The sequence below is a fragment of the Chenopodium album genome, chromosome 8, assembly GCF_948465745.1.
Source record: "Chenopodium album chromosome 8, dcCheAlbu1.1, whole genome shotgun sequence".
NCBI lineage: Eukaryota > Viridiplantae > Streptophyta > Magnoliopsida > Caryophyllales > Amaranthaceae > Chenopodium > Chenopodium album.
In genome coordinates this window covers 62,689,917-62,762,005 of record NC_137841.1, presented here as the reverse complement: position 1 = coordinate 62,762,005, position 72,089 = coordinate 62,689,917, and the positions used below count along the sequence as shown (strand labels likewise).

The 72,089-nt window shown below is 31.9% G+C and overlaps 3 protein-coding genes and 2 long non-coding RNA genes across 7 annotated transcripts in view; 2 read left to right on the top strand and 3 right to left on the bottom strand.

Annotated features, from left to right (window-relative positions):
- The window catches only part of LOC145641956 (lupeol synthase-like), a 12,409-nt gene extending 1,196 nt beyond the window's left edge, over window positions 1–11,213 (bottom strand). Inside the window, exons 1-18 of one of the 2 annotated variants that reach the window (XM_081692990.1) lie at window positions 10,793–11,213; window positions 10,244–10,429; window positions 7,702–7,791; window positions 7,369–7,566; window positions 6,882–6,966; window positions 6,716–6,772; window positions 4,893–5,059; window positions 4,606–4,794; window positions 4,390–4,503; window positions 4,170–4,289; window positions 3,700–3,822; window positions 3,194–3,292; window positions 1,576–1,632; window positions 1,439–1,485; window positions 1,157–1,300; window positions 877–1,054; window positions 659–739; window positions 467–550 (exon numbers count right to left, since the gene is read on the bottom strand). In XM_081692990.1, the coding sequence (XP_081549116.1) occupies window positions 467–550; window positions 659–739; window positions 877–1,054; window positions 1,157–1,300; window positions 1,439–1,485; window positions 1,576–1,632; window positions 3,194–3,292; window positions 3,700–3,822; window positions 4,170–4,289; window positions 4,390–4,503; window positions 4,606–4,794; window positions 4,893–5,059; window positions 6,716–6,772; window positions 6,882–6,966; window positions 7,369–7,566; window positions 7,702–7,791; window positions 10,244–10,429; window positions 10,793–10,990 (2,217 nt within the window). In that variant the 5' untranslated portion in view covers window positions 10,991–11,213. The remainder of the gene's footprint in view (window positions 1–466; window positions 551–658; window positions 740–876; window positions 1,055–1,156; window positions 1,301–1,438; window positions 1,486–1,575; window positions 1,633–3,193; window positions 3,293–3,699; window positions 3,823–4,169; window positions 4,290–4,389; window positions 4,504–4,605; window positions 4,795–4,892; window positions 5,060–6,715; window positions 6,773–6,881; window positions 6,967–7,368; window positions 7,567–7,701; window positions 7,792–10,243; window positions 10,430–10,792) is intronic. The other variant, XM_081692991.1, reaches the window with a different exon arrangement.
- A 6,444-nt stretch (window positions 11,214–17,657) lies between these two features.
- On the top strand, window positions 17,658–20,831 carry LOC145641954 (uncharacterized). The gene is made up of 4 exons (XR_014115598.1): window positions 17,658–17,789; window positions 19,945–20,051; window positions 20,232–20,364; window positions 20,591–20,831. It is a non-coding gene; the product is annotated as an uncharacterized LOC145641954 (long non-coding RNA).
- Window positions 20,832–21,074: 243 nt separating this feature from the next.
- On the bottom strand, window positions 21,075–33,479 carry LOC145641953 (lupeol synthase-like). Of its 2 annotated transcripts, XM_081692988.1 has the most exons (19): window positions 33,060–33,479; window positions 32,512–32,697; window positions 29,972–30,061; window positions 29,639–29,836; window positions 29,152–29,236; window positions 28,986–29,042; window positions 27,163–27,329; window positions 26,876–27,064; window positions 26,660–26,773; window positions 26,440–26,559; window positions 25,970–26,092; window positions 25,464–25,562; window positions 23,846–23,902; window positions 23,709–23,755; window positions 23,427–23,570; window positions 23,147–23,324; window positions 22,929–23,009; window positions 22,737–22,820; window positions 21,075–21,670 (listed from the first exon to the last, which is right to left on the bottom strand). In XM_081692988.1, exons 1-19 carry the CDS (start codon window positions 33,255–33,257, stop codon window positions 21,548–21,550), a joined length of 2,340 nt encoding a protein of 779 aa, XP_081549114.1. In that variant the 5' UTR covers window positions 33,258–33,479; the 3' UTR covers window positions 21,075–21,547. The 2 variants fall into 2 exon arrangements, with proteins under 2 accessions (XP_081549114.1, XP_081549115.1); XM_081692989.1 differs by lacking the exon at window positions 28,986–29,042 and having other exon boundaries at window positions 21,076–21,670.
- A 6,434-nt stretch (window positions 33,480–39,913) lies between these two features.
- Window positions 39,914–43,108, top strand: LOC145556223 (uncharacterized). The gene is made up of 4 exons (XR_014091810.1): window positions 39,914–40,044; window positions 42,200–42,306; window positions 42,487–42,622; window positions 42,849–43,108. It is a non-coding gene; the product is annotated as an uncharacterized LOC145556223 (long non-coding RNA).
- A 687-nt stretch (window positions 43,109–43,795) lies between these two features.
- On the bottom strand, window positions 43,796–51,510 carry LOC145643137 (lupeol synthase-like). The gene is made up of 18 exons (XM_081694296.1): window positions 51,287–51,510; window positions 50,797–50,982; window positions 50,433–50,522; window positions 49,989–50,186; window positions 49,471–49,555; window positions 48,944–49,110; window positions 48,671–48,859; window positions 48,469–48,582; window positions 48,262–48,381; window positions 47,152–47,274; window positions 46,642–46,740; window positions 45,930–45,986; window positions 45,797–45,843; window positions 45,494–45,637; window positions 45,087–45,264; window positions 44,873–44,953; window positions 44,689–44,772; window positions 43,796–43,918 (listed from the first exon to the last, which is right to left on the bottom strand). The coding sequence occupies exons 1-18, from the start codon at window positions 51,482–51,484 to the stop codon at window positions 43,796–43,798; spliced, it is 2,283 nt and encodes a 760-aa protein (XP_081550422.1). The 5' UTR covers window positions 51,485–51,510.
- Window positions 51,511–72,089: the final 20,579 nt, after the last annotated feature.

Genomic DNA, 72,089 nt, shown 5'->3' with positions numbered 1-72,089 from the left:
ATTCAATGAAATCAATAATTGAATTAGAGGTTTATTGAATAAAATCGATAATTGAATTAGCTTTTTTACCATGGACAAAACTGCCACCAATTAGTGGTTTACCTCTGTGATTATTTAAAAAATAAAGCATATTTTGTTTATAGTAAACCAGTAGTTTTATTAAACTAAAAACTGCCTAATTAGCACTTTACCTCTGCTAGCCATTAATTCTGGTTTTATGATTTTTTTTTTTTTAATTTATAAAAGAGGCCGCTCAAAGCTGCGTATCAAGGAATTTTGACATTGTCTGACTTTTTATATTATGAATATGGAAATTACTCATTATAATATCTATTGGGGTCCTATATATTATACTTAATACAGTATATCTTATACTCAGGAATAGGAGGTTATATTATTGAATAGATATATTTAATACTTTTGTTAGCTTTTGTGACTGCATATCAAAACTGAATCTTGTAATTACCTGTGGTGGGAAGTCTCCATTTTCCAACTGTGAGTTGATTACCAACCTCATCCCTCGGTCTACGGGGTCGGGATCTACTTCCCACTGTTACATTGAGAACCATTTGGGTTAACCATAGTTTTAAGCTTGCTCGCATTTTTTAAGGTGCAATAGGAAATGTAGGATAGAATACAGTTATACGCAGTAACGCACCTGCCCTGCTCTAATGAGAGTTAACAATGCCCATGAAGTTTGCACCAGATTTGACTTGTTCCCTTTTAGGTTTGTATAAACCTGTTCCACAATCCCAAACCAAGGATTGATGCACAAATCTAGACTTTTAGAGAAAACTCAGACTGATGTTATTTCACTACAAGAGACGCGGCTTTTACCACCACAGGGGAGGGAGAGAGGGGAGTGGATTAGAGTACCTCGTTGGAGCTTGAGAGGTAGCTTTCGCCCCACCCGCCATTAGGCAATTGCTTTGAGAGTATAAACTCACATGCCTTTCGCACAGCCTGACTATTATGGTAGTTTTTATCACAGCTTAGTAGTGCCTCCACAGCAAACCATGTTCCATAGGTAAAACAAATTCCCCAAAAACCATACCTATCCTCACAAGAACAAACCCAAAAGAAATCACTCTCAATTCCACAAGTGTATTTTCTCTCTTACGAAAATCACATTTCAATTAAAAATCAGCATATTTACCAGGAACCATCAGGATTTTGAGCCCTTTCAATGTACTGTATTCCTCTAAAGATGGAGTCTTCTATTTCTTTGGTCCTGTGATCTGGGTATTGCTCCTTGAAGAGTGTAAAAGCTTGTATTACTGAGGAAGTGCACTCAACATGCCTATAGTAACAGTAAAAATAAGGATTTTATTCATTAAATTAGGAAAGTTAAGTTCGTTTGTTATTTTTCTGCAAGACTTCAACTGATCGTCTTGGCCCGGTCTATTAGGGTGTTTTTGAAATGTTAGAAGAAGCTTACTCTCTTTCGATTAGAACATCATCAAAGAGCTCTGTTGGATTGAATTTCTGAGATTAGACAATACATCTCATGAGAAATTACAAAATTTATTTTGAATTTAACTTAATCTATATTATGATAGAAGAAGTTGGTTATACCTCGATCCAATGGTATGTTCGCTGAGGCTCCCAAGCTGTGAAACCACCATTCTCACTCTATAACAGTAGGGTAGGATAAGATATATGAATAATCATCAATAATAATAACTACTTCGTATATACTAAAACGAAACAAAAAATGACACTTGTTAAAAATTTCTCGAAAAACCCGTCCAAAAAAAAAAAAAAATTCTTGAAAAAAGAAACTAAAATCTTTTAAGCATATCTTTCATACTTTTTTCGTTCTAGTAATATTACAACAATTGAACTTTTATGCGATTCATCATGCTTGTTTGACCACAAATTGTGATGTATACGTAAAGTAAAATATAGTCATGTGGTGTATTATTAGATTCGTCTCGTAAAATATTTTCACAATATTAACTTTTATAGTTTTTACTTTTATATAATTATATATATTTGACATATAAATGTGCTTTGGGATTCATAATTTCATTGTTGTTGTAATTTATGTGGATCAGAAAAAGTATACTTCCTCCGTTTTTTATTATTGCACCATAGGGGTTTGGTACAATTATTTTGATAGTGGAAAAAAGTAAGAGAGAGAAAGGTTAAATACAAAATTGCCCATGTGACATATTGATAAACTAAAAAGTAAGTGTGAAAAAGCAAGGGTATGTTGGGAGTTTGTAGTGTAAACACAAATAAATTTTTTTCCTAAAGAGGAAATGGTGCAATATTTGTGAAACTTCCGACAAGTGGTGCAATAATAAAAGAATGGAGGAAGTATTATATTATACTTTGTATTATATTATATTATATAATTAATTATTATTATTATAATATAAATTATAAAAATAAACTATCATTCTACTTTGCATTTTTTTCTTTGAAAGTTAATTTTTGCTCCGTTTAGGATTTTCACTTTATTTGCTTTTAGTGTAGCATTTTTTTATTGATTTATTTATAATTAAAAATAACCACTATTCAATAATTATAATTATATAAAGTTAAAACTTGATTATTAATTATTGCAAAATAAGATAAAGTTCAATTACATGTACATAAAACATTTTGCTAGTCAAAGTATGCGACAAAATTAGGACAGGTGGAGTATATGAATACATTGCACAGGTAGACAAATTAGGGCCTGTTCTGATACAATTATTTTTAGTGCAGTTGAGCTCAGCTTTAATAAGTTCAATTCAACTCAGCTCTAATAAGTTAATTTCAGTTGAACTCAGTCCGTCAATCAGAACAGGCTCTTAGTTATTAATTAACCAAAAGTTCTATTCGAAAATAAAACGCCATAAGGCCATAATAATTAAATTTCTTTCATTTTTTTTTATGATGTCTAATGAATTATTAACTTTTAACACCAGTATACATATCAAATTGAAATTACTATGTTTCAATTTAGTAAATTATTATTAAATTAGTATTGTAATTTACCAGTAGGCTAAATAAAAGCCATCCATTGCACGAAACTTAAGTTAGTTGCTTTAATATAAACTTAGCAGATACTGTACTATTTTGTTTGAAATAAGTCAAAATAGTTAGAGGTAAACATAATGTGTTTAAGTAATTAAAGCTGATGAACCACAACAAAACATATACTTGTACAAGGGGAACAAAAGAAAATACGTATAACTCAAACCTGTAGAGAAAGAATGACATTCACAGCATGAAATAGGTGCTCAGCTTCCATTTTTTCTTCCTCAAGTTCAGGAAACATTTTTGCAAATAGCAGTGCAACCTATAAAACAATACCGTTGGAACAGATAAGCAAAAAAGGATACAAAATTTTCTGGTAATATAAGTCATTTTATGGCGCACTAATGTTATTTTTTGCTCATTTAAAATTAATAAAAATTTTATATATACTCATATAAGTCATTTTAAGGCACACTAATGTTATTTTTTGGTCATTTGATGATTACATGAACAATAATCATTAAAATGAGTTAAAATATATCATCGGATTAAAAAGGAAAATAATTATCATTGAAGCATACAATTTAAATGAAATTCTACTTTCGATTTTTTTAGTTGCAACTTTAAAATATTTTATATCTCACATAAAATACCCTAAAGTTACAACTAAAAAAATCGAAGGTAGTATAATATTTTGCTTTATGATTGAAAATGTTTGTATTCAATCACCTTAAGTCCTTCCGCAGTGCAATCAGAGACTTGCCAGCCGTGATCTGGTGTTGAGAAAGTCCATGAACCTTTACTAATATGCCTATACATCTCCTTATAATTTCCTGATGGATTCTCCCTAACCTATATTGAATAGAGCATCATATTTTATACAATTTAGATACTCGCAATGATATTAGAAGTTTCACGAGATATTTTATACATTTGAAATACTCGCAATAATATTCATAGGCCTCTTAAGATTTTTTTTTTTTTTCTCTATGAAAAATTAAAGGTTTAAAAAATTCGCTTACATATGTATCACAAAAGTCAAAAAGTATGTCATGATATTTTGTACTACATCCGTTACTTTTTAGATGCAATAAAGGAGTATATTTTGTGAGATATAAAAAATTTCTCTGTTACAACTAAAAAGTAACGGAGGTAGTAGTTTAGTTAAATAAAAGGGTGTTTGTTGAGTGAAGTAAAACCTGTGAGGCTTTGAGAAAACCGTGTGTTTTCTTAAGTGATGTTGCATATTCGTCAGTAAGACCACTGGCAGATATTGCGTGAAATGCTAGTGCTGCATCCCAAGTTTGGCAACCAAGGGCCTGCTCCCAAAGTATATTGCATACCAAAAATAATTGTTACACAACATTGTTACTGTGTTAGTGTGTTACACCACAACTTTGCATCGTTACTAAAAATTACCGTAAACTTCATCCCATCCTCAGAAACCCACAAATAATCTGGGATCCTGGCTAGATGTTTCTTGTATGCTATTGAATTCGGATCTTCCGCCCAACAAGCCATCAAACAAAGTACCTGTGCCACAAGTGCTTAATATGGCATACTTTGAAAGAAAGTAAAGACAAAGATCGATGGCTAAGGGCTTGTTTGTTATCATTGTCAATGGCAACAATGTACCTTTTCAACGCAACCAATGCAGCAGTATCTGCTGTTAATGTCCTCATAGTGTACATTTGCTATTGCTGTTTTGAGCGCCTTTTGTCTGAGTTTCGAGAAGGGCCAACGGTTGAGGATTGGCTCACCAATGTGGTGAAGAATTCCCCAAATCATGTCTTGCAACACATGATGTGGAGTATAAAGATCCTCCTACAAAAAGTTGTTAGTTGTGTAAACTACTTCGTATATAGTTATGCTCGATTGTGTCCAAAATTAGTCATTACGTAGTAAGTAATTCTAGAACATACCTTAGCACATGAGTTTCTAGCTTTGTTCCAGTTAATTTCATGGTATGGCTGGGGGTAAATTTCTGTTCTAAGTGACTCAATGAGTTGAGTGATTGGACCAACAAATCTCCTACCATACATGTATGATACTGGCATATACACCAATCGGCAATAGCATAAAGTTTTCCCTGCACATACTCCAGAGGTTAGTGATGTTGGATTTTGAATTGTAAAAAAATATTTGTGAGATACAAAATATTCCAAAGAAACAAACGTAGTATATATAATTTAACATTATTACTCTAGCTAGGTTATTAGGTTGTGACTTGTGACTTTTGAATCCAAGGTGAAATGCTTTTTTGAAGTATTAATCTGTACGGTATTGTAGTAATTATAGAAGTACAAAACTTTGTCTTACTAAAATACATTTGATATATTGAATAAATATACTACTTCCTTTAACTTTTATTTGCAACTTTGCACACATAGAATATTGCAAAGTTGCAAATAAAAGTTAACGGAGGTAGTATTACAAAATTAAAGTTGATATGTAAAAATGAATACCTCTAAACGAATTTAACAATATTTCATTTGAAAATAGTTTATAAATGTTATTGATTATTAGTTTATTACAAGCAAATCTTTAAACTTTGTTCACCATATATAATGGGTAAAATATCGAGATAGTACGTACTCTAGTCTTATGCTAAATCCTACTCCCTCCATTTCGTATTAATCGCAACACTTTTACATCAATTTTATATTACTTCATCCGATTCGTATAATGACAACACTTTCCTTATACATCCGTTTCATATTAATAACAACACTTTTATATATACCACCTTTGCATATTCCAGAAATAATTGCAAGACATGATTTTTGCTGAACGGGGCCTTACACTACCTTTTTTTTTTTAAAAAAAAAATAAAATTTATTTACTACTAAGGCCCTATTTACACCACTTTATTTTTGTTGAACTAAAATTATTTTTACTGGACTGGAAATATTTTTGCTAAACTTAAATTTTTTTTTTACTGAACTGAAATTGATTTTATTGAACTTAAATTATTTTTATTGATATTCTATTATAATTCTTCTTTAAAGCTACTGAATTTTACTAAACTGAACTTATTTGTACTGAACTGAAATTATTTTTACTGAATTGAAGTATTTTTACTGTACTATTTTTTTTTTACTGAATTTAAATTATTTATACTTAATATTATTTTTGTAAGGTGAAGGCCTCATTCACTTTACCTTATTTTTGCTGAACATAAATTAATTTTACTGAACTGAAAGTAATTTTACTGAACTATTTTTTTTAGTGAATTGAAATTATTTATACTTAATATTATTTTTATAAGGTGAAGGCCTCATTCACTTTACCTTATTTTTGCTGAATTGAAATTAATTTTACTGAACTGGAATTATTTTTGTTGAACTTAAATTATTTTTATTAAACCGAAATTATTTTTAATGAACTGAAATTATTTTTATTGATTCTTTGTTATATTTCTTTTTTAACGTTACTAATTTTTACTGAACTGAAATTATATTTACTGAGTTGAACTTTTTTTTTTTTTTTGAAACAAGTTGAACTTTTTTTTAATGAACTGAAATTATTTTTGCTGAACTAAACTTATTTTATTGAACTGAAATTATTTTTATTGAACTGAAATTATTTTTACTGAATATTATTTTTTAAGGTAAAGTGAGCAGGCCCGAAGTAAACAGGACCTAACAATACTTTATATTACAAAGCCCTTCTCTAAAAATTCTCTTAAACTTTGTGAACACCCTAATGTTGTGACTAATACAAAATGGATGGAGTAGATTCTTACTCCGTAAGTCCGTATTTATTTGCACATAACATTCCAATCCATCCATGTATAAACATACTGTCAAAGTTGGTATGATTTGGTCAATAAAAGTTAGATACAACCTATTTTAAGAGACAAATAAAATGTAGCTCTACATAAGTGTGGATGTATAGAGTAGTTTGAGAACCTGGGTGCATCGGTAAAGAATCAGGGAGTAGCCAAAGCTCTGGAGGCGTTGGGTTGCACCCATCCCATTCGTACACTCCAAGCACCTATAGTAATCGGTCCAAAGCCAAAAGTAGGGCCAGCTTGTTACAAGTTTTTCTGTTACTCGAGATAAAAAGATTATGTAACAAACTACATACACTTTGGTAGTCTTTTGAACCCATTTTCACACTCTTTATGTCAGCCGTTTAAGGAACATAACATGAAAGCGTATTCAAAATAACTCACATGCATGTTTTTCTTCAAAAAAAAAAGAAAAAGAACTCACATGTTATGAACGTCATTTGTAACGAAAGCATGTTTATAATATATATGGTGCTCACGTTGTACATAAATTCTTGTCAAAAAAAAGTAGAAGGCTTAAATTTGGTAGTATTCTAGCTAGCTAGCTACTTTCAATCAAACAAAAAAAAAACACATAGTAAAGAAGGAGATTAGTATGAACAAACCGAGAGCCAAAATTTTCCCCAAGATGGAATGCTCGTAGCACCACCATGGTCAAGGATCCATTGACGACCCCTTGCAACCGCGTTATCTTCACCATCATCAGGGCCTTCTCCCAACAACCTTAGGGCAATGTAACTAATTGCTGAACCAAACATGGTACTATGGCTATCTATGTGGAACCCCCATCCTCCGTCTTCATTCTGCAATATATTTCGAAAAAAAAAAAAATTGTGCTATGTATTAAATAGTTAGAAAATAGGAAAATTTATTAAATGTTATCAGGAAAAACAAAGGACAATAAAGTGTTAAACTGGTGTATTACACTATTTAAATACCTGATGATTGTAGATATAACGCTTTGTTTCCTTTTGGTGTTCAGGGGATAAAATCTTATTGAGATCTCCTGTAACGTATAGTGCTATTACCTGAAAGTTTATTTATCAATGCGATATCATGACTTTGTATGGAATACTCTTTGTGTGAATTTGATGCATAATACTATAACTTTCATTCATGGAATCTACTCGATCAATAAAAAGTTAAAAAAAAAAAAAAAAAAAAAAAAATTAAAGAGCTAATAAAAGTATAAAATGCAACCGGCTATTCAAACCGGTTAATATAAGTAGTTATATCAACACTACTTCCTCCAATCCATTTTTAATATTTTGCTCTATTTGACTTTTTACGATTTTCAAGACGCATCTTAAAACTATTTTATCTCCATTTTAATAGGCATTAAAATTACAGATTATAAAAACTAGATACTCAATTAAATTTAAAATGAGACGAATCCAACAAAATCTCAAATGACTATATTATTTTGTATAGATTAGTATTTTATGGCAAAATATTTTGAAGTTTGACCCGTAATCTTGTAATGTGGCAAAAAACTGGGGCATAAAAACTGGGAATAAAGGGAATAACTACTTCCTCCATGTTTTGATAAGTGTTACACTTACCAAATTCGGACGCGTCTCAATGCATTTAATCATATACTTCCCCCGATTCTATACACCAAAAAATATACTACCTCTATTTCGCATTACTCGCAACAAAGACGAGTTTTGCGAACTCCTAGAAAAAAGGCATATATAGTTATGAAAAAATAAGAGCATATACTTAATAAGGGTATACACTTTAGTTAGCTTATCCAACGCCACCGAGGCGTTCGTTACCTTTTGCCATCTTTTATTTATGTACAAAATTTATTTCTTATATAGATACTTTGTATTTAAAAATAAAAAAATAAAAAAAACTAAGGGACACACCAGAAAATGACATGTGTCAATACTGTTGTGTCTTTTAGTATATAAGTTATTGATAATTATTGATGATTGATTAGAAAAGTTATCGTGTTAGTGTATATGAGTACTTCCTCTAATATCTATTTTTACTAATGCATAAAACACAAATGTTTTTATATAAAATGTTGTGAGATTAGTATTAATATATATGCAGGTCTATTATATCACATTAATTTTTTCCTCTAATCCAAAGATAAATTACTGTGAAACTCGTCATCAGTACGGGTGCTAACCTAGTGAACTATTATATATAACCTTTATATTTTAAATATTTATTTTGGTATATAAATTTTTATTTTACAAATATGGTTTAATTTATATTCTATTTATTAATATAATACAATGATCAAATTTTAAAGTACTCTATATGCTCAAAATATTACCTTTCTATGTAATTTGTGTCTATCAGAACTTCATCAGTTAAAGGAGTTTTTAAGAATAATAATAAGTTACTCATTCAAAAAAAAAAAAAAAAAAACCTTATGATTTATATCATTAAAGTATGAGTATATATTTATTTTATAATAAAAATTATTTTCATAAATAAAGAAAGTTGAATACATGATTAATATAATTATGCACACATAAAGTAGAAAGGGAAGTAGGAAAAAAAAAAAAAAAAAAAAAAAAAAAAAAAAAACCTTAAGAGACCTTGTCTCTTTCAATTTGAAACTGAACGCAACCGCAGTTGGTATGGGGTGATGGCTAAATCAAAGAGCCTATCTATTTATAATAACAGGTCTCTTTGAATAGGTTTTTTTTTTTTTTCTTTTCTCAGAGTGCTACCCCTTTTGCCTTATTAGATCCGCCTCTGGATGGGTTGGGCAAAGGGGAGAGAGAATGAGATATAATTACATTGTATTGATTCACAACAATGGTCTTATGATGGTAAGACGATCTTAGACAAATGTGTTCTCAACTTTTTATAAGAATTTTTATTTTTTAAAAATAGCTACGGAGTATTACTTTAAGGTTTTACCTGTATGCTTGAACAAGGTCAAAATTCTATGTATTGTTTGATGGGACTTTGGCCCCTTTATATTAAGGGCATGTTTACATTTACTTAATTTCATATCAGTTCAGTTTAGTTCAGCTCCAATCAGTCCAGTTCATCTCCAATCAATTTAGTTCAGTTTAGTTCAGCTCCAATCAGTTCAATTCAGTTCAGTTCAGTTCAGTTCATCTCCGATCAATTCAGTTCAGTTTAGTTCAGCTCCAATCAGTTCAATTCAGCTCAGTTCAGTTCATCTCCAATCAATTCAGTTCAGTTCAGTTCATCTCCTAATTTCCCTCTCTCATAAAATATTCATTTCAGATTAGTTTATTTCAGTTCAACACTAATCAGTTCAGCTCATTTCAATAAATGTGAACAGACCCTAAATTTCTCGTTCCGCCATTATTCTTAATAATATATAATTATAAATACTAATAGTTGAAGTGCACTGACAAATGTGCCGATCAAAATAACACATGTATATCAGTAAAATGTTATACATACAAAATGAAATAAGCAAGAGCGATAATTATCCTCCCCATCCATAATTTTTTAAGTACGTAAATATAAATGACTTACCAGAGGAGGCATGAAATAAAGTGGGCCAGCGTTATCAGAAGGCCAGTGACCATCATGGGCTTGAATACTGGTAAAGAAGTTGATGGCCTTCTTCAGTGTTGTGGTCACTGCTTCCTCTCCTATTACCTCTCTTTCCTTCAACTTCACTCCTTTATCCATTTCCACATTTGCCTTTCCTTTTCTCAACTGTCCAAACATTTTGTTTAAAATTTTAGCCAAAACAATCACATTACGTTTCCTAGATTATATATGTTCTTATCTTTACCCCGACAATATAACATATAATCCATACGCGCTCGTATATTAAAATAGACATAACTTATACGGAGTATAGTTTATCCACATGCATATACGGTATATTTTTCACACGTAAAATGAATACAACTAATTTTATAAATCAGATCTCAGTAGTAAAATACTAAAATACCAAATTTGAACTCATGAACTTATAGGGTTAGTAGTAAGAAAAAGTCAAACTAGTTTGAGCTATTAACTAAAAAAGTGTAAAACACAAAAAAAAAAAAATTAAAAAAAAAAAAAAAAAATGACCTCCATTCTCATTAGAAGATCAGCACTTTGCCTCATGTTGAAACGGTTCTCCTTGAACTCCTTCCTTGCCCTCTCAACCTCGGCCCGTTCCTCGGTTGTTCCAGCCTCCGGATCAAACTCCCAGTGTTGTCGACCGGTGAAGTTGTTTAGACTCTCTAGCCATGGATCCTTGCCTTCTGCTATCTTCAACTTCCACATGATCACCAACTTTATTAACTAAGCGTACACTCTATGAACTATTAAATACTCTTAATTCTTTCTCCTAGGAAAGAAAGTGAAATATAGATAGTGTAGTAATGAAGTTGGATTTAATTTGCTGAGTTTTTATAAGCTGAGATTATGGAAGCAAGGAGGTCGATGATGATAATGACTCTCTAACCAGCTCTTGCTATCCACTCCTTTAATTGGCCCATCCTAACTAAGAATGACTCGATGATAACCAGGTTAAATCCCTACAATGTACGGTTGTTAAATATTTTTACATTATATTATAAAAACTGTATAGATATAATGACTCGATGATGATATCCATTTCTTTAATATTATTGGCCCATGCTAACAAAGAATGAGGCTTATAAATAATTTCATAATGAAAATATTAACTCCACATCATCTCAACTTCCCGAATTGTAACTTGTCGCTCGCTCGTTACATGTACAAGCAGAGCTCACCAATAGTAGAAAGTTTGTATTTTTTTTTTCTTTTTGAGAAAAGATGACGAAATGTATGGGGGAGGCCCTGGTTGATCTTTATGATCAACCAACTTAGTCAATCAAGTAGCCTTTTAGTAATTAAGAAGTACAGCGTTACAATGTCAACTCATTTTTTTATTTCCAGATCACATGCTCAGGGGCGTATAGTAGCCAAGAATTAAAAGCTAACGGGCCAAGGTTATTATATTTTCAAGGGCTAAAATACTTTCTTGCTAGCAGCTATTAAAAATTTTCTATGCAATATTTCATCATTTAACTCTTTTAAAATAAAAAAAATAATAAAAAAATAAAAACCATATATATAAAAGAGGTAAAAGTTCATCATTCTACATAATTTAACATTATGACAAATCACAAGACAGTACTTCTAAGTTAAAGTTAAAATACTTGTAAGGGCATGTTCGGCGAAATATAGCTGTGAAGGTAGTTGTAGCTGTGGAAATATCTGTGAGTTGTGTATGTAGCTGTTAGCTGTGAAGATAAATAATTTAGTGTTAGGTAAAGTAGCGATTGATTAGCTGTTACATATAAAAATCAACATTTTATTTTTAAAACTATAGATTAAATTTTCAACGGCTACCTCAAAAGCTACATCCAATTTCAAAAGTTAATCTTTCTAACTTTTCTTAAAAGCTACCTCCACCACTAAAAGCTATCTTAACCACTACTTTGCCAAACACCCACATTTTTTGTCAAGTAGTGATTTGACTTGGTCAAACCACTAAAAGCTACCTAAAAGCTACTAAAAAGCTAGCGCCGAACACGCCCTAAGTAATTACTCCCTCCGTTTTTAAATACTTGTTCCATTTCTCTTGGGCACGAATGCCGATGTTAATCTTTGATCAATGATATCTTTAATTATCAATAAGTATAAATTCTAACAATTGAAATTTAATAATCTATTCATTGAGATGATTCCAACAAGTACCCTCAAGACTATATTTTTTCTTATGTATAAATCACAAACATTAGTTAAAATAAGATGAATAAATAGTGTAAAAAATAGAAATGGAGCAAGTATTTAAAAACGGATGGAGCAGTAATGATTAATAATAAAAATAAGGTAAAACGTAAACTAAAAATATACAACATTTAAAATATTGAAAGTTACGTGCTTTTTTGAATGTATGTCACAACATCTTATCAAGGCAATGCAAACTCTACTCTAAATCTTTGACAATTAACAAAAACAAAGAGAAACATAAACTAGCAATATGCAACAAGATACTAGAAAGTTATGCGTTTTTTGAATGTATGTCACAACATCATTTTTAAAGGCAAAATCATGGTGGTCATCAATTAATCAAATTTAGACAAATTAAAGTATTTATCTAACAACTTATACAAGATATAAAATAAAGAAATAGTATTAAAAAAGGAAAAAAAAAAAAAAAAAAAAAAAAAAAAAAAAAAAAAAAAAAACACCAAAGTTGGAGAGTTAGAAGGATTAATCTTATGACTTTGTGCATCATGTTTTACTTTTCTACCATTAAAAAAGGACTATTTATCTGTTACTTCTCTTCACTTAAAGTTACATGTACAACAAATATGTAGGGGCTAAGTTAAAAAAAAAAATTAGAAAAAATTGTCAAAAATAATACAAATTTTGAACGGTCCACTAAAAACAAATCATTCTTTTAATTACTTTTTTCATAATACACTTTGAGGGGTATCTACTTTAAACAAGTTATTTTACCTACCACTAATTTGTCCGGTTAACTTTTTTTTATTTATCTTATAAACTTGTTTAACAGTTTACAAAAAATAATACAAATGCCACGTATTTCATATAACCTGTTCATCAAGTAAGTAACCGATTTTAACTTGTTTAAAGCGGATACCTAGGGGTGTAAATGAGCCGAGCCGAGCCGAGTATTACCTTGTTTATGTTCATGTTCATTTAACTTAGGCGAGTTCGAGCCCGATCCCGAGATTTCAAGCGAGTTCAAATTTCTGTTCAAGCTCGGCTCATTTAGTATACTATATGTTCACGAACGGTTCGTGAACAACTTGTTTATTTAACGGTACGAGTCTTTCATGAACGAACTAAATAATAATCGAGCTTCTCCAATATATGAGCTTTGTACTTTTGATATTTGAAAATTTCAAGCATAATTATGGAATCTTAATTATAAATTTAATAACTAAATCAACAATTGTCCATAAATCAATAATTCATGAACATAAATAAATGAGTTGTTCATGAACATAAATAAACGAGTTGTTTATGAACTTATCTGAACGAGCATATCTATGTTCGTGTTCAAGCTCATTTATTAAACGAGGTTCAAAATTTGTTTAAACTCGGCTCATTTATTAAATAAACGTCCATGAACGAGCTTCAACTGAGCCCGAACACGAGTAGTTTATTGATCGGCTTGGTTCATTTACATCCTACGGATACCCCTTAAAGTTTGTATTATTAAAAGGATCTTGCTAACGAGCGCCCCGGGGTGTTGGATAAGGATAAATTATATTGGTTGAAATGATATTAAGTTAGGAATTCATGATAAAATCACGCGTCGTTCGATGTAATTAATGTTAATTTAACTCTAATATTTGCACTTTAATTCTCTTATCTGACGCCCGGGGCGCTCATTAGCTTTTGCCTTATTAAAAAATAATTATTTTATTAATTGACTTATTTTTGAGATCGCTTAAAGTTTATATTATTTTTTGACAATTTTTCCAAAAAATTATGGGTTGCGGGGCTAGGCTATGGAGGTCGGGCCTCTGCTAGCCCCAATGTAATTTCGCCCCCATAAGTCAGCCAAAACCGAAACCAGCATCTATTACTCTGTTTGTGTACATGGTAGATGACGTTTGTTAAGCGATTTTTTGTAATATCGGTTTGAGTTGTTCATAATTTCCGGCACCACCCCCTCCCCCCTCCAAGCACTGAAACCATCTCTGTAACACGCCTTCATCAGCGTTTTGGATCTTGTTTGATTAGTGGTGACTGTATATTAATTAGTGGTGATGGTATATTAATTAGTGGTAATAGATTTTGTTGATAGTTTAAGACTTTAAGGTTACGGTTGATTAGCTGGTGGTGAAAGGATAAATAAAATTGATTTTTAATGGGGTGATTTTTTCAGGGGTGAAATCAATGGGGAAAAAATTATAGAAGGATTTTTTATGGGGTCATACTTTCTTTCTTGGGAAATTCTACGGTATTGACTATTCCACGTTGTGCCCCTCCCTTTGAAAAGTTTCAAGCTGTAACCTAAAGGTTTTAATTTTTTTCTCGATTTTCGTGTTAAAAAAGTGTTCCATTAAAGGTTTTAGGGGTCATTTTTTCCCTAAAAATCCAAATTGAGCTTGGACTTTGCAAAAAAAATAAAAATAACGTAAAAGCCTCGTTTTGTGAATTTGAATTCTCATAGTTAAATTTAGAATTCATAAAAAATCCTTAATTATCTATTTTCTAGAGTGATGAGTCTTGAGATAATGTGTTAAAAGTGGAAAAAGTCTAATATGAGTCTTATAATTAAAAAAATAATTTATCCTTAGTGGAAAGCTGACGTGGCTGAATCTGAATTAAGAATTTGGGTCTGGGGATAAACTTAGGGTCTTTTCACATTTACTGAAATGAGCAGAACTGAACTGGTTGGAGCTGAACTGAACTGAACTGATTGGAGCTAACTGAACTGAACTAAGCTGAAATTAATATTTTATGAGAAAGAGAAATTAGGAGCTAAACTGAACTAAATTGAACTGATTAAAGCTGAACTGATTAGAGATGAACTGAAATTAAGTAAATGTGAACAGGCCCTTACCCTAATGCTAAAGTAGCAATCGTTGGTGTCATCTTTTTCCAAAGTTGTACACGTAACGCTACCTCATGAAAAAATTTCCCGCTTAATTGTTAAGCCCATTAATATATATACCTAAACTATATTAAAGTTTTCTTTGGAGGGAATATTTTTCCCTCCTAAACTCTAACTTTAATGTTTAGATTTTTGCATAATTATTAATGCATTTAGAAACTTTATACTTTAATTTTATATATATATATATATATATATATATATATATATATATATATATATATATATATATATATATATATATATATATATATATATATATATATATATATATATATGTTACAACACATACTATATCACGGTATTTAAGAAAAGTAGACCTCATATGTTATAATATACATAAAATGGAGTTAAAAGGTTGTTAGGACTATAATCAAGTGAGTCATGTGGTTTAATTAAAGATAATAGTATAATTTTCACCATAAAAACCTTCTTTTTATGGTGTGTTGTAACTATTGTGACATTTCCATTTTAGGGAAGTGTTGCAACTAAAAAAAAAACGGAGGAAGCATTTAATTTCAATTACCCTCATTAAAAATCAAGCATGGCGCGAGTATTATCTAGTGGTAAATGTATGTATTGACTTGTGTACTTGAATATCAGTGTACTGTTAATTAATTTGAAATGAAGAGAAAAACAACAAATGATCAATAAAGATTATGTTTGAATATTTTTAAAATTCAAAACGATGTTAATCGGAGAATGGAGAAACTTATTACTCAGGTCTATAATAATTAGGCAAATTTGTAAAAAAAAAAAAAAAAAAAACCTTTTAAATACACCATTTTGCAAAAAAAAAAAAAAAAAAAAAAAAAAAAAAAAAAAAAAAATTTAAAAACTTCATCATGAAAGAAAACCCGAAGTTGAAATTTTTTTTGTGTAAAACAACCTAATCCCACTAATTCACCGAATTAACCTCTAATTTCTTCTAATCAACCTCTAATTCTCATTTTTCTACATAATAATTAAATGGTTAGTTTAGAGGCGGTGATTCTGACTCTTCATGTACACCCTGGCCACATAGTTCACCACCTTTGTTCCTCTTAAACTCAGAGATTAAGTCATACATATAAGTTGAATTTACAGCAGTCCCAACCACAATCTCATACATCTTAACATCAATTAATGACTCAAACATCCTCATCAGACCCCATCATCATCTATTGGCCAATGCTTACCCCTATATTCATAAGCAAATATAGGGTTCAAAATAACTACTCCCTTCTTTTGTAAAATATCTTCAAATTCTATCATTAAGTCCATCAAATTGATCTTATCACAATCCACATCAATATCAACATTATATTATGCTGCTTATATTTAAATCTCATAGTAATTATGTCACCCATTCTGCAAAATAAATTACTCGACCATGATTTAATCACAACAATAGATCACAAGAACACATTTAAACCTAGAATAATCATCATACAATTAGTAACACTGTAGCTTGCAACCTAAAGTCGTCAATTTTAAATACAGTAAGTCAGAGAGTACAAAAATAAGCAAGCACCATATTCATATGCAAAAAAAACATAAACCAAGGCTAAATTAAGTAATATTAGACCATAATTCAACCCGTCAACAATATTCAACCATTCACAAGAATTTGCAAATTTCATCTAAAACCTAGCAATTTAAACCGAAAAATTATGAAATTACAACAAAAGATAACCACCCACTAACCTTTTTAAATCCACAAAGCAAGCCTGAAACTCCAAAGAATTTGCTCCAGAAGAGCGATAATTAGGGTTAGAGAATGAATGAGAAGAAAAAAAAAAAGATAAAAAATCAATCAATAACAATATACTAAAAGACACACCAGCTAAAAAGAAAAAGATTCGACATATTTTAACACAAATTTTTATATAGTTATTAAAACAAAAAAAATTCTTAACATAGTTTTGATTATTTTCTACATCATTTTATACCTAACATATCTTTTGTAATTCAATACTTTGATCAAATTTGTCAACTATATTCTTAGATTTTTTTGTTAATAAAAACCAATTATAATGATAGTTTAATAAAGATTACTGAAAATTACCGTGCATGGTACGGGAACTAACCTAATTTGGAGTAAATTAATACATTTGGGATTGAAGGGAGAGTTAATGAGGGGGAGGGCATTTTAGTCAACTCAAGTCTATGCAAAATCCCTCCCATTTACCTTAACTAAACATTTGATTAACGTTTCAGTAACTGTAGTTAATTAGTTGTTAATTATGGATGTACCACTAGTAATGGAAATTTAATGAGGTGTAGTAATGGAAATTTAATGAGGTGTACCAAAGATAAAAACCGAGTGTACCAATAATAATTTCCCAAGAGAAAATTACAATGAGGTGAAATGTAAAGTAATCTCTCAATGAGTGGGTGTGCGCGAATAAATGGTTCCGGTGATTGCCGTCGGAAAATTGAATCCGATATCTTTTTCCGGCATACATCTCTAAGGTTCATTATCTTCTTCGTGAATTAAGCATTCAATCAATTTTAGGGTTTTTATGTAATATGTGAATTGTTTAGGGTATTTCTGATTTGAGATTTATATGTGAATGATACTACTTAATGACATTGTTTGTCTCGAATTTTGCTGCCTTGTTCTTATCATGATTTATTGTTTCATTTTGCTACTTAATTGCATTCGGTGTTATGGATTTTTCCTCTGGAAAGAAAAGATTGGTTTTATGTTATTTTTATGGTTTTTGTCTTTGAATAATATGTATATTCGATATCCATTTCTATAACTTGTGCTTGTCAATTACCATACTAGTAGAAAAAGACGAAAGACAAAGGGATTTGAATGAAAGAAGAATTTGAATATTTGAGATTTGGCTGGATGCCTGTATGTTGTATTTGTGCTTAAGTGAGCTCCTAAGTGAACAAGATGCTATTTGTATCTATTGTAATATAGACATGTACATGTTGCAGTTGTTGAATGATTGAATTAGTTATTTGACTATGTTGAATTAGAACTTGTATCTATGCTCAGGCATAATATGGTTGGAATTAGGTTATTAGTAGTTCGATTAATATTGGTAGTCAAAAATAGAAAAAGAAGGGGTTCAGAGAAGGGGAGTATGAAGTTTTAGTGTTACATCCCTTTCCACCACGTTTATCCGGTGTACACGGATTTAGGAAGGAGTTATAGTAGCGTATTGTAGATTAAAGTTGAATTTTTTTTTTTTAAAAAAAAGGAAGATAATGGGATAATTTACTGTTTTGAGGAAGAGAGAAATATAAGGGTTGGAGGGCTTTTGTTGATTAAAAGTGAATTAAAGACTGAATAAATAATGAGACTTTTATTTTGTGAGAAATGAAGCTTATTTAAGGACAAGCGGAGTAGAGATATTCAAAAGCTTGATGTTACCACTCCTTAGAGTCTTGCTTCCCAAAAGTCAAGTAACATAGGTCTTCAAATGATTTGGGAATTGTGACGGCCTCATTCCCTTTGTAGATTGTATGTCATAATTCTTTTTCTCTCCAATTTTTTATAAAGATGATTAGGTTATATAAAGAACTTAAATCCATTATAGTTGTGCAAATGGTACGGACATCCTGAACTCTCTAATATAACCTATTTGGTAGAGCTTCAGTCAATGGTGAAAAAAGAATTTTAGTGGGTCATTTCCAAGAAGATCGCCTGACATGGCACACCTCTGGGCCCTCTAACCTAGCATGCTTAATTTGGAATTTGGACTTTAAATTGCATACAGTGGTAAACTGGTAATAGTACCTGTTACAAAGCTTCTACAATGTTTTTATGCTGTCTGTCCATTAGCTAATGCAACCCTTGCACCAGGGCTTGGCATTAGCCATGCCAAGCAAAGAACTGGCAGCATAATGTTAGAATCCAACTCTCTTTGAGTGTATTTGAAGCTGGCTAGGCCTTTTACTTAAGTTTTCTAGGCCTTAGAGTAATTTCAAGAAGAAGTTCTGTAGGAGGCAATGATTAATAATATCTGAGCTTCCTACCCATTGCCTATAGCTTTATTACTTGTGTGTTGTTGTAGGCATTTATAGAAATTATGCTGCCACATGTATAAAACACCCAAAAATTGATAAAATCTCAAGAAACCCTCAAAATAATCAAAATTCATCGTCGAACCTGCTTTTGCCCTGCCAGACTGTCACAAGCCCCGATCAACCCCCCTTGACTCCACTCTTGTCGCCAACAGGCCAGAGTGCCTATCAAACTCGTCTATAGAATGTGGTGCTTCGTGCTGACAAGCCATTTCCGCTCTTGGTTTGTGCCCTTGTTGCCAATAGACGGGAGAGTACTATACAGTTCTAGTATCATAACACTTGACCGTGACACATAGGTAGATATGTGAAGCAATCTACATATCCTTCTCTAGGCTATCTCCATATCCTATCACTCATCCTGTTACTCTCCAAAAACATTTTATGAGGAATGAGGAACTTGTTTAGTGTGAGATGTTCATTGGTACATGTCTCCTATAGTCTGATGTTAGCACTAAATAACTTTTGACTCATGTTAAGTGCTCCCTATCAAACTTTCCCCTCTAGTACATTAGTTTTATGGGCTGCAATTTGTCTATTATGCTTTTGTATAGTTAAGTATAACCATGTTCTATGATCTATATAGGTGCAAAAACCAAATATGATCTAAAGAAACTGCAAAGAAGCGTTCTTACTTAACCTTGGAGCAGTTGCGACAAGTGCCTGATGACACGAATACATGCAAATCAATAGGTAAGTTCAATTTCAGTATAAGTTCTTGATACATGAATTGAACCACATATCTGTAACTTTTGGGGTTTGGTGCAGTTTGGGACCTATGTTCAATTGATATGTGACTGCTGTATTGTTGGTTGATTGTTTACCTTATAGATTTTTGTACTTAATGGTGTTTTTGTTACCTTTGTTATGCAGGAAGAACGCGAGAGTCCTTGGCTTACAGAATCTATGGTTGTAAATCCTCAACAATATTTTGCCAAATTCGGTCTTGATGGATGAAAAGGAACAGAAGTTCAAGGATAGTGAGACTGCCATAGCTTCTTTACAGGTTTTTATACTTATTAATTGTTTGTTTTCTACCTTCTCAATTTGTCTTTCACTTGTTTGGTTTTCAGTTTATCGTTTTTCAAATCGTTGATTAGTGTCATATTAGCAAGACCACCTAGCAATATTTCAGAAATATATCCCAATTTCAGTTGTATGTGTTCATTTATTGAGATTACTTTGTTGCCGGAGATATTAACTTGATGTGTTGTCTTTATATATGGTGACAGACTTCTAAGAGTACCTGGAGAAACAGATGGGGGAAGTGGAAAACAACCTAAAGGAGCTGCTGCAACAAGATCCTGGTCTCGCCGGCCAAATCATGGCCCTTTCAGTAACGTAAATCTCACTCTAGAGAATCATCTTTTAACCATGTTTTTCTTTTCTAAGTCTTTTGGTTTTGTTTTAAATTGCTTAAATGGGTTCCATGATATTTATAAGATCATATAATTTTTTTTTTTTTTTTTTCCATATATCAACTCTTGAATTTTGTGAGTTCTTCTTATAGGATCTCTAACTAAAGCTATGCTTTTGGCATCACTCAATTGGAAATTATAAAAGGGTAAAAGCTTAACATTTTCAGTACCTAACACACTATAATTTGAGTGATTTCCATAGAAAACGCTTAAAGAGATCAAAATTTCATAAATGCATCACTTTATTTACAAAATTCCCTACTACTGTCCAGGTCAACGTTTGTAAATATGAAATTATTTTTTCCCGGTTCACAATATTACCGCTAATTGAATTAGTGGTTTATATAGAGGTTCATTAAACTATAAACCGCTGATTCAATCAGCAGTTTCAAGATTTTTAATTAAAAAAAAAATCCTTGATTATTTAGGTGACGTGGACGGTATGTAAGAAATTTTGTTACAAAGCAGCATAATTGTGGAATTTTAGTATGTCGAAGCAATCTTCACGGAAATCACTCCTATAATTTCACAAAATGCTCTTAAAATAAGTGAAAATTGTAATGTGGCCGGACTTTTGGAAGTTTCCCTTTAGAAGTTACCTCAGTAACCTTACATTGACAAAGATTAGTAAACTAGAGCATAAAATTCGATTATAGCCAACTAAGGATGATTTATTGATTTGCTTCTACATCCTGTGATGTTTAGCAGCAATACACTATAGATGCTAATAGCTTGGTGACCAGTTTCTCTTGGAGTTCCAGTGAGTGTTGGCTATTGTATGGCTGATCTTTGTGCTTGTGCACGACGATATTCACTGAGAACCCATATGGGGAAAATACACCTGTATGATGAATATTCAATTATGCAGTTCTTCATGAATATTCCAGTGCTTTCCTGTATAAAGTTACCATAGCTGTTAGATATCATGGATAAGATGTAAAACTATGTACTGTGACTGACGTTAAATGAGAATCTGGGTTGTAACTTGAAATTCACGTCGCCAAGGCAAATTCATGTGTAGGACAGTCTACCCTTAGTCCCTTACCATGAAGAATAGCCTTGGTCCTTGGATACAAGAAGTTTCACTTTGGAAATTTTTTAACATTACAATATTGGTAAGTGATACTCTTTCTGTCCCTAAATAGAAGTCTCATTTTACTACAATTTTGTGTCTTTAAAAGTCCCTTTTTTTTTTTTTTTTTTTTCTTCAGAATCCACTTTTTTATTCACCTTCATATAACTGAACATTACTTTTTTCTAGTTTACAATCAATCAACCTAATCTCTTATCATTTTTTTAAATTCACTCTTGAGTAAATGAAACTTTTATTTAGGGACGGAGGGCTTATGCACCATCTTAAGAGCTAAATAGCTAAAAATCAGTTTGTTTTTTTTGGTCGGTTCACATTAAAATTGTTGAATTAGAAGTTTTGTCCGAAGTAAAAATCGCTGAATTAGAGGTTTTGTCCAAGGTAACTAATTGAATTAGCGGTTTATTCAATGAAATCAATAATTGAATTAGAGGTTTATTGAATAAAATCGATAATTGAATTAGCTTTTTTACCATGGACAAAACTGCCACCAATTAGTGGTTTACCTCTGTGATTATTTAAAAAATAAAGCATATTTTGTTTATAGTAAACCAGTAGTTTTATTAAACTAAAAACTGCCTAATTAGCACTTTACCTCTGCTAGCCATTAATTCTGGTTTTATGATTTTTTTTTTTTTAATTTATAAAAGAGGCCGCTCAAAGCTGCGTATCAAGGAATTTTGACATTGTCTGACTTTTTATATTATGAATATGGAAATTACTCATTATAATATCTATTGGGGTCCTATATATTATACTTAATACAGTATATCTTATACTCAGGAATAGGAGGTTATATTATTGAATAGATATATTTAATACTTTTGTTAGCTTTTGTGACTGCATATCAAAACTGAATCTTGTAATTACCTGTGGTGGGAAGTCTCCATTTTCCAACTGTGAGTTGATTACCAACCTCATCCCTCGGTCTACGGGGTCGGGATCTACTTCCCACTGTTACATTGAGAACCATTTGGGTTAACCATAGTTTTAAGCTTGCTCGCATTTTTTAAGGTGCAATAGGAAATGTAGGATAGAATACAGTTATACGCAGTAACGCACCTGCCCTGCTCTAATGAGAGTTAACAATGCCCATGAAGTTTGCACCAGATTTGACTTGTTCCCTTTTAGGTTTGTATAAACCTGTTCCACAATCCCAAACCAAGGATTGATGCACAAATCTAGACTTTTAGAGAAAACTCAGACTGATGTTATTTCACTACAAGAGACGCGGCTTTTACCACCACAGGGGAGGGAGAGAGGGGAGTGGATTAGAGTACCTCGTTGGAGCTTGAGAGGTAGCTTTCGCCCCACCCGCCATTAGGCAATTGCTTTGAGAGTATAAACTCACATGCCTTTCGCACAGCCTGACTATTATGGTAGTTTTTATCACAGCTTAGTAGTGCCTCCACAGCAAACCATGTTCCATAGGTAAAACAAATTCCCCAAAAACCATACCTATCCTCACAAGAACAAACCCAAAAGAAATCACTCTCAATTCCACAAGTGTATTTTCTCTCTTACGAAAATCACATTTCAATTAAAAATCAGCATATTTACCAGGAACCATCAGGATTTTGAGCCCTTTCAATGTACTGTATTCCTCTAAAGATGGAGTCTTCTATTTCTTTGGTCCTGTGATCTGGGTATTGCTCCTTGAAGAGTGTAAAAGCTTGTATTACTGAGGAAGTGCACTCAACATGCCTATAGTAACAGTAAAAATAAGGATTTTATTCATTAAATTAGGAAAGTTAAGTTCGTTTGTTATTTTTCTGCAAGACTTCAACTGATCGTCTTGGCCCGGTCTATTAGGGTGTTTTTGAAATGTTAGAAGAAGCTTACTCTCTTTCGATTAGAACATCATCAAAGAGCTCTGTTGGATTGAATTTCTGAGATTAGACAATACATCTCATGAGAAATTACAAAATTTATTTTGAATTTAACTTAATCTATATTATGATAGAAGAAGTTGGTTATACCTCGATCCAATGGTATGTTCGCTGAGGCTCCCAAGCTGTGAAACCACCATTCTCACTCTATAACAGTAGGGTAGGATAAGATATATGAATAATCATCAATAATAATAACTACTTCGTATATACTAAAACGAAACAAAAAATGACACTTGTTAAAAATTTCTCGAAAAACCCGTCCAAAAAAAAAAAAAAATTCTTGAAAAAAGAAACTAAAATCTTTTAAGCATATCTTTCATACTTTTTTCGTTCTAGTAATATTACAACAATTGAACTTTTATGCGATTCATCATGCTTGTTTGACCACAAATTGTGATGTATACGTAAAGTAAAATATAGTCATGTGGTGTATTATTAGATTCGTCTCGTAAAATATTTTCACAATATTAACTTTTATAGTTTTTACTTTTATATAATTATATATATTTGACATATAAATGTGCTTTGGGATTCATAATTTCATTGTTGTTGTAATTTATGTGGATCAGAAAAAGTATACTTCCTCCGTTTTTTATTATTGCACCATAGGGGTTTGGTACAATTATTTTGATAGTGGAAAAAAGTAAGAGAGAGAAAGGTTAAATACAAAATTGCCCATGTGACATATTGATAAACTAAAAAGTAAGTGTGAAAAAGCAAGGGTATGTTGGGAGTTTGTAGTGTAAACACAAATAAATTTTTTTCCTAAAGAGGAAATGGTGCAATATTTGTGAAACTTCCGACAAGTGGTGCAATAATAAAAGAATGGAGGAAGTATTATATTATACTTTGTATTATATTATATTATATAATTAATTATTATTATTATAATATAAATTATAAAAATAAACTATCATTCTACTTTGCATTTTTTTCTTTGAAAGTTAATTTTTGCTCCGTTTAGGATTTTCACTTTATTTGCTTTTAGTGTAGCATTTTTTTATTGATTTATTTATAATTAAAAATAACCACTATTCAATAATTATAATTATATAAAGTTAAAACTTGATTATTAATTATTGCAAAATAAGATAAAGTTCAATTACATGTACATAAAACATTTTGCTAGTCAAAGTATGCGACAAAATTAGGACAGGTGGAGTATATGAATACATTGCACAGGTAGACAAATTAGGGCCTGTTCTGATACAATTATTTTTAGTGCAGTTGAGCTCAGCTTTAATAAGTTCAATTCAACTCAGCTCTAATAAGTTAATTTCAGTTGAACTCAGTCCGTCAATCAGAACAGGCTCTTAGTTATTAATTAACCAAAAGTTCTATTCGAAAATAAAACGCCATAAGGCCATAATAATTAAATTTCTTTCATTTTTTTTTATGATGTCTAATGAATTATTAACTTTTAACACCAGTATACATATCAAATTGAAATTACTATGTTTCAATTTAGTAAATTATTATTAAATTAGTATTGTAATTTACCAGTAGGCTAAATAAAAGCCATCCATTGCACGAAACTTAAGTTAGTTGCTTTAATATAAACTTAGCAGATACTGTACTATTTTGTTTGAAATAAGTCAAAATAGTTAGAGGTAAACATAATGTGTTTAAGTAATTAAAGCTGATGAACCACAACAAAACATATACTTGTACAAGGGGAACAAAAGAAAATACGTATAACTCAAACCTGTAGAGAAAGAATGACATTCACAGCATGAAATAGGTGCTCAGCTTCCATTTTTTCTTCCTCAAGTTCAGGAAACATTTTTGCAAATAGCAGTGCAACCTATAAAACAATACCGTTGGAACAGATAAGCAAAAAAGGATACAAAATTTTCTGGTAATATAAGTCATTTTATGGCGCACTAATGTTATTTTTTGCTCATTTAAAATTAATAAAAATTTTATATATACTCATATAAGTCATTTTAAGGCACACTAATGTTATTTTTTGGTCATTTGATGATTACATGAACAATAATCATTAAAATGAGTTAAAATATATCATCGGATTAAAAAGGAAAATAATTATCATTGAAGCATACAATTTAAATGAAATTCTACTTGCGATTTTTTTAGTTGCAACTTTAAAATATTTTATATCTCACATAAAATACCCTAAAGTTACAACTAAAAAAATCGAAGGTAGTATAATATTTTGCTTTATGATTGAAAATGTTTGTATTCAATCACCTTAAGTCCTTCCGCAGTGCAATCAGAGACTTGCCAGCCGTGATCTGGTGTTGAGAAAGTCCATGAACCTTTACTAATATGCCTATACATCTCCTTATAATTTCCTGATGGATTCTCCCTAACCTATATTGAATAGAGCATCATATTTTATACAATTTAGATACTCGCAATGATATTAGAAGTTTCACGAGATATTTTATACATTTGAAATACTCGCAATAATATTCATAGGCCTCTTAAGATTTTTTTTTTTTTTCTCTATGAAAAATTAAAGGTTTAAAAAATTCGCTTACATATGTATCACAAAAGTCAAAAAGTATGTCATGATATTTTGTACTACATCCGTTACTTTTTAGATGCAATAAAGGAGTATATTTTGTGAGATATAAAAAATTTCTCTGTTACAACTAAAAAGTAACGGAGGTAGTAGTTTAGTTAAATAAAAGGGTGTTTGTTGAGTGAAGTAAAACCTGTGAGGCTTTGAGAAAACCGTGTGTTTTCTTAAGTGATGTTGCATATTCGTCAGTAAGACCACTGGCAGATATTGCGTGAAATGCTAGTGCTGCATCCCAAGTTTGGCAACCAAGGGCCTGCTCCCAAAGTATATTGCATACCAAAAATAATTGTTACACAACATTGTTACTGTGTTAGTGTGTTACACCACAACTTTGCATCGTTACTAAAAATTACCGTAAACTTCATCCCATCCTCAGAAACCCACAAATAATCTGGGATCCTGGCTAGATGTTTCTTGTATGCTATTGAATTCGGATCTTCCGCCCAACAAGCCATCAAACAAAGTACCTGTGCCACAAGTGCTTAATATGGCATACTTTGAAAGAAAGTAAAGACAAAGATCGATGGCTAAGGGCTTGTTTGTTATCATTGTCAATGGCAACAATGTACCTTTTCAACGCAACCAATGCAGCAGTATCTGCTGTTAATGTCCTCATAGTGTACATTTGCTATTGCTGTTTTGAGCGCCTTTTGTCTGAGTTTCGAGAAGGGCCAACGGTTGAGGATTGGCTCACCAATGTGGTGAAGAATTCCCCAAATCATGTCTTGCAACACATGATGTGGAGTATAAAGATCCTCCTACAAAAAGTTGTTAGTTGTGTAAACTACTTCGTATATAGTTATGCTCGATTGTGTCCAAAATTAGTCATTACGTAGTAAGTAATTCTAGAACATACCTTAGCACATGAGTTTCTAGCTTTGTTCCAGTTAATTTCATGGTATGGCTGGGGGTAAATTTCTGTTCTAAGTGACTCAATGAGTTGAGTGATTGGACCAACAAATCTCCTACCATACATGTATGATACTGGCATATACACCAATCGGCAATAGCATAAAGTTTTCCCTGCACATACTCCAGAGGTTAGTGATGTTGGATTTTGAATTGTAAAAAAATATTTGTGAGATACAAAATATTCCAAAGAAACAAACGTAGTATATATAATTTAACATTATTACTCTAGCTAGGTTATTAGGTTGTGACTTGTGACTTTTGAATCCAAGGTGAAATGCTTTTTTGAAGTATTAATCTGTACGGTATTGTAGTAATTATAGAAGTACAAAACTTTGTCTTACTAAAATACATTTGATATATTGAATAAATATACTACTTCCTTTAACTTTTATTTGCAACTTTGCACACATAGAATATTGCAAAGTTGCAAATAAAAGTTAACGGAGGTAGTATTACAAAATTAAAGTTGATATGTAAAAATGAATACCTCTAAACGAATTTAACAATATTTCATTTGAAAATAGTTTATAAATGTTATTGATTATTAGTTTATTACAAGCAAATCTTTAAACTTTGTTCACCATATATAATGGGTAAAATATCGAGATAGTACGTACTCTAGTCTTATGCTAAATCCTACTCCCTCCATTTCGTATTAATCGCAACACTTTTACATCAATTTTATATTACTTCATCCGATTCGTATAATGACAACACTTTCCTTATACATCCGTTTCATATTAATAACAACACTTTTATATATACCACCTTTGCATATTCCAGAAATAATTGCAAGACATGATTTTTGCTGAACGGGGCCTTACACTACCTTTTTTTTTTTAAAAAAAAAATAAAATTTATTTACTACTAAGGCCCTATTTACACCACTTTATTTTTGTTGAACTAAAATTATTTTTACTGGACTGGAAATATTTTTGCTAAACTTAAATTTTTTTTTTACTGAACTGAAATTGATTTTATTGAACTTAAATTATTTTTATTGATATTCTATTATAATTCTTCTTTAAAGCTACTGAATTTTACTAAACTGAACTTATTTGTACTGAACTGAAATTATTTTTACTGAATTGAAGTATTTTTACTGTACTATTTTTTTTTTACTGAATTTAAATTATTTATACTTAATATTATTTTTGTAAGGTGAAGGCCTCATTCACTTTACCTTATTTTTGCTGAACATAAATTAATTTTACTGAACTGAAAGTAATTTTACTGAACTATTTTTTTTAGTGAATTGAAATTATTTATACTTAATATTATTTTTATAAGGTGAAGGCCTCATTCACTTTACCTTATTTTTGCTGAATTGAAATTAATTTTACTGAACTGGAATTATTTTTGTTGAACTTAAATTATTTTTATTAAACCGAAATTATTTTTAATGAACTGAAATTATTTTTATTGATTCTTTGTTATATTTCTTTTTTAACGTTACTAATTTTTACTGAACTGAAATTATATTTACTGAGTTGAACTTTTTTTTTTTTTTTGAAACAAGTTGAACTTTTTTTTAATGAACTGAAATTATTTTTGCTGAACTAAACTTATTTTATTGAACTGAAATTATTTTTATTGAACTGAAATTATTTTTACTGAATATTATTTTTTAAGGTAAAGTGAGCAGGCCCGAAGTAAACAGGACCTAACAATACTTTATATTACAAAGCCCTTCTCTAAAAATTCTCTTAAACTTTGTGAACACCCTAATGTTGTGACTAATACAAAATGGATGGAGTAGATTCTTACTCCGTAAGTCCGTATTTATTTGCACATAACATTCCAATCCATCCATGTATAAACATACTGTCAAAGTTGGTATGATTTGGTCAATAAAAGTTAGATACAACCTATTTTAAGAGACAAATAAAATGTAGCTCTACATAAGTGTGGATGTATAGAGTAGTTTGAGAACCTGGGTGCATCGGTAAAGAATCAGGGAGTAGCCAAAGCTCTGGAGGCGTTGGGTTGCACCCATCCCATTCGTACACTCCAAGCACCTATAGTAATCGGTCCAAAGCCAAAAGTAGGGCCAGCTTGTTACAAGTTTTTCTGTTACTCGAGATAAAAAGATTATGTAACAAACTACATACACTTTGGTAGTCTTTTGAACCCATTTTCACACTCTTTATGTCAGCCGTTTAAGGAACATAACATGAAAGCGTATTCAAAATAACTCACATGCATGTTTTTCTTCAAAAAAAAAAGAAAAAGAACTCACATGTTATGAACGTCATTTGTAACGAAAGCATGTTTATAATATATATGGTGCTCACGTTGTACATAAATTCTTGTCAAAAAAAAGTAGAAGGCTTAAATTTGGTAGTATTCTAGCTAGCTAGCTACTTTCAATCAAACAAAAAAAAAACACATAGTAAAGAAGGAGATTAGTATGAACAAACCGAGAGCCAAAATTTTCCCCAAGATGGAATGCTCGTAGCACCACCATGGTCAAGGATCCATTGACGACCCCTTGCAACCGCGTTATCTTCACCATCATCAGGGCCTTCTCCCAACAACCTTAGGGCAATGTAACTAATTGCTGAACCAAACATGGTACTATGGCTATCTATGTGGAACCCCCATCCTCCGTCTTCATTCTGCAATATATTTCGAAAAAAAAAAAAATTGTGCTATGTATTAAATAGTTAGAAAATAGGAAAATTTATTAAATGTTATCAGGAAAAACAAAGGACAATAAAGTGTTAAACTGGTGTATTACACTATTTAAATACCTGATGATTGTAGATATAACGCTTTGTTTCCTTTTGGTGTTCAGGGGATAAAATCTTATTGAGATCTCCTGTAACGTATAGTGCTATTACCTGAAAGTTTATTTATCAATGCGATATCATGACTTTGTATGGAATACTCTTTGTGTGAATTTGATGCATAATACTATAACTTTCATTCATGGAATCTACTCGATCAATAAAAAGTTAAAAAAAAAAAAAAAAAAAAAAAATTAAAGAGCTAATAAAAGTATAAAATGCAACCGGCTATTCAAACCGGTTAATATAAGTAGTTATATCAACACTACTTCCTCCAATCCATTTTTAATATTTTGCTCTATTTGACTTTTTACGATTTTCAAGACGCATCTTAAAACTATTTTATCTCCATTTTAATAGGCATTAAAATTACAGATTATAAAAACTAGATACTCAATTAAATTTAAAATGAGACGAATCCAACAAAATCTCAAATGACTATATTATTTTGTATAGATTAGTATTTTATGGCAAAATATTTTGAAGTTTGACCCGTAATCTTGTAATGTGGCAAAAAACTGGGGCATAAAAACTGGGAATAAAGGGAATAACTACTTCCTCCATGTTTTGATAAGTGTTACACTTACCAAATTCGGACGCGTCTCAATGCATTTAATCATATACTTCCCCCGATTCTATACACCAAAAAATATACTACCTCTATTTCGCATTACTCGCAACAAAGACGAGTTTTGCGAACTCCTAGAAAAAAGGCATATATAGTTATGAAAAAATAAGAGCATATACTTAATAAGGGTATACACTTTAGTTAGCTTATCCAACGCCACCGAGGCGTTCGTTACCTTTTGCCATCTTTTATTTATGTACAAAATTTATTTCTTATATAGATACTTTGTATTTAAAAATAAAAAAATAAAAAAAACTAAGGGACACACCAGAAAATGACATGTGTCAATACTGTTGTGTCTTTTAGTATATAAGTTATTGATAATTATTGATGATTGATTAGAAAAGTTATCGTGTTAGTGTATATGAGTACTTCCTCTAATATCTATTTTTACTAATGCATAAAACACAAATGTTTTTATATAAAATGTTGTGAGATTAGTATTAATATATATGCAGGTCTATTATATCACATTAATTTTTTCCTCTAATCCAAAGATAAATTACTGTGAAACCCGTCATCAGTACGGGTGCTAACCTAGTGAACTATTATATATAACCTTTATATTTTAAATATTTATTTTGGTATATAAATTTTTATTTTACAAATATGGTTTAATTTATATTCTATTTATTAATATAATACAATGATCAAATTTTAAAGTACTCTATATGCTCAAAATATTACCTTTCTATGTAATTTGTGTCTATCAGAACTTCATCAGTTAAAGGAGTTTTTAAGAATAATAATAAGTTACTCATTCAAAAAAAAAAAAAAAAAAACCTTATGATTTATATCATTAAAGTATGAGTATATATTTATTTTATAATAAAAATTATTTTCATAAATAAAGAAAGTTGAATACATGATTAATATAATTATGCACACATAAAGTAGAAAGGGAAGTAGGAAAAAAAAAAAAAAAAAAAAAAAAAAAAAAAAACCTTAAGAGACCTTGTCTCTTTCAATTTGAAACTGAACGCAACCGCAGTTGGTATGGGGTGATGGCTAAATCAAAGAGCCTATCTATTTATAATAACAGGTCTCTTTGAATAGGTTTTTTTTTTTTTTCTTTTCTCAGAGTGCTACCCCTTTTGCCTTATTAGATCCGCCTCTGGATGGGTTGGGCAAAGGGGAGAGAGAATGAGATATAATTACATTGTATTGATTCACAACAATGGTCTTATGATGGTAAGACGATCTTAGACAAATGTGTTCTCAACTTTTTATAAGAATTTTTATTTTTTAAAAATAGCTACGGAGTATTACTTTAAGGTTTTACCTGTATGCTTGAACAAGGTCAAAATTCTATGTATTGTTTGATGGGACTTTGGCCCCTTTATATTAAGGGCATGTTTACATTTACTTAATTTCATATCAGTTCAGTTTAGTTCAGCTCCAATCAGTCCAGTTCATCTCCAATCAATTTAGTTCAGTTTAGTTCAGCTCCAATCAGTTCAATTCAGTTCAGTTCAGTTCAGTTCATCTCCGATCAATTCAGTTCAGTTTAGTTCAGCTCCAATCAGTTCAATTCAGCTCAGTTCAGTTCATCTCCAATCAATTCAGTTCAGTTCAGTTCATCTCCTAATTTCCCTCTCTCATAAAATATTCATTTCAGATTAGTTTATTTCAGTTCAACACTAATCAGTTCAGCTCATTTCAATAAATGTGAACAGACCCTAAATTTCTCGTTCCGCCATTATTCTTAATAATATATAATTATAAATACTAATAGTTGAAGTGCACTGACAAATGTGCCGATCAAAATAACACATGTATATCAGTAAAATGTTATACATACAAAATGAAATAAGCAAGAGCGATAATTATCCTCCCCATCCATAATTTTTTAAGTACGTAAATATAAATGACTTACCAGAGGAGGCATGAAATAAAGTGGGCCAGCGTTATCAGAAGGCCAGTGACCATCATGGGCTTGAATACTGGTAAAGAAGTTGATGGCCTTCTTCAGTGTTGTGGTCACTGCTTCCTCTCCTATTACCTCTCTTTCCTTCAACTTCACTCCTTTATCCATTTCCACATTTGCCTTTCCTTTTCTCAACTGTCCAAACATTTTGTTTAAAATTTTAGCCAAAACAATCACATTACGTTTCCTAGATTATATATGTTCTTATCTTTACCCCGACAATATAACATATAATCCATACGCGCTCGTATATTAAAATAGACATAACTTATACGGAGTATAGTTTATCCACATGCATATACGGTATATTTTTCACACGTAAAATGAATACAACTAATTTTATAAATCAGATCTCAGTAGTAAAATACTAAAATACCAAATTTGAACTCATGAACTTATAGGGTTAGTAGTAAGAAAAAGTCAAACTAGTTTGAGCTATTAACTAAAAAAGTGTAAAACACAAAAAAAAAAAAATTAAAAAAAAAAAAAAAAATGACCTCCATTCTCATTAGAAGATCAGCACTTTGCCTCATGTTGAAACGGTTCTCCTTGAACTCCTTCCTTGCCCTCTCAACCTCGGCCCGTTCCTCGGTTGTTCCAGCCTCCGGATCAAACTCCCAGTGTTGTCGACCGGTGAAGTTGTTTAGACTCTCTAGCCATGGATCCTTGCCTTCTGCTATCTTCAACTTCCACATGATCACCAACTTTATTAACTAAGCGTACACTCTATGAACTATTAAATACTCTTAATTCTTTCTCCTAGGAAAGAAAGTGAAATATAGATAGTGTAGTAATGAAGTTGGATTTAATTTGCTGAGTTTTTATAAGCTGAGATTATGGAAGCAAGGAGGTCGATGATGATAATGACTCTCTAACCAGCTCTTGCTATCCACTCCTTTAATTGGCCCATCCTAACTAAGAATGACTCGATGATAACCAGGTTAAATCCCTACAATGTACGGTTGTTAAATATTTTTACATTATATTATAAAAACTGTATAGATATAATGACTCGATGATGATATCCATTTCTTTAATATTATTGGCCCATGCTAACAAAGAATGAGGCTTATAAATAATTTCATAATGAAAATATTAACTCCACATCATCTCAACTTCCCGAATTGTAACTTGTCGCTCGCTCGTTACATGTACAAGCAGAGCTCACCAATAGTAGAAAGTTTGTATTTTTTTTTTCTTTTTGAGAAAAGATGACGAAATGTATGGGGGAGGCCCTGGTTGATCTTTATGATCAACCAACTTAGTCAATCAAGTAGCCTTTTAGTAATTAAGAAGTACAGCGTTACAATGTCAACTCATTTTTTTATTTCCAGATCACATGCTCAGGGGCGTATAGTAGCCAAGAATTAAAAGCTAACGGGCCAAGGTTATTATATTTTCAAGGGCTAAAATACTTTCTTGCTAGCAGCTATTAAAAATTTTCTATGCAATATTTCATCATTTAACTCTTTTAAAATAAAAAAAATAATAAAAAAATAAAAACCATATATATAAAAGAGGTAAAAGTTCATCATTCTACATAATTTAACATTATGACAAATCACAAGACAGTACTTCTAAGTTAAAGTTAAAATACTTGTAAGGGCATGTTCGGCGAAATATAGCTGTGAAGGTAGTTGTAGCTGTGGAAATATCTGTGAGTTGTGTATGTAGCTGTTAGCTGTGAAGATAAATAATTTAGTGTTAGGTAAAGTAGCGATTGATTAGCTGTTACATATAAAAATCAACATTTTATTTTTAAAACTATAGATTAAATTTTCAACGGCTACCTCAAAAGCTACATCCAATTTCAAAAGTTAATCTTTCTAACTTTTCTTAAAAGCTACCTCCACCACTAAAAGCTATCTTAACCACTACTTTGCCAAACACCCACATTTTTTGTCAAGTAGTGATTTGACTTGGTCAAACCACTAAAAGCTACCTAAAAGCTACTAAAAAGCTAGCGCCGAACACGCCCTAAGTAATTACTCCCTCCGTTTTTAAATACTTGTTCCATTTCTCTTGGGCACGAATGCCGATGTTAATCTTTGATCAATGATATCTTTAATTATCAATAAGTATAAATTCTAACAATTGAAATTTAATAATCTATTCATTGAGATGATTCCAACAAGTACCCTCAAGACTATATTTTTTCTTATGTATAAATCACAAACATTAGTTAAAATAAGATGAATAAATAGTGTAAAAAATAGAAATGGAGCAAGTATTTAAAAACGGATGGAGCAGTAATGATTAATAATAAAAATAAGGTAAAACGTAAACTAAAAATATACAACATTTAAAATATTGAAAGTTACGTGCTTTTTTGAATGTATGTCACAACATCTTATCAAGGCAATGCAAACTCTACTCTAAATCTTTGACAATTAACAAAAACAAAGAGAAACATAAACTAGCAATATGCAACAAGATACTAGAAAGTTATGCGTTTTTTGAATGTATGTCACAACATCATTTTTAAAGGCAAAATCATGGTGGTCATCAATTAATCAAATTTAGACAAATTAAAGTATTTATCTAACAACTTATACAAGATATAAAATAAAGAAATAGTATTAAAAAAGGAAAAAAAAAAAAAAAAAAAAAAAAAAAAAAAAAAAAAAAAAAACACCAAAGTTGGAGAGTTAGAAGGATTAATCTTATGACTTTGTGCATCATGTTTTACTTTTCTACCATTAAAAAAGGACTATTTATCTGTTACTTCTCTTCACTTAAAGTTACATGTACAACAAATATGTAGGGGCTAAGTTAAAAAAAAAAATTAGAAAAAATTGTCAAAAATAATACAAATTTTGAACGGTCCACTAAAAACAAATCATTCTTTTAATTACTTTTTTCATAATACACTTTGAGGGGTATCTACTTTAAACAAGTTATTTTACCTACCACTAATTTGTCCGGTTAACTTTTTTTTATTTATCTTATAAACTTGTTTAACAGTTTACAAAAAATAATACAAATGCCACGTATTTCATATAACCTGTTCATCAAGTAAGTAACCGATTTTAACTTGTTTAAAGCGGATACCTAGGGGTGTAAATGAGCCGAGCCGAGCCGAGTATTACCTTGTTTATGTTCATGTTCATTTAACTTAGGCGAGTTCGAGCCCGATCCCGAGATTTCAAGCGAGTTCAAATTTCTGTTCAAGCTCGGCTCATTTAGTATACTATATGTTCACGAACGGTTCGTGAACAACTTGTTTATTTAACGGTACGAGTCTTTCATGAACGAACTAAATAATAATCGAGCTTCTCCAATATATGAGCTTTGTACTTTTGATATTTGAAAATTTCAAGCATAATTATGGAATCTTAATTATAAATTTAATAACTAAATCAACAATTGTCCATAAATCAATAATTCATGAACATAAATAAATGAGTTGTTCATGAACATAAATAAACGAGTTGTTTATGAACTTATCTGAACGAGCATATCTATGTTCGTGTTCAAGCTCATTTATTAAACGAGGTTCAAAATTTGTTTAAACTCGGCTCATTTATTAAATAAACGTCCATGAACGAGCTTCAACTGAGCCCGAACACGAGTAGTTTATTGATCGGCTTGGTTCATTTACATCCTACGGATACCCCTTAAAGTTTGTATTATTAAAAGGATCTTGCTAACGAGCGCCCCGGGGTGTTGGATAAGGATAAATTATATTGGTTGAAATGATATTAAGTTAGGAATTCATGATAAAATCACGCGTCGTTCGATGTAATTAATGTTAATTTAACTCTAATATTTGCACTTTAATTCTCTTATCTGACGCCCGGGGCGCTCATTAGCTTTTGCCTTATTAAAAAATAATTATTTTATTAATTGACTTATTTTTGAGATCGCTTAAAGTTTATATTATTTTTTGACAATTTTTCCAAAAAATTATGGGTTGCGGGGCTAGGCTATGGAGGTCGGGCCTCTGCTAGCCCCAATGTAATTTCGCCCCCATAAGTCAGCCAAAACCGAAACCAGCATCTATTACTCTGTTTGTGTACATGGTAGATGACGTTTGTTAAGCGATTTTTTGTAATATCGGTTTGAGTTGTTCATAATTTCCGGCACCACCCCCTCCCCCCTCCAAGCACTGAAACCATCTCTGTAACACGCCTTCATCAGCGTTTTGGATCTTGTTTGATTAGTGGTGACTGTATATTAATTAGTGGTGATGGTATATTAATTAGTGGTAATAGATTTTGTTGATAGTTTAAGACTTTAAGGTTACGGTTGATTAGCTGGTGGTGAAAGGATAAATAAAATTGATTTTTAATGGGGTGATTTTTTCAGGGGTGAAATCAATGGGGAAAAAATTATAGAAGGATTTTTTATGGGGTCATACTTTCTTTCTTGGGAAATTCTACGGTATTGACTATTCCACGTTGTGCCCCTCCCTTTGAAAAGTTTCAAGCTGTAACCTAAAGGTTTTAATTTTTTTCTCGATTTTCGTGTTAAAAAAGTGTTCCATTAAAGGTTTTAGGGGTCATTTTTTCCCTAAAAATCCAAATTGAGCTTGGACTTTGCAAAAAAAATAAAAATAACGTAAAAGCCTCGTTTTGTGAATTTGAATTCTCATAGTTAAATTTAGAATTCATAAAAAATCCTTAATTATCTATTTTCTAGAGTGATGAGTCTTGAGATAATGTGTTAAAAGTGGAAAAAGTCTAATATGAGTCTTATAATTAAAAAAATAATTTATCCTTAGTGGAAAGCTGACGTGGCTGAATCTGAATTAAGAATTTGGGTCTGGGGATAAACTTAGGGTCTTTTCACATTTACTGAAATGAGCAGAACTGAACTGGTTGGAGCTGAACTGAACTGAACTGATTGGAGCTAACTGAACTGAACTAAGCTGAAATTAATATTTTATGAGAAAGAGAAATTAGGAGCTAAACTGAACTAAATTGAACTGATTAAAGCTGAACTGATTAGAGATGAACTGAAATTAAGTAAATGTGAACAGGCCCTTACCCTAATGCTAAAGTAGCAATCGTTGGTGTCATCTTTTTCCAAAGTTGTACACGTAACGCTACCTCATGAAAAAATTTCCCGCTTAATTGTTAAGCCCATTAATATATATACCTAAACTATATTAAAGTTTTCTTTGGAGGGAATATTTTTCCCTCCTAAACTCTAACTTTAATGTTTAGATTTTTGCATAATTATTAATGCATTTAGAAACTTTATACTTTAATTTTATATATATATATATATATATATATATATATATATATATATATATATATATATATATATATATATATATATATATATATATATATATATATGTTACAACACATACTATATCACGGTATTTAAGAAAAGTAGACCTCATATGTTATAATATACATAAAATGGAGTTAAAAGGTTGTTAGGACTATAATCAAGTGAGTCATGTGGTTTAATTAAAGATAATAGTATAATTTTCACCATAAAAACCTTCTTTTTATGGTGTGTTGTAACTATTGTGACATTTCCATTTTAGGGAAGTGTTGCAACTAAAAAAAAAACGGAGGAAGCATTTAATTTCAATTACCCTCATTAAAAATCAAGCATGGCGCGAGTATTATCTAGTGGTAAATGTATGTATTGACTTGTGTACTTGAATATCAGTGTACTGTTAATTAATTTGAAATGAAGAGAAAAACAACAAATGATCAATAAAGATTATGTTTGAATATTTTTAAAATTCAAAACGATGTTAATCGGAGAATGGAGAAACTTATTACTCAGGTCTATAATAATTAGGCAAATTTGTAAAAAAAAAAAAAAAAAAAACCTTTTAAATACACCATTTTGCAAAAAAAAAAAAAAAAAAAAAAAAAAAAAAAAAAAAAAAATTTAAAAACTTCATCATGAAAGAAAACCCGAAGTTGAAATTTTTTTTGTGTAAAACAACCTAATCCCACTAATTCACCGAATTAACCTCTAATTTCTTCTAATCAACCTCTAATTCTCATTTTTCTACATAATAATTAAATGGTTAGTTTAGAGGCGGTGATTCTGACTCTTCATGTACACCCTGGCCACATAGTTCACCACCTTTGTTCCTCTTAAACTCAGAGATTAAGTCATACATATAAGTTGAATTTACAGCAGTCCCAACCACAATCTCATACATCTTAACATCAATTAATGACTCAAACATCCTCATCAGACCCCATCATCATCTATTGGCCAATGCTTACCCCTATATTCATAAGCAAATATAGGGTTCAAAATAACTACTCCCTTCTTTTGTAAAATATCTTCAAATTCTATCATTAAGTCCATCAAATTGATCTTATCACAATCCACATCAATATCAACATTATATTATGCTGCTTATATTTAAATCTCATAGTAATTATGTCACCCATTCTGCAAAATAAATTACTCGACCATGATTTAATCACAACAATAGATCACAAGAACACATTTAAACCTAGAATAATCATCATACAATTAGTAACACTGTAGCTTGCAACCTAAAGTCGTCAATTTTAAATACAGTAAGTCAGAGAGTACAAAAATAAGCAAGCACCATATTCATATGCAAAAAAAACATAAACCAAGGCTAAATTAAGTAATATTAGACCATAATTCAACCCGTCAACAATATTCAACCATTCACAAGAATTTGCAAATTTCATCTAAAACCTAGCAATTTAAACCGAAAAATTATGAAATTACAACAAAAGATAACCACCCACTAACCTTTTTAAATCCACAAAGCAAGCCTGAAACTCCAAAGAATTTGCTCCAGAAGAGCGATAATTAGGGTTAGAGAATGAATGAGAAGAAAAAAAAAAAGATAAAAAATCAATCAATAACAATATACTAAAAGACACACCAGCTAAAAAGAAAAAGATTCGACATATTTTAACACAAATTTTTATATAGTTATTAAAACAAAAAAAATTCTTAACATAGTTTTGATTATTTTCTACATCATTTTATACCTAACATATCTTTTGTAATTCAATACTTTGATCAAATTTGTCAACTATATTCTTAGATTTTTTTGTTAATAAAAACCAATTATAATGATAGTTTAATAAAGATTACTGAAAATTACCGTGCATGGTACGGGAACTAACCTAATTTGGAGTAAATTAATACATTTGGGATTGAAGGGAGAGTTAATGAGGGGGAGGGCATTTTAGTCAACTCAAGTCTATGCAAAATCCCTCCCATTTACCTTAACTAAACATTTGATTAACGTTTCAGTAACTGTAGTTAATTAGTTGTTAATTATGGATGTACCACTAGTAATGGAAATTTAATGAGGTGTAGTAATGGAAATTTAATGAGGTGTACCAAAGATAAAAACCGAGTGTACCAATAATAATTTCCCAAGAGAAAATTACAATGAGGTGAAATGTAAAGTAATCTCTCAATGAGTGGGTGTGCGCGAATAAATGGTTCCGGTGATTGCCGTCGGAAAATTGAATCCGATATCTTTTTCCGGCATACATCTCTAAGGTTCATTATCTTCTTCGTGAATTAAGCATTCAATCAATTTTAGGGTTTTTATGTAATATGTGAATTGTTTAGGGTATTTCTGATTTGAGATTTATATGTGAATGATACTACTTAATGACATTGTTTGTCTCGAATTTTGCTGCCTTGTTCTTATCATGATTTATTGTTTCATTTTGCTACTTAATTGCATTCGGTGTTATGGATTTTTCCTCTGGAAAGAAAAGATTGGTTTTATGTTATTTTTATGGTTTTTGTCTTTGAATAATATGTATATTCGATATCCATTTCTATAACTTGTGCTTGTCAATTACCATACTAGTAGAAAAAGACGAAAGACAAAGGGATTTGAATGAAAGAAGAATTTGAATATTTGAGATTTGGCTGGATGCCTGTATGTTGTATTTGTGCTTAAGTGAGCTCCTAAGTGAACAAGATGCTATTTGTATCTATTGTAATATAGACATGTACATGTTGCAGTTGTTGAATGATTGAATTAGTTATTTGACTATGTTGAATTAGAACTTGTATCTATGCTCAGGCATAATATGGTTGGAATTAGGTTATTAGTAGTTCGATTAATATTGGTAGTCAAAAATAGAAAAAGAAGGGGTTCAGAGAAGGGGAGTATGAAGTTTTAGTGTTACATCCCTTTCCACCACGTTTATCCGGTGTACACGGATTTAGGAAGGAGTTATAGTAGCGTATTGTAGATTAAAGTTGAATTTTTTTTTTTTAAAAAAAAGGAAGATAATGGGATAATTTACTGTTTTGAGGAAGAGAGAAATATAAGGGTTGGAGGGCTTTTGTTGATTAAAAGTGAATTAAAGACTGAATAAATAATGAGACTTTTATTTTGTGAGAAATGAAGCTTATTTAAGGACAAGCGGAGTAGAGATATTCAAAAGCTTGATGTTACCACTCCTTAGAGTCTTGCTTCCCAAAAGTCAAGTAACATAGGTCTTCAAATGATTTGGGAATTGTGACGGCCTCATTCCCTTTGTAGATTGTATGTCATAATTCTTTTTCTCTCCAATTTTTTATAAAGATGATTAGGTTATATAAAGAACTTAAATCCATTATAGTTGTGCAAATGGTACGGACATCCTGAACTCTCTAATATAACCTATTTGGTAGAGCTTCAGTCAATGGTGAAAAAAGAATTTTAGTGGGTCATTTCCAAGAAGATCGCCTGACATGGCACACCTCTGGGCCCTCTAACCTAGCATGCTTAATTTGGAATTTGGACTTTAAATTGCATACAGTGGTAAACTGGTAATAGTACCTGTTACAAAGCTTCTACAATGTTTTTATGCTGTCTGTCCATTAGCTAATGCAACCCTTGCACCTGGGCTTGGCATTAGCCGTGCCAAGCAAAGAACTGGCAGCATAATGTTAGAATCCAACTCTCTTTGAGTGTATTTGAAGCTGGCTAGGCCTTTTACTTAAGTTTTCTAGGCCTTAGAGTAATTTCAAGAAGAAGTTCTGTAGGAGGCAATGATTAATAATGTCTGAGCTTCCTACCCATTGCCTATAGCTTTATTACTTGTGTGTTGTTGTAGGCATTTATAGAAATTATGCTGCCACTTGTATAAAACACCCAAAAATTGATAAAATCTCAAGAAACCCTCAAAATAATCAAAATTCATCGTCGAACCCGCTTTTGCCCTGCCAGACAGTCACAAGCCCCGATCAACCCCCCTTGACTCCACTCTTGTCGCCAACAGGCCAGAGTGCCTATCAAACTCGTCTATAGAATGTGGTGCTTCGTGCTGACAAGCCATTTCCGCACTTGGTTTGTGCCCTTGTTGCCAATAGACGGGAGAGTGCTATACAGTTCTAGTGTCATAACACTTGACCGTGACACATAGGTAGATATGTGAAGCAATCTACATATCCTTCTCTAGGCTATCTCCATATCCTATCACTCATCCTGTTACTCTCCAAAAACATTTTATGAGGAATGAGGAACTTGTTTAGTGTGAGATGTTCATTGGTACATGTCTCCTATAGTCTGATGTTTGCACTAAATAACTTTTGACTCATGTTAAGTGCTCCCTATCAAACTTTCCCCTCTAGTACATTAGTTTTATGGGCTGCAATTTGTCTATTATGCTTTTGTATAGTTAAGTATAACCATGTTCTATGATCTATATAGGTGCAAAAACCAAATATGATCTAAAGAAACTGCAAAGAAGCGTTCTTACTTAACCTTGGAGCAGTTGCGACAAGTGCCTGATGACACGAATACATACAAATCAATTGGTAAGTTCAATATCAGTATAAGTTTTTGATACATGAATTGAACCACATGTCTGTAACTTTTGGGGTTTGGTGCAGTTTGGGACCTATGTTCAATTGATATGTGACTGCTGTATTGTTGGTTGATTGTTTACCTTATAAATTTTTGTACTTAATGGTGTTTTTGTTACCTTTGTTATGCAGGAAGAACGCGAGAGTCCTCCTTGGCTTACAGAATCTATGGTTGTAAATCCTCAACAATATTTTGCCAAATTCGGTCTTGATGGATGAAAAGGAACAGAAGTTCAAGGATAGTGAGACTGCCATAGCTTCTTTACAGGTTTTTATACTTATTAATTGTTTGTTTTCTACCTTCTCAATTTGTCTTTCACTTGTTTGGTTTTCAGTTTATCGTTTTTGAAATCGTTAATTAGTGTCATATTAGCAAGACGACCTAGCAATATTTCATAAATATATCCCAATTTCAGTTGTATGTGTTCATTTATTGAGATTACTTTGTTGCTGTAGACATTAACTTGATGTGTTGTCTTTATATTTGGTGACAGACTTCTAAGTGTAACTGGAAAAACAGATGGGGGAAGTGGAAAACAACCTAAAGGAGCTGCTGCAACAAGATCCTGGTCTCGTCAGCCAAATCATGTCCCTTTCAGTAACGTAAATCTCACTCTAGAAAATCATCTTTTAACCCTGTTTTTCTTTTCTAAGTCTTTTGGTTTTGTTTTGTTTTGAATTGTTTAAACGGTTTCCCTGATATTTATAAGATCATATAATTTTATTTTATTTTTTTCATAACTCTTGATTTCTGTGAGCTCTTCTTATAGGATCTCTGACTAAAGCTATGCTTTTGGCATCACCAAATTGGAAATTATAAAATGGTAAAAGCTTAACATTTTCAGTACCTTACACACTTTACTTTGAGTGATATCCATAGAAAATGCTTAAAGAGATCAAAATTTCATAAATGTATCACTTTTTTTTACAAAATTCCCTACCGTCCACGTCAACGTTTGTAAATATGAAATAATTTTTTCCTGGTTCACAATATAACCGTTATATGAATTAGCGGTGTATATAGCGGTTCATTAAACTATAAACCGCTAATTCAATCAGCAGTTTCACGCTTTTTAATTAAAAAAAATCCTAGATTGTTTAGCTGACGTGGATGGTATGTAAGGAATTTTGTCAGAAAGCAGCATAATTTAGGAATTTTGTATGTTTAAGCAATTTTCACGGAAATCACTCCTATAATTTCACAAAATGCCCTTAAAATAAATGAAATTGTAATGTGGCCTGACTTTTGGAAGTTACCCTTTAGATGTTACCTCAGTAACCTTACATTGACAAAGATAGTAAACTAGAGCATAAAATTCGATTATAGCCAACTAAGGATGATTTATTGATTTGCTTCTACATCCTGTGATGTTAAGCAGCAATACACTATATATACTAATAGCTTGTGACCAATCTCTCTTGGAGTTCCAATGAGTTTTGGCTATTGTATGGCTGATCTTTGTGCTTGTGCACGACGATATTCACTGAGAACCCATATGGGGAAAATGCACCTGTATGACGAATATTCGATTATGCAGTTCTTCATGAATATTCCAGTGCTTTCCTGTATAAAGTTACCATAGCTGTTAGATATTATGGATAAGTAGTAAAACTGTGTACTGTGACTGACATTAAATGAGAATCTGGGTTGTAACTTGAAATTCACGTGTCCAAGGCAAATTCATGTATAGGACAGTCTACTCTTACCATGAAGAATAGCCTTGGTCCTTGGATACAAGAAATTTCACCTTGATTTTTTTTTAACATTATTATATTGTTAAGTGATACTCTTTCTGTCCCTAAATAGAAGTCTCATTTTACTATAATTTTGTGTCTTTAAAAGTCCTAAATTTTTTTATCAGTATCCACTTTTTTTATTCACCTTCATATAAAACATTACTATTTTTCTAGTTTACAATTAATCAACCTAATGTCCTAACCTCTTATCATTTTTTTAAATTCACTCTTGAGTAAATGAGACTTTTATTTAGGGACGGAGGGTTTATGCACCATCTTAAGAGCTAATAATCATTTTTTTTTTTGGTCGGTTCACATTAAAATTGTTGAATTAGAAGTTTTGTCTGAAGTAAAATTGCTGAATTAGAGGTTTTGTCCAAGGTAACTAATTGAAGTAGCGGTTTATGAATAAAATCGATAATTGAATTAGCGGTTTATTGAATAAAATCGATAATTGAATTGGCTTTTTTACCATGGACAAAACTGCATTTATGCTGCTGCAGTAAAACTCAAGAATAGGAGGTTATATTATTGAATAGATGTATTTACTTTTGTTAGCTTTTGTGACTGCATATCAAAACTGAATCTTGTAATTACCTGTGGCGGGAAGTCTCCATTTTCTAACTGTGAGTTGATTACCAACCTCATCCCTCGGTCTACGGGGTCGGGATCTACTTCCCACTGTTACATTGAGAACCATTTGGGTTAACCATAGTTTTAAGTTTGCTGTCATTTTTTAAGTTGCAATAGGAAATGCAGGATAGAATACAGTTATACTCACCTGCCCTGCTCTAATGAGAGTTAACAATGCCCATGAAGTTTGCACCAGATTTGACTTGTTCCCTTTTAGGTTTGTATAAACCTGTTCCACAATCCCAAAGATTCACAAATCTAAACTTTTAGGGAAAACTCCTCACAGACTGATGTTATTTCTCTACAAGAAATGCAGCTTTTACCACCACAAGGGAGGGAGGGAGGGGAGTGGATTAGAGTACCTCGTTGGAGCTTGAGAGGTAGCTTTCGCCCCACCCGCCATTAGGCAATTGCTTTGAGAGTATAAACTCACATCCCTTTCGCACAGCCTGACTATTATGGTAGTTTTTATTACACCTTAGTAGTGCCTCCACTGAAAACCATGTTCCATAGGTAAAACAAATTCCCCAAAAACCATACCTATCCCCACAAGAACAAACCAACAAGAAATAACTCTCAATTCCTCAAGTGTATTTTCTTAGATAGAGAATTCAACTGAACAAATGAAAAGGAAGATACATTCAAGATAGAAATCAAAATTGCATTACGTGTGAAACAATGTCAATTGTATTTTTTTTATTTTTTTTCGTACGAAAATCATATTTCAATTAAAGATCAGCAGTACGAAAATAATAAACTCTGTATTTACCAAGAACCATCAGGGTTTTGAGTCCTTTCAATGTATTGTATTCCTCTAGAGATGGAGTCTTCTATTTCTTTGGTCCTGTGATTTGGGTATTGCTCCTTGAAGAGTGTTAAAGCTTGGATTACTGAGGAAGTGCACTCAACATGCCTATAATAACAGTAAAAAGCAAGATTACATTTATCAAATTAGAAAAGTTAAACTCTACAACTGATCGTCTTGGCTCGGTCTATGATCATCTCTAGTTAAAAACCACAGTATTAGCTGATAACTATGGAGTATGAAATAAGTTAGTATATAGAAGCTTACTCTCTTTCGACTAGAACATCATCGAAGAGCTCTGTTGGATTGAATCTCTGAGATTAGACAATACATCTCATTAGAAATTATAAAATTAATTTGATTTTAACTTAATCTATATTAAGATAGAAGTTGGTTATACCTCAATCCAACGGTATGTTCGCTGAGGCTCCCAAGCTGTTAAACCACCATTCTCACTCTAACAAAAGGATAGGATAAAATGCTTGGAATAATTACTCCAACATATCTCATACTAGCAATCTACTAGTATATTGCTATTATCATTATATTTGAAATTATCGGAACTTATGTGTTTATATTTGAAATAATGAATGTGTTTGGATATAGTAGACATTATTTTGTTTGAAATAAGTTAAAATAGGCTGAGGTAAATATCTATTAACTAATACTAAAACAGAACATGCTCACATCATTTTTGACACATGTCAAACTATAATAAAAAAATTTCCCGCTAAAACAATATACGATGTCATCGTTATTTTTTTTTTGTTATTTTACTTAGTGTATTTTTTAAAAGTACATTGTATAGTTATTTTTGGGAAAAAAACACATGAACTAATCAACAATAATTTTTTTCTCATTTAATTTTAATAATTTGGCTTTATTATTTCAATTTTCTTATACACACTGCATTTGCATATTTCATATAAATTGCCTCATTTTTTTTATATTATATCACAAATTAATTATGAAAAAAAAATTGTTACTACTGTACGATGCACGGGCACTAACCTAGTAATTTATATAATTAAAGGTGGCGAATCGAAATAAAACATAATACAAAATGACAATGGTCTCTAATTTAATTCAATAACTGTATGTATAACACTAACCTGTAGAGAAAGAATGACATTCACAGCATCAAATAGGCGCTCAGCTTCCATTTTCTCTTCCTCAAGTTCAGGAAACATTTTTGCAAATAGCAGTGCAACCTATAAAACAATACCATTGGAACATAACGACAAGCAAAAAAGGATACATAATCTTCTGGTAAAACAATCAACCACAATCCCTTGGATAATTAGTATTTCAAGTTGTTTTAAGCTTGTTTGAAATTCATGAAATTTTTTATACACTCATATAAGTCATTTTTAAAGTGCACTAATGTTATTTTTTGCTCATTTGAAATTAATCAAATTTTTATATACAAACATATAAGTTATTTAAGGCGCATAAATGTTATTTTTTGCTCATTTGATGATTACATGATCAATAAAAATTAATTGAGTAATATATACCATCAGATTAAAAAGGGAAATAGTTCTCATTTTTATCATGAAGCATACAATTTAAATGAAATATAATATTTTGCTTTCTGTTTGAAAATGTATGTATTTAATCACCTTGAGTCCTTCCGCAGTACAATCAGAGACTTGCCAGCCGTGATCTGGTGTTGAGAAAGTCCATGAACCTTTACTAATATGTCTATACATCTCCTTAAAATTTCCTGATGGATTCTCCCTAACCTATATTGCAATTTGCATCAGAGTAAAAATTTTAGGAGAAATTTTACACGATATTTTACATACAAGTATTTTGGCATACTTGCATGATCTTCATAGGCCTCTTATGAAAATATTCTATGAAAAATTAAAGAATTTAAAATATCCGGTTTTAAAATATATTTTGTATAACTCAAAAGTATTTCATGATTCTTTATTAGTAGTTTGTAATATGAGAAGTTTGCTAAAATGAGAAGGAAGAGAGGGATTATATATGCTTATATTTTGCATTGAATGTGCAAACTTTTTTAATTGAATGCATAAATTTTTCGATTTATATTCGATGTGCATAAAATTTAAACAGAATGTGCATGATTTTAATTCTGAAAATGCATATTGATTACTCTTATTCATTTAGCTAAGAACATGTATTTGGGTAGAGAGGGCACGTCATTACCAATTCCAGTAGACATTTCAAGTTACCCTTTAGATTTAATTTAGTTGCATAGTTTTCTTATTCATTCACCTAAAATCACCCCATTTATCTTTCTCTCTAATCCTTTATTTCCATTACATAGTTGTGGAACAACATTCATTGGCGATCGTTAGGGGAAGCTGCTAAATTAAAATCTATGATCTAAAATGGTGAAGATGATCAGATTGCTTGTACTGGAGTTTGGAGGGAAGAATTGAAGGCAAGGAGAAAAATAATCATGAAACTTGTAGGAGGAAAAGATGAATAGTAAAAATGAGGACGACGGTCGGTTTTAATTAGATGGTAGATGGAAGAGTAGCGTGAATTTGTGGGAACTAAGTTCTAAAATCAAGGATATTTGATCAGTAGAGATATAGTGAGAGAGATGAAGTAGAGTAGCGTGTTTTTTTGTTCTAATTTCAGCCGCTAGATTGCTCATATGAATGGTTGAGATTTCTTCTCGTCTTTCTCATTTTAAGATCTTTCTCATTGTATATATATAAGGTCGTAGTTGAGTGAAAAAAAAAAAAAAAAACCTGTGAAGCTTTGAGAAAACTGTGCGCTTTCTTAAGTGGTGTTGCATATTCATGAGTAAGACCACTGGCATATATTGCATGAAACGCTTGTGCTGCATCCCAGGTTTGGCAGCCAAGGGCCTGCTCTCAAATTTGTACGAGGATTATTAGTAAATTGCACACGAAAGTTTGTTACACAACAATTTTTGCTTCGTTACTAAAAGTTACCGTAAACTTCATCCCATCCTCAGAAACCCACAAATAATCTGGGATCCTGGCTAGATGTTTCTTGTATGCTGTTGAGTTCGGATCTTCCGCCCAACAAGCCATCAAACAAAGTACCTGTGCCACAAGGTCTTAATGGCATTCACTGAAAGAAAGTAAAGACAAAATTCAAGGGCAATTGTGAATGGTAACAATGTATGTGTACCTTCTCAACGCAACCAATGCAGCAGTATCTGCTGTTGATGTCCTCATAGTGTACATTTGCTATTGCTGTTTTGAGCGCCTTTTCTCTGAGTTTCGAGAAGGGCCAACGGTTGAGGATTGGCTCACCAATGTGGTGAAGAAGTCCCCAAATCATGTCTTGCAACACATGATGTGGGGTATAAAGATCCTCCTACAAAAAGTTGTTAGTTGTGTAAATTACATAATTATGCTCGATTGTGTTCATAATTACGTCGTAAGAAATTCTAGCGCTTACCTTAGCACATGAGTTTCTAGCTTTGTTCCAGTTAATTTCATGGTATGGCTGAGGGTAAATTTCTGTTCTAAGTGACTCAATGAGTTGAGTGATTGGACCAACAAATCTCCTACCATACAAGTATGATACTGGCATGTACACTAATCGGCAATAGCACAAAGTTTTCCCTGCAATTTAATTATACATCAAAGTTTTATGTTGAGAGCAAAAAAATTAAATAATTCCAAGTTATTTCTAGACTAATCTAACAATGTTTCATATGAAAGTGGTTTTGTAAATGTAATATTGAGTATTACAACCAAATCGTAAATCTTTGATCATCATTTACTGAGGTAGTACATGCTCTTATGTTGAATCCTAAAGTCTTATATATTTGTTCATAACACTCCAATCCACGCGTTTAAAATGTACCGTCAAAGTTAGTATGATTTGGTCAATAAAAGATAAATATAGCCTATTTGTAAGAGCCAAATTACATGTAGCACTACATAAGTATCAAGTATGGATGTATAGAGTAGTTTGAGAACCTGGATGCATTGGTAAAGAATCAGGGAGTAGCCAAAGCTCTGGAGGCGTTGGGTTGCACCCATCCCATTCGTACACTCCAAGCACCTATAGTAATCGGTCCAAAGCCAAAACAAGGGCCAGCTTGTTACAAGTTTTTCTGTTACTCGAGATAAAAAGATTATGTAACAAACTACATACATATGTATAGTACTCAATAAAAATCATGATCTATAGGCTATAACGTCACGTAATTAACTCTTTGGTAGTCAATTTAGTTGCTTCTATGATCATTTAATGATCATGTTCTTTTGAATACATACACTTTCATGTTCTTTAATTATGTCAGCCGTTTTTGGAACATAGCATGAAAGTGCATGTATTCAAAAGAACTCACATGTTATATACGTCCTTTGTAACGAAAGCATGTATGGTGCTCACGTTGTACATAAGTGTATGGCTTAAACTGTGTAGTGTTAGTTAGCTACTTCCAAGTAAACATGAAAATACATAGTAGTAAAGGAGATAAATGTGAACAAACCGAAAGCCAAAATTTCCCCCATGATGGAATGCTTGTAGCACCACCATGGTCAAGGATCCATTTACGACCCCTTGCAATCGCGTTATCCTCACCATCATCAGGGCCTTCTCCCAACAACCTTAGAGCAATGTAGCTAATTGCTGAACCAAACATGGTACTATGGCTATCTATGTGGAATCCCCATCCTCCGTCTTCATTCTGCAATATATTTTGCAAAAATATACTTTATACTTGGTATTAATTAGGCAGAAAATAGAACAATTAAATTAAATGTTATCAAGAAAAAGAAAAGACATTAACCAATATAGATATACTACCTTCGTTTCATATTAATTGCAACATAGTTTTTTTTTTTTTTTTTTTTTTTATGTCTCACAAATAATGCCCTTTGTTGTAATAAATATATAACGGAGGTAGTAACAAAATTAGAGACTATCTAAATACCTGATGATTATATATATAACGCTTTATCTCCTTTTGGTGTTCAGTGGATAAAAACTTATTGAGATCTCCTGTAACATATAGCGCCATTACCTGCAATTTAATTTATCAATGCGATATTATCACTTTGTATGGAATACTCTTCCAGTGAATTTGGTGTTAAAACTACAACTATCATTAACGGAATTTACTCTTCAGTAAAAAGAAGAAAAAAAAAAGTGATAAAGAGATGGTTAAACTATTAAATGCAACCGGCTAATCAAAACAGTTAATACAATTCGTTATATCAAGCGGCTACTAGCTAATTTTTTTTATTATTATTATTAAAAAAATAATAATAATAATAAATAAATAAATAAAAACTTACCAAGGGAGGCATGAAATAAAGTGGGCCAGCATTATCAGCAGGCCAGTGACCATCATGGGCTTGAATACTGGTAAAGAAGTTGATGGCCTTCTTCAGTGTTATGGTCACTGCTTCCTCTCCTATTTCCTCTCTTTCCTTCAACTTCACTCCTTTATCCATTTCCACATTTGCCTTTCCTTTTCTCAACTGTCCAAACATTTTGTTTAAAATTTTAATCAAAAAAATCGCATCAGGTTACCTCGATTTTATTTTTGACCCGTAAAAAAAACATTAATCTATACTCGTGTATTGAAAATTGAAATAACTTATGTGTACAAAGTATAATTTTTAAACGTAAAATGAATACAAATATTTGTAAGTTAAATCCTTAGGAGTATATGTATATACCAAACTTTAACTCATAAACTAAAGGTTAGTAGTCAACAAAAAAAGTCAAACTACTTTGAGCTATAGGTTTACAAAGAAAGTGTAAAACACAAAATATTTTGACCTCCATTCTCATTAGAAGATCAGCACTTTGCCTCATGTTAAAACGGTTCCTCTTGAACTCCTCCCTTGCCCTCTCAACCTCGGCTCGTTCCTCCGTTGTTCCGGCCTCTGGATCAAACTCCCAATGTTGTCGACCGATAAAATTGTTTAGACTCTCTAGCCATGGACCCTTGCCTTCTGCTATCTTCAATTTCCACATGATAACCAACTTTAACTAAGCATACACTCTAGATCAGATGAACTATTAATCACTCTTAATTCTTTCTAGCTTGATTAGGAAAGAAAGGTGAAATATAGATAGGTAGTAATTAACTTCAATTTGCTGAGTTTTATAAGCAGAGATTAAGGGAAGCAAGGAGATAATGATATTGATTGTAGCTAGGGCAGTTTTGCATGACTCTAACAATTGGCACCTAACCTCTACAATTTTTACAGTAATAACAATTAGGAGATGGTAGCTATCCTCTCCTTTTATTGGCTTGCTACAATGGGGGCCTATAAATCATTTCTTTATGACAAAATAGAGATATTTGGTCACACAAAACGATTCCTTTAAATATTGTTATTACTTAGGTCCTATTGGAGACATAAATAATTCCAGTTCAGTTTAGTAAAAATAATTATATTTTGGTATAAAATTAATTTGAGTTTAGTAAAAATAATTTTTAGTATGTAATAAACAAAAACTTTTTATACAATCTATCTATCTATCTATCTATCTATCTATATATATATATATATATTATACTAAAAGACAAGCGCCTCAATGTGAGGATGACAAATGTCACTCTCTCATTGGCTTATCTTAATTATTAAATATATCTATATAATTACTGTTTACATATTTAAGCATAGTTATTTTTGTTAAACTTCAAACAATAAAAGCAAGTTTCTATACATGAATAAGATTTTCATGATTTCCTAACTTAAATATTGATTTAATTTTTTTTATAATAAATATATGCTTTCCAGGCCAATACTACAAATTTATCCATAAAGTCTTTCCAATCTTTATTTATATCAAGTTAAAGAATAATAACTAATTTGAAGCAATATGATTAAAGTGGCATAATTAAGGAAACAAATATTTCGTATTTTGAAAGACTAATATTGTTTTTTTTTTATAAAAAATAAATAAAATCGATAGAATTTAGTTTGACGTCAATTATGAAATCAATGCAAACATTTAAAAAAAATCAGATGTACAATAAAATATTGTGCACCTATTATAAAAGCTACCCTGTAAAGAATGAAAGTTATTTATGCTTTATTGATAAAAATTACCCAAAATAGTCTACAAGTTATCCTAAATTCAATTCAACTAATCGGATGAATACAAAAGTTTTTTATAAAGATACAAAATAGTATAAAATTACTTTTATCGTTAGTTGTACTCCTTGTCAAATACTGAATACTGAGCCGAAATGTTGTCTTGGAAAAAAATACATAATCTTGAACATAAATTTAATTTTAATCGGCCTTTCATTTTCTATACAATGTCTTTTACATTGACCTTTTGTTTTTCTTACATAAAAAAAAAAATTAAAAAAAATGAACCGATAACCAATCAAAACAAGAAGAATAAAAGTTAAATTGAATTAGACATTTGACAAAAAAGGGACAGATATAAAATGTATTATAACTATTACTCGTGTTTTAAATTGTAATATTCGTATTAACAATGCTATTACTTATGAATTTTTTTTAGAAAAACTAACATTTTGATTTAAAAATCGTGCATTGCTCATGTACTATACTAGATATACAACAATCATGTGCAATAATTTATGTTGTTTTATACATAATAATACTTTTAACTATAATAGTATGTGTATATAATATAATATTTTTTATAATATAAAAGAGTATATGTATATAATATAATATTTTATAACACGTGTCCTCCATACCAAGTGTTTGGTTGTTGGTGTAGTGGTGATTGAGACTACACTTGGTAGGGAGGACCTGTGTTCGCTCCCCTGCAACAACAATCGGAAGGGGAGTGAAACCTAATAGCCTAGAACAGATCCTCAAATCTGGATTAATTAGCCCAAAGGGTGAACCGGATAGAATACCCAAAACTCAATGCATATATGACGGGAATTAACTTATCCTTTATCTATCTTATACAAAACTCCAAAGTCTAAATTTTTTTCAAAATATAATAATAACATTTGTAAATTTTTGTTAATATGAAAGATATAAACCTATCAAAATGTATATATAGTTAAATTGTTTAATAACTTATATCGAATGCGTAGTTTTATTAAAATTATTTGCATGTAATCATAAAATGTGTTGGATGTTGTGTAGCTATGCAATGTCCAAAACTTTAGTTGAGCGACTTTGATTTAGTGATTGTACGATAAAAAGATATTGACTTCGATCTTGAAACCTATTAGTCTAATAAATTCTAAATAGAAATATTAAAACAAAAGGAAATAAAAATAGTAAATGACTTTAAATATTGAAATAAACATAATCTTTTAAATCAATTTAGCAAATTCAAGAGACAATTTTAAGGCTTTTAAAATTAAATGGGGAAAATATATGTAAAAAGAACATTTTTAGATATATAAATGTCCATGCACTATTATAAGAGTTTTGTTAACCATTTTATAATTAAGGTAGGGATAAATCTTAGTAATATATACTCCGTATATTTTATTTATATAAAATTATCAGTATCCATACCTATATACGAAGTATTTGTGTTGTATACTATATTTAATCAGTTGTTGGTTATATATATGACTATTATATAATATATAGTTTTTGGCACAATGCTTAACTTAGGAAAATATATGTTCTGGTAGGTCAAATATAAGGTTATTATTGTGTCTATAGATTTAATGAGTGCGACGGGTAAATAAAACATGTATATATTAGATTGATTGTAGCTACTGATGCGGATGGTATTGTAGGGGATTATAGGTACTACGCAGCGGAAATAATCATGAATTATATTCATATAGCACCTAACCAAGGATCTCATGCATAACACATAAAGAGTAAGAATTATACCTTTGAAGCGTGATTCCATTAGCAATCGAGCAAGAACAAGGGAGACAAAGAACCTCAAACGTGATTCCTCTACTTGGTCCACAGGCACAGGTTAAGACCTCCACTAATGCTAGTTAGTCGCGATCGAACTCTTCAATCGACCTTCTACGGAGAGGTATGAGCAACGAACTAGTCACGAACCACCGCGAACACCACCAGGGGTGGTCGGCCGCAAGTCCAAAGGGGGGGGAGAGGGGTGCCGTGAGAGAGAGAGAGATGAGGGAATTGGGATTGGTTGCCTTGATTCACAATTCACTGTAAGTTGATTGTGACTCTTATGTCTGCAACCCTAGGCACAGATCTTATTTATAGATCATATCCATAGTAAGAGTCCATGACCAAACCCAATTCCTAATCCCAATCAAACTACACTAGCCCAATCCTATTCATGATTAGTTAAATACTCATAAGGCCCAATAATGGGCCTCTTACTTGCTTAACCCAATACCTTTGTGTGTGACCTCATAGGATCCATTCTAGAGGGCTTTGGGCTATTTTACTAGCCCAAAGATCATCTCTCATAGTCTAGCAACAGATGATGACGCCCCAAGAGAACGAACTTATTATCTCCATAATAGTGATCCTTGATATATCTAGTAATTGCACTTATCGAAGACATAACTCCTTCAATCTCCCACTTGTCTGAGACAAGTGCGCAATATTCAAATTCCTTAAGTCAATGTGTGCCGATTTGATAATATGATTGCATCTCATGTCGTGATCATATTAGTCCACAAATCTTTTCTTGAAAACTGAGTGAGAATTACAAAACAAATGATTACTGTGTAATCCATTTGAGCACGGCCATGCATTTTCTGAATTCTCCCTCTTCAAGGGGCCAAGACACATTCCTAATTAAATAGGTAGACTCAATCCAATCTTTTGGCAACCAAAGCTCCCACTCAATTTCAGAAATAACCGGGAAACACCCTTTATAATCTCCAATTACGGGCATACGTTTGAGTGTACCACAACCATAACATCCATTGAATGAAATCAATGTTCCACTCATGTCAAAGGAATCCACTAATATATCCGGAATCTCTATACTTGAACTTTAAAGTAGGTCTATAGTTCGATCATGCATCATTCATGCATATCCATGTGATTGACCGAGCTTCACTACGCTCCTATAGCCCATGAAACTGCGCTATCCAATCAATCTTACATGCTAGTCCATTCTTAGAAATCATTTATGTCCAATTTAATGATTCTGAACTAGGAACTTAAATAATATATGAATTTTGTTCACTTGTGGGGTTTCATTCAACAGGTCATCAACCTGATGAGCCCATCAATCCATAATTATTTTGGACATTTTATTTAATATTGAAAACCATCATTAAATAAGAGAAATAATAAAATTTCTGATTAAACATAATTCTGCAAATTGATGCATTTCTCATGTAATATGTTTTCTCAAAACATATACAACTTAAATTACACAACTTGCTTCAATCCTAGGACTTTAATATGACTCTCATATCTTAGTCCATGGAAGGGGTTTAGTGATTTCTCACCCATATTAAAACTTTGCAGAACACGACCTTCCGCAGGTCAATGATCTCATAATTGAGGTGATATCTCATATCCTTTTGTTTGGATTTGTGATGTGACTCTGGCTCCTTTGTTTTTGGGCAAAGGTGACCTGTTAGTCACATAACATTTTAATCCAAACTTACTCTCTAACTATCTTACTATAGTTTAATACACAAATTCTGACATTGAGTATGCAACAGTGCTCTGCTTTGAACTCTTCAAGCTCACTGTCCTTTTCCATCCAGACAAAAATATGCATTTAGATCACCATCTAGAATCATCTTGCCTGTTTGGAAAACTTGCATTCGTGTAACCTTTTGACAACTTGCTTAAATTACTAATTACTAAAATTCCTTTTAGTGCTTCTCAAGCACTCAAGGATTTTTCTTGGTAATTCTCTGTATGCTTATTCTGAATTTGCTTGAATTTTGCTACATATGCACGAGTCATATGCAACTTCTTGTATTGTACTTTTCATGGCACATATAATGAATCCTTTTGCAGAAGCATAAGGTACATTATCCATACAACTCAACTCTATTAGCTTTTGAAGGCACTGAGTCTTACTGAGTGTATCACCATGAAACATGGGAAGATATCCTATGTTAGAGTCTTGCTTCATGAACCTGTCAAGATCCTCATCAACATAAGTCTCTCGATTCATTCCAGCCATTCTTCAAGATTCACTTCATGGATTTTAATTCCCAATGTGTACTCAACATCTTCTAAGTCTATCATATTGAGACAATCTTTCTAATCACTGCTTGACTTATTCAAGCATTGATATATCATTTCATATGAACTGTATGTCAACTACATACTAGACTAAAATACCAATTGCTCCCACTAAACTTCTTGTTTCTACAAGAATTCTTTCGTTCTACTAAGGAAATCAAACTGTTTGATTGCCTAATCAAAACGAATGTTCCAACTCCCTGATGCTTACTTCAATCCATAAATGAATTTCTGAAGTTTGCAAAACTTTCTAGGAATTTCTGGATTTCAAAACTCTTAGGATGTATCATATACATTCTCACCATCAAGAACAATCCATGAAAGCGATTTTGATATCCATAACTAGAATAATCCGAATAGGCTTACCCAACTAATAGGTTTGACCCTATTTGTAAGACTATTATGGACTAACACATCTTTACAAACATGAAGTCCATACTGGATTTCATGGTTTTAAGCCATTTCCTGAGTTGGAATTTCTCCAAAGCTTGTTTGTAAACTATGGATTCTAAACATTCCAATAGGAAAATTTTAGAATCCACCTTTTCTCAGAATTTCAACAAACTGTTTGTTTTGATCCCAAGTGACCTACGATAGGTATGAGCAACAATAGAATCATTCTCTTCAACTCTTTGAAGTCTTTCATTCTAGTGGGACGACAGAAGCCTCGCTAGTGGAATTAGCTTGCTTCGACACATGGTTTATCAAATTAGCTGATTTCATATGCCTTCGTCTCTGATGTAGTGTTATCCACATCCATTTGTTGCTCGTCTCGAATCTCATCGAGATCTAACTTTACTCCCACTTGGCTTTGTAGGAAGACATTCTTTCTATAAAGACACTATCGCGAGCAACAAACACTTTGTTTCTACGCGATTGTAGGAATAATACCTCTTAGTTTCCATGAGAAGACCCATGAAGAACTACATTTTGATTTAGGGTGTATTATGTTGTCGTTGTAAACATTTTACATTGATTTCATAACCCTTAATCCTGTTAGAAAAGATAACTTTTGGAACATTTCCAAATCATAACTCTTATGACATCTTTTCTACTGCTTTGGTTAAGTTTCCTGTTTAGTGTATTCGCAATTGTTGTTGTTTTAATGCATATCCTCAAAACGATATTCGTAAATCATTAAATCTTGGATCGAACAATGGCAAGCAAAGTTTGATTCATTTCTTCATAAACATACAATTTAATTGTAATGTTTCTGGATTGTGAATTAATTCAACAATTCCCTTTAGATGATCATTCCTTTTTGAGCTAAATATTTATCACAACAATCATATTGTGGTGTTAAATTGTTTATCTCAAATTGATTTTACATTTCATTTGGAAATTTTGAACTTTTCAATTATTCCAAGCTTTACTTCATTAAGTAATTATCGAAATATTTACTTAAATTGTTAGTAAAAGCGATGAAATAGTTAAATCCCTTTGCTAGTTTTGAACTTATTGATTCACATACATCATATGTATGAGTACCAAAAGGTCATTATAGCTTCTTTTACCCTTTCTACTAAAAGGCAACTTGGTCATCTTAACTTATCAAGCATGACTACTAATTCTCAAGTGATTCATAATCATATAAGAATGAGAGTCCATCCAAAACTTTGGATGTGCAAATGGTTTATGTGACCCAACCTTACTTTGTTATAAGTAAGTGTAATTTAAATCATCTAAATTATTTTGTGATCTACTTATATCAATGTCATAAAACAAAATTAACTCATATCTAGCAAAATGAAAACAATTTATTACCTTGGTCATGGATCAACACTTGTCCAAGCCAAGTAAACCAAATTCAGTATTCAAAACAAGAAAACCGAAATATTGTCTTATCAAAACTGGAAATTGTTCTAAAATCATGATAAACTAATCAAAATTTAAAACTATGAAGCTATCTCTGGCCACTCAAATACTTCTAGTGAGCCTTCAAGCTCCATTTCCATGCTAGCTTCACTTATTTGCAGTTCCTGCGCAACATCACTATGTTAAGCACTGCAACTTGGTATCATATACCTAAGTGAAAGTTAAAATGTTTATAACATTATACCTGAGGTTGATGCTCCATTCTTCTTGAGGAAGTCATGGTATTTCTGGCAATTTCGCTTCCAATGCCCCTTCTTCTTGCAGTAAAAGCATTCACTTTCACTTGCAGCCTTGGGCTTTGGAGTCGTCTTAGGCTTTTCAGGAGCCTTGGCAACTTGCTTGCCCTTGCTCTTGGCACTAGCCTTTTGCCCCTTCTTCTTAAACCCCTTTCCCTTTTGAATCATAAGAACTTCCTTCTTAGGTTCCTTAGGGATTTGTTTCTCAGCACTAACCAACATTGCATGCAATTGATTCATAGTCTTTGCAGTGGCAGTCATGTTAAAATTCATGATAAACTGGTTAAAACTTTCTGGTAGTGAATAGAGAATGATGTCTGTTGCCAAATCATCATTGTATGGGTGCCCCAGTTTTTCCATACTTTGAATTAGGCCGATCATTTTGAAAACATGATCATGAACTGTGGCTCCCATCTCCATTCTACAATCCAGAATCTCACGATGGAGCTCATACCTTTCAACTCTATCTTGTTTCTTAAACAAAGCTTTGAGTTCTTGCATGATTGAGTAGGCATCCTGGTCCTCAAAACGCTTTTGAAGACTAGGCTCCATGGTAGCAATCATCAAGCAAGTGATAGGTATAGCTCTGTCATGAGCTTCCTTATGCTTCTTGATCTCTGCCGCAGTTGGATTTTCTGGCAAAGGTCCTGGTAATGGGGTATCAATGATATCCTCTTTACCCTCAGATTTCATAACAAGTCTTAGCATTCTTTCCCAAGTGGAAAAGTTCTCCCCTGTCAACCTATCCTTCTCAAGGAATGGCCGAAGGTTGTAAACGTTGTTGTCACTGTGATTACGGCTACTCATCTATGTCAAAATAAGGCAAAGTTTAATAATTATGTTTGATTTCAAATTAAAGTACCATAAACGATTATAAAATTTGGTAACATTAAAACATTCATTCAATTTTAATTGATCCCTATTGAATAGAATGATTCCAAGATCCTTTATTTGTGCAATAATTGACCGGACTTTGGCCCTACCATCAACTATTACATTTTCAAGGTGAGTAAACTCTTTACTGATTACAACTCTTTGTAATTCTTGGTTGAATAATTAACCATCACATGTTTAATTATTACCCTTAGCTTCAAGGTTCTAAACTCTTTAGGTAACCTTGTTGAGTATAACCAATCAAAAGTGTAAAATTTGTCTTACCCCCACTCCCCTAAGATATAATATGACACCCTGCTTTGGCATGACCCATCATAAATATCAAAGGTTTCATCGGGTTTTTGATTGGGAAAGCAACCTCATATTACTGGGACCTAGATTCATTATGTGGTGATTGTTTAGTGAACTCTAGCGCATCATCAAACAACATAAATAAAATCTAACATGCATAATCTACTAATGCATAAATAAAACATGACATAGTATGGTCCCTTAATCCTAAGAAAACTAATAAAGCAAAAGCTCCCACTTGAACCTTCATGGATCTCATCCACCTTGCTCCTTTGGGCCTCCACTCCATGGATTCTTGGATTAACTGCAACCTGTAATTTTATTCTATTATATCTACTACTTAAATAAAATAAAATAAATTACAAAAATACTTAACGGTACGCAGACCGTATTTAGATTACAAAAATACGAAACGATGCGCAGATCGTATTTAAAATCTATGGGCCATACTAGTCTATATAGCAATATATAACATCATATATTAGTAAATGCCATATAATAAACCACTCATCATGCTTTCCTAAACTACAACATCGAATATTCACAGTAAAGGAAACTTGGCTCCTAAAATATCTTATATTTTAATTAATTAATTAATTACTGTAATTAGATAATATCATATATTATTCATGACCAATTATAAAATATCATATATTTTAATTTAGGTATGAGATAGAATCAAATCTTATTTTAATTATGGAAGATAAATCATATTTATCTTCCATGATTATCCTAACTTTTAGGAGATTCTATCCTAATTACTTGCCAATCACATATTTTAAATCAATTAATATCCTAAAATAATTATGGGATAATCATATTATTTAATCAATTATTATCCAAATAGAATCTTTTGCCCCATAATTATCATATCTTAACAAAATCAACAACTTTAATTTTGTTAATTATCCTTTCAAAATCAAAACTTATCTTTTAATTTTAATTTTGAAAACTGATTTTATCCAAAATAAAATAAAATAATTTTTTTTTTTTTGAAAAAGTTGTCGCCAGCCACCGTGGTGTGGCCAGCCGAAGCCAGCCACGGTGGCCGTACACCGCAAGGTGTACGCTGCAGTGCAGCGGCGCAGGGCAGCAGCAGCAGTGCCGCGCTGCAGGTGCACGGTGCTGCTGTTGCTGCTGTTCTGACCCGTGCTGCTGCCCTTCCCCGCCCCTCCCTCCGGACCACCAGCAGCGGCAGCCGCCGTGGCAGCGCCACCCAGCCGCGGTTGCTGCTGCTGAAAATTAATTTTTTTTTTTTATTTGATTTTTAATTTAAAACAAAACAATTTTATTAAAATTAAAATTAGTGTGGTCCATCCAATTTTAAAATTAAATCATATTCAATTTTAAAATTAGGGTTCTTCATGAATTTAATCCCAATTCAATTTAACTTTTAAATTAAATAGGTTGATCATGAAAAATTCATAATTTATCATGAAATCAATTAGATTAAATTCTTTAAACATAAAACTTTCGAATTAAATCAAAATCAAAAACACAAAATTCACAAATTAGGGTTAATGATTTCGAAAATTTCGAAATATTAAGGGGGGGTTCGAATTTTTTGAACTTCATAGGGCAATTGTCGAATCAAATTAGGGCTAATATGGAGCAAATTAAACAACTTTAATGATTCTATATTGTTAAATCACATTTAATATAATAATTGACCCATAATTAAATTATTCTCCCTCCTAATTGAATTAAAATTGTGGATTAACAAAGGTTTAATACTCAATATATGTAATTGCAAGAGGCTAACTGATACCACTGTAGGGGATTATAGGTACTACGCAGCGGAAATAATCATGAATTATATTCATATAGCACCTAACCAAGGATCTCATGCATAACACATAAAGAGTAAGAATTATACCTTTGAAGTGTGATTCCACTAGCAATCGAGCAAGAACAAGGGAGACAAAGAACCTCAAACGTGATTCCTCTACTTGGTCCACAGGCACAGGTTAAGACCTCCACTAATGCTAGTTAGTCGCGATCGAACTCTTCAATCGACCTTCTACGGAGAGGTATGAGCAACGAACTAGTCACGAACCACCACGAACCACCGCGAACACCACCAGGGGTGGTCGGCCGCAAGTCCAAAGGGGGGGGAGAGGGGTGCCGTGAGAGAGAGAGAGATGAGGGAATTGGGATTGGTTGCCTTGATTCACAATTCACTGTAAGTTGATTGTGACTCTTATGTCTGCAACCCTAGGCACAGATCTTATTTATAGATCATATCCATAGTAAGAGTCCATGACCAAACCCAATTCCTAATCCCAATCAAACTACACTAGCCCAATCCTATTCATGATTAGTTAAATACTTATAAGGCCCAATAATGGGCCTCTTACTTGCTTAACCCAATACCTTTGTGTGTGACCTCATAGGATCCATTCTAGCGGGCTTTGGGCTATTTTACTAGCCCAAAGATCATCTCTCATAGTCTAGCAACAGATGATGACGCCCCAAGAGAACGAACTTATTATCTCCATAATAGTGATCCTTGATATATCTAGTAATTGCACTTATCGAAGACATAACTCCTTCAGGTATGATAAGAAAATTTTAGTTTTTTCTCAACGGGAGATATAAATAAATTAGTCCACTTCTTATATAGCTATGTGGAGTATTATTCAATTAATAAAATAACATTATAAAAAATTAAAAGAAATTCAAATAACATAAAATACTATTAAAGTAACGTTCCTTTAATTTTTTTTATTGACCATTAGTAACCAAGTCCTTTAATAGTAAATGAATTACCTTTGTTTTTATTTTTATTTTTCCTACGGGTTTAATAGTTTGATTTATAAACCGTGCATCGCACGGGCACTATGCTAGTTATACAAGTAATAGAGAATCAGTAAAAATAAGGGTCTATTCACTTCAGCTTAATTTTAGTTCAGTTCAACTCCAATCAGTTTAGTTTAGTTCAGTTCAGCTCCAATCAGTTCAGTACAGTTTAGCTCCTAATTTCCTTCTCTCACAATTCATTTAAGCTTTATTCAGTTCAATTTAGTTCGGCTCCAATTAGTTCGATTCAGTTCGGCTCCAATTGATTCAGTTCAGTTCAGTTCTATTCAGTAAATATGAACAGGTCCTAAGTTTTAATCGATAAAAATAATTTTGGTTTGGTAAAATTGATTTCAGTTCATCAAAAATAATTTCAATTCAATAAAATTGATTTTAGTTAAGCAAAAATAAGGCCTCAAAATACGAAATTTACACCATATTGTAAGGCTTTATTCTCTTTACTTGATTTTTGCTAAAATAAAATTATTTTTTTTGAACTTTAATTACTTTATTGAAATTAAATTATTTTTTGTTAAAATTAAATTGTTTAAACTAAAGTTAAATTGTTTTATTTTTAAGTAGAACTCAATTTTTTAACTTACTTGCTATTGTGTTTGTTCATTAAATTTACTTAATATTGCTCCTATAAAAAAAATAAAAATAAATAAAAAAAATATTACTTAATATTATAGATATAAACTTTTTTTATTAATTATTTTATTTGCTTAACTTTTAGTATCGTTATAGATATGAAATTACTTTTACTAGACTTAGCTTAGCCCAGTTCACTTCACTTTAATAAAAAGTATTCTGTAAAAATAATTTCAGTTCATTTAAAATAATTTTAGTTGAGCAAAATAAGTTAAATTTGGTAAAAATAATTCCAGTTCAGTAAAAATCAATATCTTTGAAGAAGAAATAATTTCAGTTCAGTAAAAATAGAGGAGTTTGCCAAAGAAAGTAATATCCTAACTAGAGTTTACCTCTGGATATTAATAACATTAGAGAGCTAAACATGAGTTAACTCATATATTTTTGTGAAAAGATTTATATATATACATCAATTAAACATGTATAAATTAATATGATTCAAAATTGCAATGGTTGCGTTGTGTAATGTTCATTCAAAATAATTTTAGGCTGCGATCAACATCTGGGAGGCAAAGGGTTGGGCTAGCGTTGTGTGGAAGTGGCAATGGTTGCGTTGAAGGTCGTGAATTTTTTTTTTATTTCATTTTTTTTAACCAATCATAGGATGACACGTGTCCTATAACTTGTAATGACAAGTTGGATTATTAGATATTGTGTTTGAGCGGATGGAGTACAAAGTTGGGATTATTTGAAATTAATCGAAAGTTGGGATTAATCTGGGCGGACGGAGCAAAGTTGGGATAAATCTTGGCAAATTTTCCCAAAAAAAAAGCCCACATGTGCCACCATCACCTCCACTTCCACCCCTCACCAAATCAGCCCAACCACCTAGAAACCACCACCTCCACCATCACCCTAACCCCAACCTGAAACCTCCTCCTCCCATCACAACGCACAACTCCCATAGCAACCTTGTTATCATGAATTGATTTTAATTACTCTATTCGTTGATGTTGGACTAGGTTGCTTGACAAATAAACTACAAGCATGTTATCACAAAAAAAAGAAGAGAGGTCCACTGAAGTGAAAATAGTATAGTAGGGGGGTGTACCATGTGCATGGTACACCCGAAAGTACATTACACATAAATAAAATAAAATTGGGACAAATTTATGCTCTTTTATTTATATGTAATGTTCATTTTTTTTATGAAGAAATTTACATGTAATGTTTTTTATTTTATATGTTATGTTCATCTCTCTCTCTCTCTCTCTCTCTCTCTCTCTCTCTCTCTCAACTCTCCCTCTAACTTCTTCTTTCATTTTATTTCTTGGTTTTTTATAGCTTTTATGTGCTTAATTTATCACACACAATAATATTTTTACTAGATTTAACACTCCAAAATCCGAACTTCACAACCAAATTTTTGGATTTTTTATGATTTGAGAATTTTGGGTATTTTTATTTTGACTAAAGAATTTGCAATTGAGTTTTCTACTTGCTTGATTTTCACTATTAATCACTTTACATAGGTTTTCTACTCATATGAGGTATGATTTTTCTTTCTTTGTTTATCTTTAATTTGTTCTACATCATAAATATGAAACCCTAGGTTGTGCTTCAATGGTGAATTCTCTTTGTTTGTTCTTTAATTTTTACCTATATTTTGAGTTTTGTGATGATGATTGTTATTTATATGAAGCTTTATTATCATGAAATTACTTAATTATTTGAATTTTTGGCAGTACCATTGTGTTGTTCATCATCTTCTTCCATGTATTTGGATTGTATCATTTTTCCATTATTTATAGGTAATGTTCTTTCATTTATATGTAATGTTCTATTATTTCTAAATTATGCTCTTTTATTTATAGGTAATGTTCTTCCGGGTGTACCATGCGCATGGTACACCCGCCTGTACGAAACAATAACTATTTTAAAGAAAATAATGAAGCTCCTAATGGAGGTTTCAAAGGAAATAAGTTTTGGGAACAATATTTTGGCTTATTGGTTTATTATTTAACCAATCTTATTGGAGAATTATGCCAAGAATTATTGGCTTATTGGAGAATAATTCTTGGCATAAGCAGAAATGCCCTCGCCCGGGAGGCTGCGGGTTAAAAACAAAAGCTGTGTTGTGCAGCTACCGCTTTGTAATAGAAGACTCGGCCCAAGCAACGTCCAAAACTCCCGCAACTAACAGTAATTCTCTAAGATTATCGGGAACAGTATTTGCAACATCGATTTATGTTACACCCAAAAATCAGATTTTTGACTTTTCATTGGCTTTGACCAAGAAAATTGGGTCTTAGACTCAGTAGAAGGCTTTCGAGCTAAATCAGTAGAGATATAACTAGAATTGGGATAATATCATCCAAAGGCCAATATTAGAAACCGGTTTGGAGGCAAAGTGGGTAATTTAATTTTAAAGAGAGTTGACAGCTTGACGCCAAGAAGCGTAACTGCACAGCAGTTATGGGAGTCAGCCATAATCGCCGCTCCAATTTGCTTATATATAGAAGCATGAAGATCGAAGGAAGGACATTAGCAAATCAATTAACAACAAGCATTTCATTTCTTTTAAGCTTTCTTCTTAGCTTTCATACATTCCCTTGGCTTAGTAGCCAAGCGATACTTTAGTTTTGTTTTCTCTTAGCAGTTACTGAAGATCGTTTGTCTTTTCCAATTGTATGATCATGGAGGTAAACTCTCCTTCAACTTATACAATTATAGACCTGACTCTATTCTTTAATTAATGGAATGCATTTGTATCTTTTATCATATGTTTATCTACTCTTTTATTTAAACAATCTAACTTGTTTTACATTCTTTGGGAAAGCTTCTTTATTGTTTGTGTTGTTATGTTAGCAACTAGCAAGGTTATCAATCTTTGAAATCGGTAACTCGAGAGGCCACCCCCTAATAGTTTAGAACAAGATATATAGAGTATTTAACTTGTTGGCAAAGAACAATATTTGCCTCAATAACCTAAATAGTTCTCTAAAGTATTGGCTTATTGGTTAGTTTAGAGAATTTAGATAGGCTTATTAGACTAGATTATTTGTTGATGGATAGACTAGATTATTTGGTTATTTAGTTAAATAATTCTCTAAATTTGGCTTATTTGGATGGTTATTTTTGGTTAAATAATTCGCTAAACAAGCCAAATAATTTGATGAATTTAGATTGGCTTATCTAACCAAATTATTTGCGTATTTGGAGAATTCAACGGTTAAATTACTTGGCAAATAATATGTTCAAATTATTTGGATTATTTAACCATCTAAATTCTCCAAATTGGCTTATTTGCAACACTCAATCTCATTGCCATCTTTCATATATATAAATACTATATTTAACATCCCATGTTTCTTATAGGGAGGAAAAAAAAATCTCCAAAAGAATTTGTTTTATTAATCTTTCTATTAACTAACAAATTTTTTCTTACACAAACAAATAAAAAACTATTGGAAAAATTGCCATGATTAATCCTAACTTTGCTCCATCAGATCAGCCAATATTAATCTCAACTTTCGTTTGTTGTTTATCACTCTCAACTTTATACCCTATTAATTTTTATCACTCCCAAGTTACTTAAAACTGGTTGATCTAAAGAGGTAAACTTTACTTGTGATTATTTATATACGTGTCGCCACATGATATGTTAAAAAAAATTAAACTAATTTTTTTTAAAAAATAAACTCCAACCCTCCCTCGGCTTCTTCCACCACCACCTCCCCTTCCATTATCCCCAAGCACCTCCTCCTCTCTCCTCTCTCTATCCTCCTCCACCGCCGCCATCGCCACCACCAACACCAAACTCCATCCCACACTAGCCTTGACTTTCTCTACGTCGATAATAATGCCTTAACCAACTCCCGCGATTTCCAAACCTCCTCTTCTTCTGCCGCCATTGAAGCACTCCCTTCCTCAACCTCCGACATCTACCTTGAACTCTGCAGTGAATCTTCCTCAACCAACACTTATTCTAACTTGCTAGCGTCCGATTCTGATGTTTCTGTTGAGAGACAGACTTTAGCGGCGAGAACTTCGCATTTTCCGGTTAATGGGAAAAAGGGATGATTCCAGCATTGAAGGGAAACAAAAGGGCTGATAAAAAACGATGAGGGAAGGGATGGGAGCAATAGGAATTGGATGGGGATGGGAGGTCGAAGGTCGGAATTCAACGGGGAAGAGATGGGTAAGCGGAATTTAGTAGGGAAGGGGGCGAAAACGTTGGGGGATCTGGGGAAGGGAGAAGATCGATGGTCAGAGTTAGCAACGGTTTTCGCCTGGTCGAAACAGCAAGGGCTTTCTCCCTATCAGCGACAGTACGGGCGCCGCCTGCCAGAACCTACTGCTGGCAAGGGTTGGTTTTTTTTTTTAATTTTTTTGGACCTGTTACATGTGGACACGTGTCTGACAACTTGCAATATCAAGTTGGATGACCAGTTGGGGGTGATAAAAATTAATTGGGTATAAAGTTGGGAGTGATAAAAAATAAACGAAAGTTGATATTAATATTGGCGGATAGAGCAAAGTTGGGATTAATGATGGCAATTTTTCCAAAACTATTTCTTATTTCAATCTTTAAATATTACTTTACCATTATTGTTTCGAGGTTTTTTGTGTCCCTCGGGAGAGTTACAGCTCAAGACCGGATTCCGCAAGGACGCCTATACCTGCAAAGCAAACGGAGCACCGAATGGTCGGTGGTCCGCCTTCGAAGATTAAGTTAGCACGGTATTCGGAGTAAAATGTGCAGAAATTAAGTTATCTACTCGGATTCCAAGCTCAGGTGCTGTTTGTTTCTTGAGAACGACAACTCTGTAATTAATGTCAATATTCCGTCCCTTCATAAATGAGGGAAGTTTCCCTATTTATAGGGTCATTGGGAAGTGTGCCCTCCCTAGGGTTTGATGACCTAGGGATTAGGGCACGCCGTTTTGCGGCGCCTCAAAGTTTGGGCCTTGAAGGCCGTCTAATCAGAAGGGATATCTGAGTGACACGTGTCACGCATCCGGAGAGGCCATTTGGGCGCCTCCCAGGGCGACATGTGTCGCTCTCTCATTGGTCCACTTGGGATCATTAAATACTCCAAATCAGGAGCTGTTTGTGCTCGACACGTGTCACCATCTGGAAGGTCCAGGCTGGTGCCCCCTCCAGTGACATGTGTCAAATGCTGATTGGGCCGCTTGGCGGGGTATAAAATACCCAAAACAATTATCATATATTTATAACACATCATTTTATATCTATCATACCTTTCGTACTCCGTACTTTGATCAAATTTTGACAACAATTTTTTTAGATATTTTTTAATATATAAAAATAATTAATTATAACTATAATTTAATAATGTTTATTGAAAATTATCGTGCGTGGCACATAAACTAACTTAATTTATAGTTAAAATCTTACAAATTACTTGAATAACTTTCATTGTCTTTTGATAGCTTATAATATTTTATGAATATGTTTAAGAAGTTATTATTTATGGAACTTTTAATACAAAATCTTTTACTCAATCTATTGTTTTTGGTTTTAAAAAATAAAAGTACTATTACATTAATTTGGATGATTTCACATGGTTTGAAGTATGGAATTGAAAAGGAATGTCAAAAGAGTTGACATAGCTTGTGCATTCATTTGTTGACTAATTGTCGGTGATCCTTTTTGTTGTAGTTTTGCAAGTTTCAAAAGCCTAGGAAACAATCAACCAGATTTAATCTTCCAACAAATAATTAGCAAATTAATAATTGTGGCTTAAATTTGTTGCATAATAGTTTATCAATAATTTGTATCCAAAAAACTGAATAATAATACCAATCCCTTGCTATAATTTTACATTTTTACGTTAAATATGAAATTATGAAATTTCTCTTTATCAAATTATTTTCTCTTTGATTGTGCTTAATATCTTGAAGATAATGGCCTCATGACTTGCAAGCAATGTCATACTATGAAATTTTTATAATACTCTTGTGCATAAATTTGTTCATTATTCTTGTCGGTCAAGTCTTTTTTAAATTCTTTGCCACCTCAAAAAGAAAGAAAAAAAAATACTTTTCAATTATAATCACCATAAGCTTCATATCTATAGAAATTTTACATAGAATTTGGCAAATTCTATATTGTGGGCTTGTGGCTACCAAGGTATGGAAATTCTATTTGGTTTTTTTTTTTTTTTTTTTTTTTTTTTTTTTGCCATAGTTTGTAATGACCCCCTAGAAAGATATAAATCTATTTAGTGACCTTATTTTATTAAAAAAAAAAACTAATCATTCTATGTCTGGGCTAATTTTAAGCCCTAATTCTCTAAATTACTAACCTTTCCCCCAATAAATTACTAACCCACATCGTACCCTAAACAAACCCTTTACCCTCCATTATTATTTCAGTCATTCCCTTGCCTTCCCCTCTGACTTACTAGGGCATTAATTTTCTCTTTCTTTCATTGCATTTAACTTTCTCTTTCTTTTCTTTCAACCCTATCTCTTCCTTCATCTCGACTCCCATGGCGACTAGAGTTAGGGTTTTAAATTAATGGTGGGGGTCGAATGGTGGGTTTGGGTTTTTGGGTGAAGGGGAGTGGGTTAAGATGGTGTGTGTGGGTTTATGGGGTGGTGGTTATGAGTTTTGGGTAGTGGATGGGTTTCGAATGGTGGGTGTGGGTTTCAAGGGGTTGTTAAGGTGGGGGGCAGGTTTTAAATGATGGGTGTGGGTTGTCAAGGGGTTGTTAGGTGGTGGCTAGGTTTTAAAGGGTATGTAAGGGTTTTTAGGGGGTCATTAGGGTGGTGGATGGGTTTCGAACGGTGGGTGTGGGTATTCAGGGGGTGGTGGTTAAGTTTCGGACGATGGGTATGGTTTTCTTGAGATTCTGGGTTATTTTAGGGTGGTGGGTTAGATTTGGCACTGGGGAAGGGTTTTGGAGTGGTGGGTTTGATTTGGTGGTGAGGTTAACTAGGCGGTGGTTTTGGTGGCTTAGGTAGTGGAGCTAGGTAGTAGTGTGGTGTAAATTAAGGGGTAGGTTAGTCATTTAATCCCCATAAAAAAAAGCTAGTAATTTAATTAATAGATTAAGGTTAAAAATTAGCTATAAACCAATTCTTAACCAATTCAAGTGGAATTAGGCCATTACTTAGATTTAATCAATTCTAGGGGGTCACTATAAACTAAATATGCTACAAAAAAAAAAAAAAAAAAAAAAATCCACCAAATAGAATTTTCTAATTTTGGAGATCACCATGTAGAATTTCCCAAAAAAACTTTATTGGAAATTTGTATCTATATAAACAGAAAGATTGGGGGATAAATTATAGGTCAATGAATTGAATGACGTATGTGATTAAATTGAAATGGAAAAATGAAGGGAGAAGATCGAGGAGAAGGTAAAGGAAATTCAATTTGTTGAATTAAAGTGTATGTTACAAAATATAGATAGTAATTGGGAAATAAAGAGGGAGCTAGAGATATAATATGAAAACATAATGAAACGTAAATTGAGGTCAGGAAATAAGAATTATTAAAAAGAAAGGTAAAAAAAAGGTGGAGGACATGTGACAACTTTGGTTTGAGTTAATTTAATACACTCTAAAAGTTATTTTATGCCAATAACATTAAAATTTAAATTACTTGAATAAATTTCATTGCCTTTTGGCATCTTGCTACATTTTTATGATTTGCTAAGTTTTTATGTTTTTGTTTGTAATTAAAACTTGACCTTACTTTTAGATCAGAGTTTATTTTAAGGACGTCTAATACAAAATAAATTACAAATTAGCGAATAATTAGCATTGTATCAATTGTAGAATTAAATTCTCTAGTTACACGAATTAAATAATAATTTATATCAAATTATTATAGGCCAAACCCTTGAAAGTTATAATTTGCATACACGACAATATATGAAATTTCGAAGCTTCTCTTCACAAATTTTATGCTCTTACTTCTTATACATTTTATATCTTGAAAATGATTCACTATGTGAAATTAATTTCTAGATTCTTACACCAAATGCTTCCTTTTTCTTGTCATTTGTGTATTGCTTCTTTAATTTACTGCTTCAATATCTCTCCTAATGTATCGTTATCTTTATCGTTGCAGTAATTTTACAAAGCATTTTTAGAGATATTTATCCATCTATTGATTTATCTATTTGTTTTTTTTTATTCCTTTTTTGGAGTTTTGGTGATGTGAAAGAATTTTTATTAGGAATTTATATTAAGAGAAAGTGTTAGGGGAAGATTGATGAATAAATGTCAAATTCAAATTGAAATTGAAAGTTGAAGGGAGAGAAAGAGGAAAAGGATTAAGATTATTATAATTAAGTTTATTGAATTAAAGTGAAGGTTGCATATATTGAAGAGATATTAAAAGATGGGGAGGAGGGAACTTAAGGGCCAAGAAGTAAAAAGGATTGTAAAGAAAGTTAAAAGGAGAGGATCAGAGGACACGTGGCGAATTAGTTTGTCCTTTTAGAAACTTAGTATAGAAGTATAGATTAGTCTATTTTCCAACACAAGAAATGTCTTGCCTCTTAAGTATGAGGTATCACATTTCTAGCATGTATTAAATAATAACTAGCCTTTTGGCCCGTTCAATGCACGAGTTCTTATCTAGGTTATTTCATATGTAGGTATGTTTTTCAATAGTTGAAACTTTTGATATGAAATACGAAGTAATTGTTTCATTGCTAAAACTTAAAAGGAAAAAAAAAATGAGGATAGAACTGTGGAAAAAGATAAAGGAATTTATTAGATACATATAAATACATGAAGA

What these genes read in the sequence shown, in the direction of transcription:
- LOC145641953 (XM_081692988.1), bottom strand. Translation starts at nt 33,257, where the DNA reads ATGTGGAAGTTGAAGATAGCAGAAGGCAAGGATCCATGGCTAGAGAGT. An exon ending in AGGATGGGATGAAGTTTACG is followed by an intron (nt 26,560 to 26,659) that starts GTAATTTTTAGT and finishes CTTTGGGAGCAG; the next exon opens with GCCCTTGGTTGCCAAACTTG. An exon ending in CTCTCATTAGAGCAGGGCAG is followed by an intron (nt 22,821 to 22,928) that starts GTGCGTTACTGC and finishes TCAATGTAACAG; the next exon opens with TGGGAAGTAGATCCCGACCC.
- LOC145643137 (XM_081694296.1), bottom strand. Translation starts at nt 51,484, where the DNA reads ATGTGGAAATTGAAGATAGCAGAAGGCAAGGGTCCATGGCTAGAGAGT. An exon ending in TTCTTTACCAATGCATCCAG is followed by an intron (nt 49,111 to 49,470) that starts GTTCTCAAACTA and finishes ATTAAATTGCAG; the next exon opens with GGAAAACTTTGTGCTATTGC. An exon ending in CTAGAAACTCATGTGCTAAG is followed by an intron (nt 48,860 to 48,943) that starts GTAAGCGCTAGA and finishes AACTTTTTGTAG; the next exon opens with GAGGATCTTTATACCCCACA.